The sequence below is a fragment of the Myxine glutinosa genome, chromosome 2, assembly GCF_964187855.1.
Source record: "Myxine glutinosa chromosome 2, kmMyxGlut1.1, whole genome shotgun sequence".
In the NCBI taxonomy this organism is placed as follows: Eukaryota; Metazoa; Chordata; class Myxini; order Myxiniformes; family Myxinidae; genus Myxine; species Myxine glutinosa.
In genome coordinates this window covers 9,005,654-9,077,742 of record NC_136262.1, presented here as the reverse complement: position 1 = coordinate 9,077,742, position 72,089 = coordinate 9,005,654, and the positions used below count along the sequence as shown (strand labels likewise).

The 72,089-nt window shown below is 46.5% G+C and overlaps 2 protein-coding genes and 1 non-coding gene across 5 annotated transcripts in view; 1 reads left to right on the top strand and 2 right to left on the bottom strand.

Annotated features, from left to right (window-relative positions):
• MARCHF6 (membrane associated ring-CH-type finger 6) overlaps positions 1-8,940 on the bottom strand; it is an 84,321-nt gene extending 75,381 nt beyond the window's left edge. The window contains exons 1-3 of one of the 3 annotated variants that reach the window (XM_068108774.2): positions 8,681-8,940; positions 2,425-2,521; positions 2,164-2,237 (exon numbers count right to left, since the gene is read on the bottom strand). In XM_068108774.2, the coding sequence (XP_067964875.2) occupies positions 2,164-2,237; positions 2,425-2,521; positions 8,681-8,702 (193 nt within the window). In that variant the 5' untranslated portion in view covers positions 8,703-8,940. Of the gene's footprint in view, positions 1-2,163; positions 2,238-2,424; positions 2,536-8,680 lie in introns of all 3 variants that reach the window. The other 2 variants (XM_078772959.1, XM_078772960.1) reach the window with 2 other exon arrangements.
• A 180-nt stretch (positions 8,941-9,120) lies between these two features.
• TRNAT-AGU (transfer RNA threonine (anticodon AGU)) lies at positions 9,121-9,194 on the top strand. The gene has a single exon. It is a non-coding gene; the product is annotated as a tRNA-Thr (tRNA).
• Positions 9,195-40,725: 31,531 nt separating this feature from the next.
• On the bottom strand, positions 40,726-63,392 carry MED10 (mediator complex subunit 10). Its single transcript, XM_068108770.2, has 4 exons — positions 63,155-63,392; positions 52,129-52,212; positions 44,636-44,738; positions 40,726-40,965 (listed from the first exon to the last, which is right to left on the bottom strand). The coding sequence occupies exons 1-4, from the start codon at positions 63,274-63,276 to the stop codon at positions 40,867-40,869; spliced, it is 408 nt and encodes a 135-aa protein (XP_067964871.1). The 5' UTR covers positions 63,277-63,392; the 3' UTR covers positions 40,726-40,866.
• Between the last annotated feature and the right edge of the window lie 8,697 nt (positions 63,393-72,089).

Sequence of the window (72,089 nt, the reverse complement as noted above, 5' to 3'; positions counted from 1 at the left end):
ACATCGTTACGGTTTTCCGCCTCCCTTCCTACCCTTACCAAGGGGAGATTAAGCCCCTTGTTCTTTCTGGGCCAGCGTAACCGAGACTTGAAACGCCCCTTCCGGGCAAACGCAAGGTAGGGTTTCGGGACCAAGTCTCGCACGTACCTAAATACCTGCGCCGCGTCGGAAGCGGGGAAGCAAGCCTCGCACGAGCCACATGTAATTTGAGTACAACGAGCGGATTGCGTACCACGTGGTCCGTGCAGTTTTCCAGTATTGGAACCCGATTCGAGTGGTTGTATTCGTACCACGCTTAGTCAATGATGGAAGGGACGAGATGGTCAAATAAAAGGAATAACACAATTTAATTACTATTATTTACACAATGTACAATTCGGTAGAAAGCAGACAGAGCAGAACTTAATCAGTCTTATACTAAAATTCCCAGACTCGGGCCCGATCACACTCACACAGGGGAATTGCAGGCAGAATGGTGTCCACGCGCTGCCTTGGTCGTCCAGGAACGGCGGCCGGGCGTGCTCTCCACGGTCCCAGCACGTCCCGCGAAGACGGCAAGCAGGTGGTGGAAAGGATCCCCGCAGCACGTCTCTCGAACAAAAGGCAGCAGATGAGGCAGGAAGGCAGGAAGGAATGTACGCGTCTCTCGGCGGCTTTCCACAGCGCGTCGAGTTACCAGTGCGCTATCACTTACGTAACCCAATGTAATAGAGGCTCAGCCTCAAGCTCAACCGAGCGTCACACTTGGTTCATGCGCGTCTTTCTCTGATCTGGTAACTCTCATCAATACGCGCCTCTCCAATAGCTCATAACTCACCGCACTCAACTCGCTGAACTGCCTTGGTGACGTGGGGGCTTCGCGCGAAGGGTTATATGGACACGCCCTGAGCCTTCTCGAACGTTCCAACCACACCCCGTGACGCATTGCCGCAGCCACTCCCCCTGAGCCCTGATTGGCGGCTTGCGCTTACCGTCAGCTTCTTCGCCGCCCTCATTCCGTCCCGACCCGACCTGCCAGGCCCGCCTCGTGTCAATTCGCACCAAAAAGCCAAAGGCAGCATAAAGAGGCAATGGAGGCATAAGGCAATGGAGCAATGAAAAGGACCTACCTCTCATTATTCTACTCAACGCAAGACTAACACAGGAAAAGGACTATTCTCACACATACTATGAAATAACTGAACTATCATTCATTCATTCATATATTCAACGAAAAGTATTTAAAGTAGCGGCAGTTACTTTAAATACTTTAAATACAGGTACTCCTGCTAGTATTTTATATATGGTACATTGTCAAAATTTACGATCTAAGAACATACCTGAATATTTATGATTCGTCAACTTTTGGCTGACTGGATAGCTTAGAGATACACAAACTAACCTCGAAGCTGTCTAGCATGGGTTTTAAATCCCGTCCCAGCTATAAACCGTCTTCCCGGTGTTCCCCAGGCATGGCGATTCATCAATGTGTGTGCCATCCCTCTGATGAATGATAAACTGGCGTGCTGTCTGCCAGGATTCGTTGCTGGACATTAAAGATCCCAGTGTCCTTCGCTGAGAGTAAGCGAGTTATCACCGACAGTGACAAATTATTAATTCCTGGCCTAAGCAGCAGAGGGCATTGCATCAGCGGCACAGCCACACCTTATGCCAATACAGACGAAGAAGTCTTTTTTTTTTTTGGAATGATTGGCTTGAGTTTTACAAATGCTCAGCAAGTGTGGGATCGCATCAAGGACACCAAGTTACAAGTGTTTTGGTCGACAAAAAGAAAACCAGGTGAAGTTTGATTAAGCTTATTATTATGTGGAACTGTCTGCTGGTTTCTGTATGGTCCTGATCTCCCCTTCAGTCATTTGAAGACTCAGCTCATTGCCTTATGTCAAACACTAAATCAACTTCTTAATATTTATACTCGTCTTTTCTCTTCTTTGTAGTATTTTCATCGTCCTTCTCTTCCGAGTGTCACTATCTACGGCCTATAGACCATTTCTTTGGCAATCAGCTCTTCTAGGAATCTACCGATCAGTATTACAAAAACGTGTTTTAACATTGCTCATCGGTCATTCTGTTGCTTCTTATTCATAGTGGAATGTCAAACAGCAGAGAGCATATCAAAAGTAAAAATCACAACAAGCTAAAGGCACTTGCTGTATAACTTACTTGGCATGAAGGCAAAGCGATGTTTGCACAGTTCACAATACTCCTTCTTGCTGTGCTTCAACCATTGTAATAGGCTGGAGGCAAAGAATGTATAACAAGAAGAAACAATTAGGCAGTGACGGAACCAGGTAGGCTCTGATGGTTCAGACAACCCCAACCGTTTGTAGATTTTAATAATGTGTATGTATGCGCACGCGCACGCACGCGCACGCAGAGTCAGAAAATGAAAATTTATAAATGACTGATGAATCCAATGCTCACCATTCCTGATGGATGTACTTGATGCTACCCGTGCATACGCAAGGGTGATAAAGAGGCTTCTCTGCTGTGCCTTCGGAACGGCACACACGGCATATGTCTCCCACATCAACAACACATAGAAGAAGAAAGAAACAAATCGGTGAAATGCATTTTCCCATCTTTATACAAAGCAATTACATTTTCTTTCTTAATGCAAAACAAATCTGTATCCCATTTCCGACCATCAATTTGTAAAAAATTGAAAGTATGCCACAAGAAAATTCCTCCTGGTGTCTACATTCAAAGCCCATCAGGTGGGGGCGGATTAAAGGGTGAACGCTAAAATCCGTGAACGTTTGCGTTATATTATCCGACGATGGCGCACCGATTGCTCCTCTGAAAATGACCTTCCGTAAAGTATGTCCATCATCACCGAATCTGCTGAAAAGGTTTTTACCTCCACCACCGAAGGTTGACAGAGGTCATGTTTTCACCCCTGTATGTTTGTTTGCCATGATGATATTTCTAAACACAAACACATAAGAACTGCCTGCAGTCCTGTTTCAAACTTTCCCCGTCCTATTTACCCTGCACTCGCAAAGCGAAAAGCAGGGTTAGGCATATTCGGTTGCTTATGTGTGTATGTATGTATGTATGTGCGTGCGTACATGCATGTCTGAATTTTTAAATTTCATTTTCTCAGCAACCGAGCCTGGTATTGGCTTAGCAGTTAGGGTGCCGGCTTGGGATGCTAAAATCCTGGGTTCGAATCCCGGGCGATCGCTGAATTAACATCGGGGGGGGGGGGGGGGAGGTTGACTCAGCCTGTCATTCTTCCGAGGTCGGCAAATTGAGTACCAACCAGTCCACTGGTAATTCCCTGTGTGTCACAAGGGGCGACTAACAGGGTTGGCGGCAGGAAAGGCATCCGGCTGAAAACATTCCTTCAGAAAGGAGACCACGGTGCCCAAAAAAGGCCAACCCCTGCTCTGCGGGGAAAAATGGCCTCTAAAGGTGGTTCCTTTCCTTTCCTTTCTCGGCAACCGTTGGTCCGATTGACACAAAATGTTATCATAGGGGTGCCTCCTCCTGTAGAATATTTTAATGATAATTATGACATCATAGGTCACGTGGTACAGGTGCCATCTTTGAAAAACCGAAAAACGTTGCACCTCTATATCTCCAAAACCGCCGCATGGAAAAAATTGAAACATGGCTCATTGTAAAGAACTCCGCATGGAGAATAGGTGTTGTTAACGATGCCGGCATTGGTGCCTTAATTATGATGTCATAATTTGACAAGGACAATGCTTAGTCTGATCAGTTTGAAACTTCTTGAGCGTGATCTACGCAACAAATATATTAGAGAATGTAAATTTATGATGTCATCGCTCATATGGTTTTTTTTTGTTTTTTTGTATACAAGATCGAGGCTCGTGAAAGAGCGAAGGATAGGATGGCATTCATAGAATACTTACCCTGCGCCGTCAACTTCGTGAGCCAACTCTTCTGTTTCTGAAGGGTTTTTTTTCTTTGATCCAATATCAAAGCCATATCTGGCAGCCATAAAAAACATTGCCTCAAACAGGGAACCATGATTGTCATGGGGCCCGCAAGGCTAACCCCCGCTCTAGCGGGGAAAATGGCCTTAAAACGATCATTCATTCATTCATATTGTGAAGGTTGTGGAATCTATGGTTCAGGTAGGTGAGCACACCTCCACACAGCTGCTTAGAAGTGTACTCTTTTCAAGAGCAGCTGAAGAGCATCACTTTTTGGGGGCAAAGCTGATGGCGTGCCAGTTTGGGGAGAGAGGACAGCGTGCTTTGCTGTATCAATGGAATCTGTTTGCGGCACATCATATACGCACAAACAAACCTCTCTGCTAGCTCATCTTTCTCCCTTATAAGCTCACCTTCCCCTAATGCCTTCAGAAGGTCATGACCTTCCAATGTCCTTGAAAATCTTCCATGCTGTGTGTTTGGAGTGATTTGTGAAAAACAGAAGTGACATCACACCCAGTTAGCGCATGGAAAGACAAATGTGTAGGTTTTGAGTTTGATGGTAGACTGTTTAACACATCAGCAATGGGAATGTATTTTATCTTCTTTGACATAGCAGTCCTCATCAGCAACATTTAATACTTAAAACGAGGAAGTTGAGCCACTCGTAGCAGAAGAACATCTGTGTGTCTTGCTGAAATGACAAAAGCATCACAGTCGCTATGTATATGATGCAGAACCATACTTGTGGTGTCTATTTCCTCGTGCGCAGCTCTCAGGGAACCCAACATCAGTGTTTTAATTTGATGACTGAACATCTAACTGCTCCGTGAAGCCCCCAGCAGCCACAATTTGTGGTGGAGTGGTGGAGCATCGGAAAGGATTTGCTCAGACATAAACCGAGACAAGTCGGCTTTAGTTTCTGGCAGAGCTATAAAACCTGATCATGGCTTCGGCAAGGGAACATGGCGGCCTTCTACAACACGCCTCTGTTCGAATACCCTCACTTCTCCTTGACCTTTTGCCTGACTTGATTGAATCATGTATGTATTGATCAAATACAACATCTATTGTGTTGAAGCTGGACCCATGTGAAGTACAATCTTGATAAATACATCTGCTAGACAACCACAAGGCAATGCATTACCAGGCCTTCCTATGCTGACAACACTTGACCATGTATTATGAAACAAGATGATTATTTGTGCAGTTGGGTAGATTCAGGGCAGTCTATGCCTTAAATCAAGAGATCTGCAGTTAAAGATTCGTTACTGGTGTGGAGTGACCAAGTCATTTCAACAAGATAGATTGGTACAGGCATCAGTTAATCTTTCAAGATGGCAGCCAAATCAACTGGTCAGCCAGCCTCATAAGCGGCGAAAGGACTCGAATCTATAGGACTCGAATATGAGCGCCAAACCTGGGTATAACCTCCGCTCTGCTGGTACCAACCTCCTGACCCCCCCATCCGGACCAAATTCAGATCCTGGGGGGACAGGGCCTTCTCCATCGCTGCTCCCACCCTCTGGAACTCACGACCTCACACCATCAGAGACTCCTCCTCACTCACCACATTCAAAACATCAGTCAAGACCCACCTGTTCAACACTGCATTCAACATTTAACCCACAGCATTTAACCCCTGACTATCTCTTCTCCTTCTCCTTACTTTTGCTTTGATTAATTTACCGATTGATTTTTGTCTTTTTGCACTTGTTTTTTGTACTCTGTCAAAGCGTCTTTGGGCTTCTTGAAAAGCGCTATATAAAATAAATGTATTATTGTTATTATTATTATTATATGCTTCATATCTATAGGACTCTAATAGGAGCACCAAACCTGGGGTGTATATGCTTCATATCTATAGGACTCTAATATGAGCGCCAAACCTGGGGTGTATATGCTTCATATCTATAGGACTCTAATAGGAGCGCCAAACCTAGGGTGTATATGCTTCATATCTATAGGACTCTAATAGGAGCGCCAAACCTGGGGTGTATATGCTTCATATCTATAGGACTCTAATATGAGCACCAAACCTGGGGTGTATATGCTTCATATCTATAGGACTCTAATAGGAGCGCCAAACCTGGGGTGCATATGCTTCATATCTATAGGACTCTAATAGGAGCGCCAAACCTAGGGTGTATATGCTTCATATCTATAGGACTCTAATAGGAGCGCCAAACCTGGGGTGTATATGCTTCATATCTATAGGACTCTAATAGGAGCGCCAAACCTGGGGTGTATATGCTTCATTTCTATAGGACTCTAATAGGAGCACCAAACCTGGGGTGCATATGGTTCATATCTGTCGGACTCTAATAGGAGCGCCAAACCTAGGGTGTATATGCTTCATATCTATAGGACTCTAATAGGAGCGCCAAACCTGGGGTGTATATGCTTCATATCTATAGGACTCTAATAGGAGCGCCAAGCCTGGGGTGCATATGCTTCATATCTATAGGACTCTAATATGAGCGCCAAACCTGGGGTGTATATGCTTCATATCTATAGGACTAATAGGAGCACCAAACCTGGGGTGTATATGCTTCATATCTATAGGACTCCAATAGGAGCGCCAAACCTGGGGTGTATATGCTTCATATCTATAGGACTAATATGAGCGCCAAACCTGGGGTGTATATGCTTCATATCTATAGGACTCTAATAGGAGCGCCAAACCTGGGGTGTACATGCTTCATATCTCTAGGACTCTAATAGGAGCGCCAAACCTGGGGTGTGTTCAGTTGCCAAGGTTCTTGTAAAGCACTCGCTGAGTGACTTCATGACTCAGGCAAGCACTCCATTGGAAACCGTTGCTAAGGAACGGCCGGCTCGGCAAGCGCTAGCCATCTGCTTGGTAAGTGAACACACCCAGGTGCCTGCACCAGAAACACCTCAATGTGGAAGAGCAATAAATGCACATCTTGACAAATGAAACACCTGGAGTTGCCTTAACGTAAAGGTGGCTGCCTTGAGATCTTAGGGTCCTGAGTTTGAGCCCTTGTCGTGACATTGAATTAACACCACGTGGGTTGAGTCAGCCTGTCATCCTTCCGAGGTCAGAAAAATGAGCACCAGCGGACAGGTAACAGGGGGCACTGCATCAGCAGCACAACCATCAGGGCAGAGGAAAAGCACAAGCACGATGGTATGGGTCGTTAGGGTATGGACGAGCACCAACCGAGCCAGAAGTGACAAGACAGAATGTCCGAAGGGCAAAGACAATGTCTGAGGGGCCAAGACAGAATGTCTGAAGGGCGAAGACAGAATGTCTGAGGGGCCAAGACAGAATGTCTGAGGGGCCAAGACAGAATGTCTGAGGGGCCAAGACAGAATGTCTGAGGGGCCAAGACAGAACGTCTGAGGGGCCAAGACAGAATGTCTGAGGGGCCAAGACAGAATGTCTGAAGGGCCAAGACAGAATGTCTGAGGGGCCAAGACAGAATGTTTGAGGGGCCAAGACAGAATGTCTGAGGGGCCAAAACAGAATGCCTGAGGGGCCAAGACAGAATGCCTGAGGGGCCAAGACAGAATGCCTGAGGGGCCAAGACAGAATGTCTGAGGGGCCAAGACAGAATGTCTGAGGGGCCAAGACAGAATGTCTGAGGGGCCAAGACAGAATGTCTGAGGGGCCAAGACAATGTCTGAGGGGCCAAGACAGAATGTCCGAAGGACCAAGACAGAATGTCCGAAGGACCAAAACAGAATTTCCAAAGGGTGAAGACAGAGTGTCTGAAGGGCCAAGACAGGAGGACTGAAAAGCGTCCAACGCTTCACTTTCAGCAAACCTTAAAGAAAAATTTGCAAACGTGAAACATGTCCGTTAACACTTGGGACAACCTGGCACTCAATGTCACCTGAGTGTCACGTGAAACATGTCCGTTAACACCTGGGGCAACCTGGCACTCAATGTCACCTGAGTGTCACGTGAAACATGTCCGTTAACACTTGACCTGGTACAACCTGGCACTCAATGTCACCTGCCTGTCACGTGAAACATGTCCGTTAACACCTGGGGCAACCTGGCAGTCAATGTCACCTGAGTGTCACGTGAAACATGTCCGTTAACACCTGATCTGGTACAACCTGGCACTGAATGTCACCTGCCTGTCACGTGAAACATGTCCGTTAACACCTGACAACCTGGCACGCAGTCACCTGAGTGTCACGTGAAACATGTCCGTTAACACCTGACCTGGTACAACATGGCACTCAATGTCACCTGCCTGTCACGTGAAACATGTCCGTTAACACCTGACCTGGTACTACCTGGCACGCAGTCACCTGAGTGTCACGTGAAACATGTCCGTTAACACCTGGGACAACCTGGCACTCAATGTCACCTGAGTCATGTGAAACACGTCCGTTAACACCTGACCTGGTACAACCTGGCACTCAATGTCACATGCCTGTCACGTGAAACACGTCCGTTAACACTTGGGACAACCTGGCACTCAATGTCACCTGTGTCACGTGAAACATGTCCGTTAACACCTGACCTGGTACAACCTGGCACTCAATGTCACCTGTGTCACTAGCCTTCAGTGGTGTCCTGTATGCACGACACAGACTCGGAGTTAAACGTGAACACCGCCATGACTGATGAAGGTGCAATTCAAGCCAAATCAGGTGGTCTCCGTTGAGATCTTCCACGGCAGGTGTCCATTGCAAATACAGCTCAAGAGACCCCTCCATAATGATCATGAAAACCCCGTTTGTTCACACACCTCGTTTCCCCTTATTTGTGATGCGAGAGACAAGGTATTTACCATCGTCCACCGTCGACTCCATGGCGCTAGTGCGGCCTCACTGGACGCCGAGCACACCGGGGCCGGGACACCACATCCCTCGGAAGCTTCAGCTCATCTGGGTCGCTCAGGGCAAGCGGGACGAGTTCTTGGTGTGCACGGCCTAGGCCACACAAAAGGCGCGAAAACAGAGGAACGATCCAAGTTGAAGATTCCACCACAGCACGGAATAACACCACCTGCACGGCACCGACGACCGAAGTCGGCACCGCCCGGAACGTGACGTCGCATGACGTCACTTCGATCTTATAATCGCTATGATTGGTCAAAGAAAATGCGAATAATTACTTCTGGTAAAACTATGATTACTGGGCCATAAATAATATGAAACAAATTAATAAAACAAAATTTAAACCTATTATATACTTTATATCAGTTAGAGATAAAAACTTTAACCTGCTGGCGCCGTGGCTTAGTTGGTTAAAGCGCCTGTCTAGTAAACAGGAGATCCTGGGTTCGAATCCCAGCGGTGCCTTTTTTTAAATTAACATTTAAACGGTTATTGAGTCAAAGCCATCGGTACCTGTCTCACCACACCTTGATCATCCTGACGCTAAAAAACTGGCTATTTTTCCATGAGTGTCAAAAACTATGAATTATTTACATTAACAACGCTGTACCGCGTGTACATGGTGCAATGTCCCATAAACGTCCTTTTAAACGAACGAACGTACGACACATGTGTAAACACACAGATCTACAGTAACTAATGTATTTATATTGCTGTGGTGTTTATTTACCAAGTTGGGCTCGCAATGGCCTCGGCCGAGAGGGTCGCACGCTGCCCTTCCTCCAAACCGTGGAGCCTGGGTTCGAATCCCGGCTGTTTAACCGCCATATCCTGTGTGTGGTTCACATATAGATCCACGTGTACCATGTGTGTGGTTCACATATAGATCCACGTGTACCATGTGTATGGTTCACATATAGAGCCACGTGTACCATGTGTGTGGTTCACATATAGATCCACGTGTACCATGTCTGTGGTTCACATATAGATCCACGTGTACCATGTCTGTGGTTCACATATAGATCCACGTGTACCATGTGTATGGTTCACATATAGATCAACGTGTACCATGTCTGTGATTCACTTATAGATCCACGTGTACCATGTGTGTGGTTCACATATAGATCCACGTGTACCATGTGTGTGGTTCACATATAGATCCACGTGTACCATGTGTGTGGTTCACATATAGATCCACGTGTACCATGTGTGTGGTTCACTTATCGATCCACGTGTACCATGTGTGTGGTTCACTTATCGATCCACGTGTACCATGTGTGTGGTTCACTTATCGATCCACGTGTACCATGTCTGTGATTCACTTATAGATCCACGTGTACCATGTGTGTGGTTCACTTATCGATCCACGTGTACCATGTGTGTGGTTCACTTATAGATCCACGTGTACCATGTGTGTGGTTCACTTATAGATCCACGTGTACCATGTGTGTGGTTCACTTATAGATCCACGTGTACCATGTGTGTGGTTCACTTATCGATCCACGTGTACCATGTGTGTGGTTCACTTATCGATCCACGTGTACCATGTATGTGGCTTTATTGCTGAAACACTTGGAACATGCGTCCGCCTTCTTGATTGGTCGAATGATATCACGTGCTGTCATTTCTCCATGATTGCCTCGAACAGGTTCGTGCATGCTCCTTTGTCGCTCCTTTGTAAGACGAAATATTGTGCTTTTTTTTTATTTGCTAAACTTTTGTTAAACAATGGTTATGACATATTGTTGCGGTTTTGAGTCTGTCAAGCGAGCCTAATAAAGGTTAAAGTTTGCCCCCCATAGTTAGTCACACAAGCCACATGTAGCCTCGCGATAGTAATTTTAGTATCGTGATGTCTTAGTAATGTAAGCTTAGTCCTTTATTAGTTCTGCGTTGAGTAGAGCCAGGAGAATAGGCCGTACTTGCCACCGATTTTCCAGCTACCCTAGCCTCAATCCATTTTGCTAAACGTTGGTTGATCATTGGGCGAGTTAACACGAGGCAGGCTAGGAGGACCGGGGCGGAGTCGAGGGTGGAGCGGCGGAAGAAACGGTAAGCACGAGCCGCCAATCAGAGCTCGGAGGTGGTGACGGCGGCGTTGCGTCACAGGGCGTGTTGAGAAGGTTCGAGTGAATGCCAGAAGGTTCGGGGGGCGTAGCTATAAGACCCGCTGCGCGAAAGCCCTCGACAGGACTTGCTGCAAGAGAGAAAGATAAAGGACTTGCAGCGAAGGACTGAAGCGAAGGACTTGCTGCGAGAGAGAAAGATAAAGGACTAGCGTGGGAAAGCCGAGAGCAAAGGAGGACTCGCGGCAGTTGATGAACTTGATGAACTTCACGCACTTGCACGAGAGCGGTACAGATACGCGGGCGCAGCCAGACGCGCTTGAACCGAATACCGCGCATTTGAGACGCGCGAGTGAGAACGGCTGAGTAACCGCTAGCCGCGCTAAAGTCCGCCTTTTGCCGTTCCGCCCCAAACATCTGCTTTGTTCGAGAGACGCGCTGCGAGTCCCTGCCTTCGCCTGCCACCATCTTCACGGGACGTGCCGGGGCCGTGGAGAGCCGGACGGGGACCATCTCTCGACGTGTTGGGGAACATCTACCCTTCTGCAATTCCCTGTGTGAGTGTGAGAAGGGCCCGTTGTCCAAGGGATAAGTTAAGACTACTTAAGGTTGCTCTGTTTCTCTTCGTCCTTGAACTTGTATGTACGTGTGGGAAATAATTAAACCGTTTGTTCTTCCTTTCTTCCTGATTCGACCGTTTCTGTGGTTTCTTCGATTGGCTAAGCATGGTACGGGTAGAACCGCTCTAATCGGGTTCTAACATCTAAGTAACTGCGTGGACCACGTGTACGTAATCCGCTCGGCGTACTCAAACCACCGTGGTTCGTGTGAGGCTTGTTTCCTCGCTCCCAGGGCAGCGCGGGGAATTAGGTACGAGCGAGGAGTGGTCCCGAAACCCTACTCCACGTGTGTCCGAGAGGGACGTCTCAAGTCTCGGTTCCGCCAGGCCCAGCAAAGACAAGGGGATTAATCCCCCCTTGGTAAGGGGAAGAAGGCCGGCGTAGAGAACCGCAACAATTGGTAGTCAGGAGTGGGGATTTGGAACCTGGGACATAAATTTTTAGACAAAATTTTGGACACCAATTTTACATATTGGCAGTAACAATTGGTGTCCGGGAGTTGGGAATTGGAACCCAACCAAATTTTTTTGGACGAATTCGGCCCAAAATCACGAGCGACCAAAATGTAGTTTGAAAATCAAAAATTTTAATTCGTACCATGGCTAGCCAAAGCGGTCGAATGCCGGTGGGGGTAGATAAGGTAGAATTGATGACCCAGGGCGAAATGCAGAGATAGTTGGTAGTGGAAGCAGAAAAGGGTGTAGCAGCTGGCAAAGAAAATGGCGGCACCTCGCATGTGGCGGCGAGAGCCGAGCCCGCAGCACCAATGAATGTGGACCTTTTTATGGCACAAATGATGACATTTTTGACCAAGTGGGATGAAGAAAACAAAATGTATGCCCAGGGGAACAAATACACCAGGGAAATTAACAAAATGGGTGTTCAAATGACTAATTAAATTTAAAAAATGATGGCAGAGCCAAAGAGAGATATGAAAAAAACGGGGAAGGACATTGGGCGCAAGCCGGGGGAGGAGGTCGCATTGGGACCCAATGGGGTAACGCGGTGCGAGGAACGCGGGGAGAGCGGGGTAGAGCAGGGCGCGGCTACATGGACCAAGGGAATATAAATCGCGACTCGGGGTGTAAAAGAGCTGACGGCCGCCGAATTGGACAAAGAAAATTAATGCGCGCCGGCGATCGTCGAGGAAAAAGAAATTGCAGAAACAATTGGGGCCGAAGAGACGGCAGAGATATAAATTCAATCGAGGGAAGAAATGGAATGCACACAAAGTTCGTGTTCGCATTGTGATGTCGTGCTTCCTAACGAAATGGAAAGTTTGCAGGTGTTGCCGGAGAAGAAGGTCCCCAAGGTGAGTTGGAGTGTGTTTGTCGAGAAAAGGTTTTTGGCGCGCTTGGGATCGAGACGGACCCCGGGCGCTCGTGGAAGGTCCTTTGTGCGGTGTACGCGAGTGAATGGCACGCGTGTGCGAGAGAAGTGTGCACTGGAGCGCGAGTGTATGACAGAATGTGTGTGGGAAGAGTGCGTCAGAGAGGAGTGTGTTACAGAGTGTGCGATGGCCGAGGAGAGTGAGAGAGAATGCACACCAGAGCGTGTTGTAGAGAGTGTGCAGGAGTGCACACCAGAGCACGTGATTGGGTGTGTACCAGGGGAGTGCACACCCGTGGACGTTTCGGAGTACGTAATGGAGGAGTGTGTGTGAGGGTGTGCGATGGCCGATTGTGTAATGGAGTGCATGAGTGGTATGAGTGCACCAGGGTGTGCGCGAGGGTGTGTGGTAATGGAGTGTGCGAATGGCGTGAGTGCACCTAGGTGTGCAGGTGTGAGTACAGAGCGCGAGAAAGAATGCACACCGGACCGTGTAACAGAGAAGTGTGCGGTAATGGAGTGTATGGGCGGCGCTGGAGCGCCACGGTGTGCGAGTGTGGAGTGGGTCGCGTGTGGGGAGAACGCGGCTCAAGCATCGACGCAGACCAGGGTAGCGTTTAGCGCGACATATAGCCGACGTGAGCCCTCGGTGAGTTGTGTGCTTTGTTTGCTGCGGGGACCGGTGGGGATCGTTGCCGCGGTGGTCTCACGAGGAACGGCGTGCACGGTTCGCGCCGGGCTCCGCCCTGTATGGTTGGTGCCGCGTCGTGGCGGCGATCGGCATGGTTCAAGGGGGGGTAGGAGAGTTCGGAGCCGCGCCACCTGGCGGCTGCGGTGCTCCGACCGTGGGCGGTTGGGCCATCGTGCGTGGGACCGCAAGGCCTCACGCAGAGATGGCACCTTGAACCTTGGCCCAACCATGCCTCCTCCCCTGGATATAAAATGCCGGACGGACCCAACCTACAGGAGACAAACCACCCACATGGATCGCTCGGCTTTTCGAAGCCGAGCTGTGAAAATGTATTTCCGCACGGAGAGGCTCGAGTATAGTGGACGGATAGCAATAGTGTTGGGGAATGGTACCCGGCGTAAGGGAATGGCAGTTTCACCATTCCTCACACTGGGCTCATGAGAATTAGTTTAGGGGGATGGCAGTGTTAGGCACATGGAGGGACCAGCGATGGTTACCTCCATGGGGCACCGAAGCTAGCCGAGGGCGGGCTAGGATAATTGATAGGGAAATTAGATGACGGTAGAGGACAAGATTTAAGTAGTGACATTTGTACCATAGAGGGGACGTAGGTAGCTTAGATGGATGATAATGACGAGGGAAGTGCATAGTTTAAAGGGAAGACGGGGAAGCACGAGTATTAGGGGAAGTAGTCAGCTAGATGATGCTGTGTGTGTGAGGATCTGTGTATTGAGCAAATGAGGAATTGTTTGAGAATAACCAGGGATTGTGTATTGGGCAAATGAGGATTTGGTTGAGAATAACCAGGGATTGTGTATTGAGCAAATGAGGAATTGGTTGAGAATAACCAGGGATTGTGTATTGAGCAAATGTGGATTTGGTTGAGAATAACCAGGAATTGTGTATGGAGAACAAATGGAGTTGTGTTTGGAGTGTATGGGAAAGGTGTAAGAGCACAAAAGGTGTGCGAGAGAAGTGGTGTGAGAGATAATTGGTGTGGAATGAGTAGTGTGGAATGCTTGGTGTGGAATGCTTGGTGGGAAGTAAAAGATGTGGAATGCATGGTGCGAAGGAGTGAATGGGGGGAGAAGGACCCATTCACGAATACCCGGGGTGGGTAGTGTAAAGCCAGGTAGAGGGCTAAGGTAAATTGTTTGGATATTGACACCTGTGGTGCGGGAAGTGGCAAGTAGTGCTTTGGTCGAGTGCGTGAGTCAGTGAATGGCTGGGCGTGTGGGCTTAATTGGTAAGTATGGTTATTGGAGCACTCCGCTACTGGTAGTTTGTCAGCCAGGTGAGGCCGCAGGTAGGCTCTGGGAGCCAGTTAGGGTTGTGAGTAGTTGTTCAGTGGGGCCCGAGGATCCAAGAAAAAAACCCGGGTAGCCCAATGCCAAGGAGGGCATCAGGGGGTAAAGAGCCAGGAGGGGCCTTCCCCAGTTAGGTAGTCGCAGGAGCAGGTAAGCTCGGGTGGCAACTTCAGTGGCGGAGGTGCGCAGGTAGTTGGACCTGCTAGTGGAGCCACACGACCCAGCCCCGAAATTGTGCAAGGGCACAGTAGGAAAAATTGGGGAGTGAGACCCAAATTCGTAGGGCACCGCAGAGTGGTCAACAGGGGAATTCGGTTTTTAGAACCACATAGTGTAAAGATGGCCAATTGGCAGGGTATGACCTCGGGTAGTGTAAGTGAGTTAGTCAATTAGTGTAGTTAGGAAGAGAAATTTCCTTCGCGCCATCCACATCCATTCACCGAGGATGACAAAGCTCTGCACCAGCACCAAGTAAACGATTTGAGTAAGTGAGACGCATCATGACGTAATGAGACAATGTGTTTGTTCCATTCCTTCCATCCTGGGAGGGATTGGGAGACGAATTTGGTTTAGAGGGGGATATGGGAGACAGGACGTAGTGACGAATTTGTAAATACAGGGAAGGGCAAGGGCAGTGTAAGCTGACGTTGGGGGGCATGGACGGTTAGGGATGAGCTTGCTCTGCTCGCTCTTCCGCGCCCCTCATGCTGCATTACCTTGTATTGCTGTGTACCTCTGGCCTTTCCGCTTTGCCGGTTGTGCTTTGTCTCTCCCCCACCCCAGGACCATTTTGGAGGTGGAACGGTGCAGCTGCACTTGGCAGCACCCCTGCTGCACTTTGCTACACCTGTGCAGCTGAACTGCGCAGCACTTTGCTGCCGTACCGTTTGTTATAACTTTTGCTGCACATGTGCAGCACTTGCTGCCACAGACACTTTGCTGCACATTACACGTTATGGACCATAGGTTTTGTGGCCGTATACTTTGCTGTGCAGCACTTGGCTGCAGACTCACCTTGCATCTTCGGACCACTTGTTTTGGGTGGCATCAATGTCACGCAGTTGGACCATATAGGGTTGGCCCTGCTGGCAAAATATAAACGAACACACTTTTTGTACATTTTTATTATTGGTGTGCTAGGAAAGAAGAACTGTAAGTTTTATGCACACAGAAGATGCAGGAAGCAAGAAGAAGATGCCAGACAACAGCAGAAATGAGAAATGTGAACTTTTGAAATGTGTTTTTGTTCATTGCTGTGCTTTTCTCTTCCCCTCCAATCTTCTTTCCAAAAAGGAGAGGTCCCGGGTCATAGAAATGTAAATAAGGTTAGGTTTTGTGATTGTATATAAAATGCTGCCCACCGGCTTTATGTTTAGTTTGAAAATAATTCTGCAATTCGGTTAATTGTGGGCGTGAGTCTGTCAGTTAGCTACTCAACGCAGTAGGTGGGACATATTTAGTGTTGTAAAACTGTCACACACACGGGTTAGAATAAATGTTAGGGGGAACCACATCTAAGCGTCACACAAAATTAAAAGTTAGTCCCAACTCTTTCTCAAAACCGGTCATTCCAGTTTTTGTAGGTTCGACTCGGGGATGAGTCTGACGATGGAGGGGGGCAGTGTTGCGGTTTTGAGTTTGTCAAGTGAGCCTAATAAAGGTTAAAGTTTGCCCCCCAAAGTTAGTCACACAAGCCACATGTAGCCTCGCGATAGTATAGTTATGTCTTAGTATTTGTAAGCTTAGTCCTTTTCCTTTGTTAGTTCTGCGTTGAGTAGAGCCAGGAGGATAGGCCCTACTTGCCACCGATTTTCCAGCTACCCTGGCATCAATCCATTTTGCTAAACGTTGGTTGATCATTAGGCGAGTTGACATGAGGCAGGCTAAGAGGACCGGGGCGGAGTCGAGGGTGGAGCGGCGGAAGCGCTGACGGTAAGCACGAGCCGCCAATCAGAGCTCGGAGGTGGTGACGGTGGCGTTGCGTCACAGGGCGTGGTGAGAAGGTTCGAGTGAATACCAGAAGGTTTGGGGGGCGTAGCTATAAGACCCGCTGCATGAAAGCCCTCGACAGGACTTGCTGCGAGAGAGAAAGATAAAGGACTTACAGCGAAGGACTGAAGCGAAGGACTTGCTGCGAGAGAGAAAGATAAAGGACTAGCGCGGGAAAGCCGAGAGCAAAGGAGGACTCGCGGCAGTTGATGAACTTGATGAACTTCACGCACTTGCACGAGAGCGGTACAGATACGCGGTATTCGGACGCGCTTGAACCGAATACCGCGCATTTGAGACGCGCGAGTGAGAACGGCTGAGTAACCACTAGCCGCGCTAAAGTCCACCTTTTGCCGTTCCACCCCCAACATCTGCTTTGTTCGAGAGACGCGCTACGAGTCCCTGCCTTCGCCTGCCACCATCTTCGCGGGACGTGCCGGGGCCGTGGAGAGCTGGACGGGGACCATCTCTCGACGCGTTGGGGAACATCTACCCTTCTGCAATTCCCTGTGTGAGTGTGAGATGGGCCCGTTGTCCAAGGGATAAGTTAAGACTGCTTAAGGTTGCTCTGTGTCTCTTCGTCCTTGAACTTGTATCTACGTGTGGGAAATAATTAAACCGTTTGTTCTTCCTTTCTTCCTGATTCGACCGTTTCTGTGGTTTCTTCGATTGGCTAAGCATGGTACGGCTAGAACCACTCTAATCGGGTTCCAACATCTAAGTAACTGCGCGGACCACGTGTACGCAATCCGCTCGGCGTACTCAAACCACACGTGGTTCGTGCGAGGCTTGTTTCCTCGCTCCCAGGGCAGCGCGGGGAATTAGGTACGAGCGAGGAGTGGTCCCGAAACCCTAATCCGCGTGTGTCCGAGAGGGACGTCTCAAGTCTCGGTTCCGCCAGGCCCAGCAAAGACAAGGAGATTAATCCCCCCTTGGTAAGGGGAAGAAGGCCGGCGTAGAGAATCGCAACAATATATATATATATATACATACAGTATATATATATATACATATATATATATATACGTATATATATATATACATATATATATATATATATATATATATATATATATATATATATATATATATATATACATATACATATACATATATATATATATTGTTGCGGAGATGAGGACTGTATTTTTTTGATTGTGTGCTGTATTATTATTATTATTATTGTTTATTCTGCGCCCCCCCTACCTCCGGAGCTGTGTAAAGGTGAAAGGGCATCCCATAATTAGTCCACAAGCATACACGTCAGCCAAATAATAGAATACCCCTGTTTGATAGTTATCTCTTATTCTGTGTTTTAGGGTAAGGCTGTGTCTCCCATTAATTGAAGTACTCCATTGCACCAGTGAAAGAGAATAGATCCCCTTTCATTCCCATCCCCAAAATCTCCATTTCCTTTTACATCCCCTCTCGTGATTGCCAATTACCTCCCCTCCAATAACCGCCATTGACCACGAGGCAGGGTCGGAGAAGAAAGGCGTGTCTCCACCTCGTCATAGAGGGGAAGAGGGGCGTGCCCGCCCGTCGTCATCAAGGGCGGAGCGAGAGGGTCGCGTGACCAACCAGGGCCGAGGTGAGCACACCGATGGGCGTGTCAGGAAGGCCGGCGGCTTGATCGCTGGAGGCGCTATAAAAGGCGCGCACGCAAGAAGCAAGTGAGTCAGAGTCAGTCTGGAGTCGGTGGTCAGTTGGTTGCGTTGGTTGCGGTGAGGAGTCGGTGGTGGTGGTCAGTGGTTGCGTTGGTTGCAGTGAGGAGTCGGTGGTGAGGAGTGAGTGGACCAAGAAAGAGTTGAGGGTTTGGACACCAACGAGTCAGACAAGTCCTGGGAAAGCACGCGACGTCCACAGCAGCCACAACAGCAGCTTGGGGCCTGAACGGCGGTTTTGAGCAAGGCCGTGAAGGAACGGCGGCTGCTAAACGCGTCGATCGTGCTGCAGGACCCCCTTGGACCTTCCTCTCCCTCCAGCCATCCACCTCCTGCCTTTCCACCCTTCTTGTGTACGTGAGTTTGTTTTGTTTGTTCTGTCCCTGGGTTAATTAAGTCTGTATAAGCTAGTATTTGCACTGTGTCACCTGCGTCTTATGTGTTGTAAATAAACTTGATTGCTCCTTTTTGCTTGTGTGTGTGTACAATAAATCCAATTACTCTTCTGTCCGTCTTCTCGTTTTATTCCTTTTCCTCTTTGCATTTCGTCGTTTTAGTCTTTTCCCAGATTGGGCAGCTGCAGTGCGATACGGCCAAAGTTCTGGGTGAATCGGGTGAGTCAGGGATCCTGTAACGGTCGCGGTTGGACCATCCGCTCGGCCCATCATAACATCTAAACCGCGATCAGTAACAATTGGTGTCTGGGAGTGAGATTCGGGGCCCGAACCAAATTTTTAAAACATCTAAAAAAAAATTTGGTCAAAATTTGGAGCGGCCGAAATTTGTTTTGTTTTACAAAACCTGAACTTTGAAATCGCGCCATGGCTGGTCAAGGCGATCGGATGCAGGTGGGTGAGCTAGAGGAGGGGTTAGGAGTAACCCAGGATCAGAGGGACGAAGTAGAGGAGAACAATGAGGAGGTGGTTGAGGAGGTATCAGGCACACAAAATGGCGCCCTCGCGCACATGGTTATTGTGGCGCCAAATCTAGCCGCGCCCGTGACCGTAGCAGCACCGATGAATTTGGGCCTATTTATGGAACAAATAAAGGCGCTCATGGTCCAGACAAGTGAAGACCTGAGGAATGACTTGGGAAACCAAATGGGGGTAATGGGGAACCGGATGGATGCTCAGAGTGAGCAATTGGGAGTAATGAGGGACGAAGCGAGGGGTACCGGTGAGGGATTAAAACATGGGTTAACGGGGGTGGAAAATAGAATGGCTGCCCAGGAGAATCAGTTAGAGGGGGTGAAAAATGGGTTAATGGGGTTAGAAAATAGGATGGAGGACAAATTGCGGGAGATAGGGGAGCAATCCGCCCGAGAAATTAAACAAATGGGAGAGCAGATAGAGGAGGTAAAAATCGGGGTAGAAACCAAATTGGATGCTCAGAGGGATGAATTGGGACAGATGAGGGTGGCATCTACAAAACAGATGGAGGAGATGAAAGAGGAGATACGACGAGGTGTGAGTGAGGAGGTTTCGGGGCTACGCGAGGAGGTAAAGCAAGGTGAAAAGCGTATGGAGAAAGAGGTGAGGAATAATACGGCGAGGTTACAAGGGGGCATAGAGGACCTGACGGAGGAGGTGGAACAGCTGACAGAGGGACAAACGGAGTTAGTGGAGCAGGTTCAAAGGAACACTGCGGTACTAGGAGGGTTAAAGGCGACACAAAAAGAAATTAAAAACGAATTAATAGCGACACAGAGGCAATGTCAGATGGTACGTGAGGTACTGACAATGAGGGTGGACGAGGTGACAGAGATAATGGAGACAAAGGACCGGCAGGTGAGGATGCACATAGAGACGGTCACGGTAGCCTTAGAGGACGAACTTGAGGAGACGCACCGAGAAATAAAAGAGGTTAAACAAAAATTAGAGGAAGTGGAAGAAGAGGTGAGTGAAATTAAGAAGAGACGGACAGAAACTAAGAGAGAAATCCAGGAGGAGGTAATGGAATTGGTACAAGGTCGGTGCTCAACTCATAATGTGCTGCTCATTAACCAAATAAAGAGTTTGCAGGTGGCAAAGGAGGTGGGGAGACGAGGTGCCAAGGTGAGGGGCGATATAATCGGAAATGTACATGATGTGAGGAAAGCTTCAGTCGGCTTGGGGATTGGTTTGGATCCGGGTGTTCGTGAAAGGCCGTTGGTGAAGTGTGCGACAGGTCTGGTGTGCGAAAAAAGAGGTGTGCGAGAATGTCCGACCATGGGGTGTGTGAGGAAAAAGTGCACGCCGAGGAGTGAGTGTGCCATCAAGAGTGAGTTGGTCGAAGCGCGTGTGCGAGGGGGTACATGGAAGCGCGGTGTGGTAAGTGTTACGGAGGAAGTAACGAAAGAGGGTGCGCGAGAGTGTGCGCGAGAAAGGTGTGTAATGGACAGGTGCATGAGGAAAGAGTGTGCTGTCGAGAGTAAGGGTGAGTGCGCTGTCAAGAATGGAGGTGGAAGTAGTGAGAGTGACACGGAGCGTGAGTTGGTTGTGACAGGTGAGCGAGGATGTACACCTGGAATGGAAGGATGCACACCTGGAATGGTAGAGCGTGTGTGGGAATGCACACTTGAGTTGGTCGTGAGGCACGTGGTTGGGTGTGCGAGTGAAAGCACACTTGTGATTGTCACAGAGGAGGTGACCGAGGAAGGGGCGCGAAGAGGTGTGTTGGTGAGGTGTGCGAGCGACGAATGTGTGCCAAGGTGTTCGGTGGTCAGGTGTGTGACCAAGTCTGTGAGCGGAATGAGTGTACCGAGGTGTGTAAGGAAAGGTACGAGGAGCATGGGAACAGCTGGAGGTATGAGCAAGAAAGGGGTAGCGTATGCTTGTAAGCATGCAGGTGAGGCATCGACGGTAACCGGGTTAGCGGTTAGAGCGACTTTTAGCCGAATCGGGCCCTCGGTGCGTGCCGGGCTTTGCGTGCCGCGAGAACCAGCGGGGATCCGAGCCGCGGCGGGTTCGAAAGGACCGCCGTACGCGATCCACGCTGGGCCTCGCTTGGAACGGCCGCGTCCGGGCTCCACTAGGCGGAGCGGGCAGCCCGATAGGAAGGGTCGTCATGGCGACCACTTTTTGTTGAGACGTGCCGGCAGGTCGAGATCGGGACATTGGATGGCTCCACGCCGAGGTGGGGCGTGGGATCTCGGCACGGGTAAGCCCCGTCCCTGCACCGAGTGCCGGACGCATCCAGTCGCCGGCACCAAAGAACCCGCGTTCATTGCTCGGCTGTACGAAGCCGAGCTTTAGAAGGGAATTGGCGCACCGAGAGGACCTAATAAGTAGACGGGTGATGAGGATAGTGTTTTGGCCCCGAAATTAGAAAAAAAAAAAGCAAAATTTGATGATTGGTACGGTGATTAGCAGTCAATGGCAAATTTTTGATTTGTTGGATTTGGACGAGCGAAATTGATAGTAGGACCTCCCCGATGTGGTGGGATGGCAAATCCACCATCCCTCACAAGGGGGGGCAAAGGAGCACTAGATTATGGGGTTGATGGCAGTGAAAACTAGCCCGGGTGGGTTAGGATATCGTGTGTAGGGATCTAGCGAAGATGACATTAAGTAACGTTAAGGTTAGTTAGTGACAAGGATACCTGTAGTGGGGACGCAGGTAGATTAGCGTGGATGATAATGACGTGGGAGCGCAATAGTTTAAAGGGACGACTGGGAAGCGCAAGTTTCAGAGGGGAGTGGTTAGCTGAGATGATGCCGTGTGTTTGAGGATTGAACAGGTGTGATTGAACAGGTGTGATTGCACAGGTGTGCAACTGAACAGGTGTATGGAGCAGTGTATGAGGGAGTAGTGGTGATTGCGTGTTGTGTTGACCAAATGGTCCAGGAAGAGGAGGAGGGTGCAGGTGGCACCAGGTGTGAGGGCACAGGTGTGCAACAACAGGTATGGAGAATGGGAGTGTGGAATAAATGGAGTATTGGAATGGATGGTCGTGGAGTGAGTATGGTGGAAATTGTGGAGTGGAGTGGATGGTGCGAAGGTGTGAATGGGGGAAGAGTGGACCCCCATCACGAATACCCGGGGCGGGTAGTGTAAGTGTTAGGTAGAGGGTATAGGTAAATTGTGGTTGGATATTGGCATCTGTGGTGCGAGTGGAAGAATGATGTTTGGATGGGTGCATTAGTGTTGTGGAAATGGCTGGGCGTGTAGCCTGTTAGTGTGTGTAGTTGGTTTGGGCACTCCACCACTGTGAGGATGTCGGCCAGGTGAGGCCGCAGGTGGGCTCTGGGAGCCGGTAGTTGTTGTGGATGGGGCCCGAGGATCCGGAGGACGGACCCGGGTAGCCCAGTGCCAGAGGGCACCGAGTGGGGTGACAGAGCCAGGAGGGGCTTTCCCCAGTTAGTTAGGTTAGGGTGAGGAGCTAGGTAAGCTCGGGTGGCAACTGCAGTGGTGGAGGTGTGCAGGTGGGTAGACCTGCTGGGAGAGCTACACGTCACAGCCCAGAAATTGTGCGAGGGCACCGGGAGATGAATCGGGGGAGTGAGACCCCAAATTGAGAAGCACCACAGTTTGGTCAATGGGAATTGGTTTTTAGAACCCATAGTGTAAGTTGGCCAATGGATTGGCGGGGAAAGACCCCGGGTAGTGTAAAGTGTGTTAATGTCATTTAGAAAGTAGTTAGGATGAAGTCTCCTCGCACCATCTGCATCCACTCACCTGAGGTGACAGGTACTCCACACCATGCCATGTTTAATTATTTTTGATGCAAATGTTTGGATTGTGAGACGCATCATGACGTGGGTGTGACATTGTGCTTTGATGTTCCATCTCTTCCTCCTTATGAGGATTGATGATGAATTGGGTGATGGCAAATTTTGGTTAGAGGGATTGTGGTGACAAATTTGGTATTGGAGAAATAAGGGGAAGACGTGACGGTAGCGACGGATTGGTAATGTGTAGATTTTTGTACATATGGGGTAAGGGCAAGGGTAGTGTAGGTGACAGGGGGGTGACGTACGGTAGGGACGAGCTTTCTCACTTCGCCCTCCGTACGCATTTCGCCTTGCATTGCCTTATTGATGTGTACCCTTGCGACCTTACCCCTCGCTCATTTGTCTTTCCCCTTTTGTCTCCCACATGACCTGTGCGCCATTGGGCGCCGAGGGGAGCGTGCGTGGGTCGGCCATTGTGCGCCCGAAATTACCAGAACCAGCTGTCTGCATCGATGCACCACATTATGGACCACATGCCTGTGGCCGAGCACCACTTATGGACCCCATGGGTTGGGGCATGGCCCCTCTGCTGGAACCGGCCATGAGGGCCCGAAATCTTGCTGGCGGACCTTGGCCACAGGGCACCGATGCCCCACAGGTGAACCACACATAGTCGGCCCTGTGGGCCATAAATAAAGAAAATAAAAAGGACACATTGGGCACACTTTATTGCAAATAGGCCGCCAGTAAGAAAATGAAAGAATGACAACATCTGGAAGACCAAATAATAATAACCAGCAGAGGGAGCCGAAGAGCAAGAGATCACCTGCAGGGTTAGGGGTTGTTGATTTTATTTTTATTGAACATGCATTGAACACTGATGAACTATGGTGACTGCACCGATTGGTGCTTGAGGGTGCTTGTATTGGTGCGTTTTTGGGTGCTTTAATGGTGCGTCGATGCAGAGCAGACTGTCTCCCCCCCAGAAAGAACAATCACAGGTCCTGGGTTAGTTTTGTAAATAAAAATAGCGTCATTGTAAATAATGCTTCCCACCATCAGTGTATAGTTTGAAGACCATTCCGCAATTCGGTTAACTGTGGGCGGAAGTCTGTTAGGCAGGGTGCAATGGAGCAGCGGGACACATTTATTTATGTTTTAAAACTGTCGCACTCAGGGTCAGGTTAAAAGTAGAGGGAACTACACCTACGTGTCACACTAAATAAAAGTTGTAGGCCTGGGACGTGCCTAAGAGGAGGAGGGTGCAGTGTTGCGGAGATGAGGACTGTATTTTTTTGATTGTGTGCTGTATTATTATTATTATTGTTTATTCTGCGCCCCCCTACCTCCGGAGCTGTGTAAAGGTGAAAGGGCATCCCATAATTAGTCCACAAGCATACACGTCAGCCAAATAATAGAATACCCCTGTTTGATAGTTATCTCTTATTCTGTGTTTTAGGGTAAGGCTGTGTCTCCCATTAATTGAAGTACTCCATTGCACCAGTGAAAGAGAATAGATCCCCTTTCATTCCCATCCCCAAAATCTCCATTTCCTTTTACATCCCCTCTCGTGATTGCCAACCCTCGATTGCCAATTACCTCCCCTCCAATAACCGCCATTGACCACGAGGCAGGGTCGGAGAAGAAAGGCGTGTCTCCACCTCGTCATAGAGGGGAAGAGGGGCGTGCCTGCCCGTCGTCATCAAGGGCGGAGCGAGAGGGTCGCGTGACCAACCAGGGCCGAGGTGAGCACACCGATGGGCGTGTCAGGAAGGCCCGCGGCTTGATCGCTGGAGGCGCTATAAAAGGCGCGCACGCAAGAAGCAAGTGAGTCAGAGTCAGTCAGTGGAGTCGGTGGTCAGTTGGTTGCGTTGGTTGCGGTGAGGAGTCGGTGGTGGTGGTCAGTGGTTGCGTTGGTTGCGGTGAGGAGTCGGTGGTGAGGAGTGAGTGGACCAAGAAAGAGTTGAGGGCTTGGACACCAACGAGTCAGACAAGTCCTGGGAAAGCACGCGACATCCACAGCAGCCACAACAGCAGCTTGGGGCCTGAACGGCGGTTTTGAGCAAGGCCATGAAGGAACGGCGGCTGCTAAACGCGCCGATCGTGCTGCAGGACCCCCTTGGACCTTCCTCTCCCTCCAGCCATCCACCTCCTGCCTTTCCACCCTTCTTGTGTACGTGAGTTTGTTTTGTTTGTTCTGTCCCTGGGTTAATTAAGTCTGTATAAGCTAGTATTTGCACTGTGTCACCTGCGTCTTGTGTTGTAAATAAACTTGATTGCTCCTTTTTGCTTGTGTGTGTGTACAATAAATCCAATTACTCTTCTGTCCGTCTTCTCGTTTTATTCCTTTTCCTCTTTGCATTTCGTCGTTTTAGTCTTTTCCCAGATTGGGCAGCTGCGGTGCGATACGGCCAAAGTTCTGGGTGAATCGGGTGAGTCAGGGATCCTGTAACGGTCGCGGTTGGACCATCCGCTCGGCCCATCATAACATCTAAACCGCGATCAGTAACAATATATATATATACATATACATATATATATATATATATATATATATATATATATATATATATATATATACATATATATATACATATACATATATATATATATATATACATATATATATACATATACATATATATATATATATATACATATATATATACATATATATATATATACATATATATATACATATACGTACATATATATATATATATACATATATGTATGTATGTATGTATGTATGTATATATATGTATGTATATATATATATATATATATATATATATATATATATATATATATATATATTGTTGCGGATATGAGGATTGCATTTTTTTGATTGTGTTGTATTGTGGTAAATTGGTGATGAACATTGTTTGGATATGGCCCCTCCTGCCTCCGGAGTTGTGTAAAGATAAAAAGGGCGTCTCGGTAGTTATTCCATGAAACACCACATTGCAGGACCCGATAAAACCCTTGTTCAGTAGCTTATATCTTATTATGTGTTTTAGAGTAAGGCCTTGTCTTCCATTAAAATAATACTCCATTGCACCGAATCAATTAAGAATAGCTCCCCTTCAATAATTCCATTTCACAGCCAAACTCTCCATCTGTGGGTAAAGCAGTTCACAAGCGTGGGATGCACGCCCTCTCATTTCGCTGCGATAGTGAATATTGTGCTCCGTGCTCTGTTTGAACAGGAGGGGCGGTGTCGCCCGGGAGAGGCAAGCCCAGGGCGCGCCACGAAGGGCGGGGCTGTTCAGCCCCATGCCCAAATAAGGAAACAAGCCCGTGGCTCGCCACGAGGGGCGTGCTGTCGGCGCCATGCCCAAATAAGGAGACAAGCCTGTGGGATTACCATACAAGGTCACGAAACAGAGCACGGGGTAGGAAGGCGGTACCGAAACCGAAGGGGGGCGTGACAGACCCACGCTGAAGGTTTGGATAGAAGGGTGCGACGATCGCTGGGACAAGCAACACGAGGGATACGGCAGATGAGTCCAGGTGCGTAGGAGGGTGTCAGTCCCGCGCTGGAGAGAAGTGAGAGGAAGGGATACGAGCTGAGCTGCGTGGAGAGGTACACGAAAAGAAAGGGTCCAAGAGAAAGCAGAGGAACTTTTACGAACGAGTTGCAAAGAGATACGGCAGATGAGTCCAGCCCCGTTTCAACCAGCCGCGTGAAGCCCTGACGGGGCAGCGAGTGACCCTGCCGGCGTGCGCTGTAAAGCCGAATACCAGGAGCTGCCGGCGTGCGCTGTAAAGCGGATTACAAGGAGCTACCGGCTCCCCGCTTCCCACCCGGAGTGGACCTGCTCGCTGTGCCCTGTGATCCCACCTGCTCATCCTTTCCAGCCATTCCTGCCTGCAAGTTCCCCATTTGCGTACGTGAGTTTGTTTTGTTCGTGCTGTCCTGGGTAGTAACTAAGTCTGTATAAGCTAGTAATTTTCACTGTGTCACCTGCGTTTTCATGTCACCTGTAAATAATCGTGACTGCTCTTTTTGCTTATGTGTGTGGAAATAATAAACCCGTTACTCTTCTGTACGTCTTCTTCTTCCTTTTTGCATTCGTCGTCTTAGTCTTTTCCCGATTGAATAGCGGTGGCGCGATACGGCCAACGTCTGGGTGAATCGGGTGAGTCAGGGAACAACTGTTCGGTCGCGGAGCCTCCGCTCGGCAAATATAACATCCTTAACCGCGTACCGTAACAATATATATGTATATATATATATGTATATATATATATATATATAATATGTATATATATATATATATATATATATACTATATATATATATATATATATATATTATAATAGCCATAGATGATTCTGTCTGTCTGTCTGTCCGGGGTGTGGCTTACTCGGTTTGCAGAGTAGCTCCACCCATAGCTCCACCCATTCTGGGAGTGGCTTCATATAATTATAAACAAATATCCACCATTTTATTAACTCGCATTTTTAATTATAAAAATGGCCTCTAAACGGTGGTTTTTATTAACTCGCATAGCTTTGAGGCCTGTTTTGTAGGCCCGTGGTGTCTTGCTCTCTCTCCCAGTTTTATTTCAAATCAAATTCGATATATCATTTCATTTTTTCACAGTCGCTAACATAGTTTTAGACTCGGTTGAAAAAAAACTGGAAGAAAATCCAATGATTTTCCGTTTGTTGCCGTTTATGGAACGAAATGAATTCTCAAACGCCTGTAACTTCAAGGCCATTGAGTCTCTCTCACGCCTTTATCTCCAATCTAACTCACCATATGATTTCATTTTTATCGATGGTTTTAGACTCGGTGTCAGCAATAAAATTATTGTCAGCAACAAATAAATAAATTGTGTTCATTACACCATTTCTGGATCTGATGACTTGCCAGTAACCATTTTGTAAAAATGAATGTGCAGCATCTAACTCAATATGTCGAAATGTCACACACATCCATGCCCGTGGGATTCCCACGGGTGACCCCGCTAGTATATATATATTATGTGTATTAAGAAACGCCAGTTGTGTTCAAAATTAGCAGGCTGATTTGATGTAGTGGTGTGTGTGTGTCTGTGTGTGTCCGCATTCTATCGTCCGATGAGGTTTTATCAAATAAGAAAACAAACTACAATGGATCAAACATTAAAATCCTGAATACGGGAGATACCATCTAGTTATTACGTACGCCTTCGATGGTCCGACCCCAAATAGATCATCATAATACCACATAGCACTGAGGTCGTGGATGAGGATGTCGAGTGGAGTTCATTCATGTAAACAGGCAAAACAGTGGTAATATATGATAATTTATGCAAAGAGCGTGTCAAGTATACGCATGACGTCAGCAAGCACTTGTATGGTAGTTGCTGCAGATGCATATGGTTGCTGCTGATGCATATGGTAGACACGAGGACTAAATGTACTCTAATGTGGTGGTGGCTAAAGTCGAGGGCTGGTCTTTACGAGACATGGTTTACCCCCATGTCAGACTTGGGAAATGGCTGGATGGTGGATGACAAGATAAGACAAGACAAGCCTGTGGATGACAAGACAAGACAAGCCAAGCCTGTGGATGACAAGGCAAGACAAGCCTGTGGGTGACAAAGCAGGGTACTGGGAGCCTTCGAAGGGAAGACGACCCGTAAATGTTCCTTGTCCAGGTCATGACCTCGCTCAGGGGGCTCGTCCCAGTGGAGATTCTTTAAGAGTATCTGCACAAGCAAATCAACGACCATATGCATCTGCATCTTCCAATCTACCATATACATCTGCATCTTCCAATCTATCATATGCATCTGCATCTTCCAATCTACCATATGCAATATGCATGTGCATCTTCCAATGTACCATAGGCACAATCAACTACAATATGCATCTGCATCTTCCCACCTACCATATGCACAAGCAACTACCATATGCATCTGCATCTGCATCTTCCAACCTACCATATGCACAAGCAACTACCATATGCATCTGCATCTTCCAATCTATCATATGCATCTGCATCTTCCAATCTACCATATGCATCTGCATCTTCCAATCTACCATATGCACAAGCAACTACCACATGCATCTGCATCTTCCAAACTACCATATGCATCAGCAACTACCATATGCATCTGCATCTTCCAATCTACCATATGCACAAGCAACTACCATATGCATCTGCATCTTCCAATTTACCATATGCATCTGCATCTTCCAATCTATCATATGCATCTGCATCCGCATCTTCCAATCTACCATATGCACAAGCAACTACCATATGCATCTGCATCTTCCAATTTACCATATGCATCTGCATCTTCCAATCAACCATATGCATCTGCATCTTCCAATCTATCATATGCATCTGCATCTTCCAATCTGCCATATGCACAAGCAACTACCATATGCATCTGCATCTTCCAAACTACCATATGCACAAGCAACTACCATATGCATCTGCATCTTCCAATCTACCACATGCATCAGCAACTAACATATGCATCTGTAGCTTCCAATCTACCATATGCATCTGCATCTTCCAATCTACCATATGCACAATCAACTAACATATGCATCTGCATCTTCAACCTACCATATGCATCTGCATCTTCCAATCTACCATATGCATCTGCATCTTCCAATCTACCATATGCATCTGCATCTTCCAAACTACCATATGCATTAGCAACTACCATATGCAATGCATCTGCATCTTCCAAACTACCATATGCAATGCATCTGCATTCTGCATCTTCCAAACTACCATATGCATCTGCATCTTCCAATCTACCATATGCATCTGCATCTTCCAATCTACCATATGCATCTGCATCTTCCCATCTACCATATGCACAAGCAACTACCATATACATCTGCATCTTCAAAACTACCATATGCATCAGCAACTACCATATGCATCTGCATCTTCCAATCTACCATATGCACAAGCTACTACCATATGCATCTGCATCTTCCAAACTACCATATGCATCAGCAACTACCATATGCATCTGCATCTTCCAATCTACCATATGCACAAGCTACTACCATATGCATCTTCATCTTCCAAACTACCATATGCACCAGCAACTACCAGATGCATCTGCATCTTCCAAACTACCATATGCATCTGCATCTTCCAACGTACCATATGCACAAGCAACTACCATGTGCATCTGCATCTTCCAATCCACCATATGCACAAGCAACTACCATATGCATCTGCATCTTCCAATCCACCAAATGCACAAGCAACTACCATCTGCATCTTCCAATCTACCATATGCACGATCAACTATCATATGCATCTGCATCTTCCAATCTACTATATGTACAAGTAACTACCTTCGCAGCTTCCAATCAGGATTCTTGTAATTGAAAGCTCCATTAAGAACCGATCATAAAAAAAACAAAAAACAAAAAAACACAAGAAAGATCAATCGGAGATTGCAGACCCACGCCAGGACGTGTGGGATTTTGGCCTTTGGGTCCTCAAGGTATTATGGGTCTTTTGGGGCTCTAGGTCTTTGGATGGGGTCTTTAAGGATCTTCAAGGTCTTTTGGTTTTTTAAGGGTCTTTTGATTCCTCATGGTCTTTTGCGGCTCTGCATCCTCTGGGTCTTTTGGGTCTTCAGGTGGTGACTTTGGGGTATTTTGGGTCTTTAAAGGTCTTTGGGGGTCCTCTAGGTCTTTTGATCCTCGGGGTATTTAATGGTCTTCAGGGCATTTTGGGGTCTTCAGGATCTTCTGAGTCTTTAGGGTCTTTTGCGTCCTCTGGTTTTTGGGGTCTTGAGGGGTTTTAGGGTTCTAAAGGGTCATAGAGATTGAAAGGGCCTTAGGGTTTAAAATGCTCTAAAGTGTTTTATGTGGCTTAAAAGGTCTTAAGGGTCCTAAGGGCTTTAAGGGTGTTTGTGTGTCTTCTTGGTCCTTAGGGTGTTCGTGGTCTTAATGGGTCTCAAGGTTGTAAAGATTCGAAAGGGTTGTAGAGGTCAGGTCGTAAAGCGTCTTTGGGTTCTAAAGGGTCTAATGTAATGAATGCACAACCTCACGTTTGGTGCAGACAAACAAACAAACAAGAAGACGTCATGCGGAGCACGATACTTGCAAAATCCGCCCCCATCCCCCCAAAAAAAATTCCATTGATACAGCAAATTGTCCATTTCATCAAGATTAAAATTGACAATCTTGATCAAAGCTCGGGTCAACAGGAAGAAAAGTGACGATTTTACAGATGATTTTGGAAGGTTGACCTTGAGTTGAACTTTGACCTTTTGACCTCAAAAATAGTTAGTTTCCCTATTTAGTGACTCAATGTGAAAATGCTGTTCAATTTTCAAGTCAATCGGATGAAAATTGAGGATTTAAAAAACTTGGCCTATGTTGACCTTTTGGCCGATGTTGACCTCAAGTATACTTAGTGGTTGAATTCAGTGACCAGATATGCAAGTCCTCTTCAAATTTCAAGTCAATCGGATGAAAATTGAGGATTTTAGAAATTTGGCAAAGTTGGTGACCTTTGGCCTATGTTGACCTTTTGACCTTTTGAACCCAAAAACATTAGGCTTCTCAATTGGAACGGCCTATACAACTTGAAGTTTCGTGACGATCGGTTTAGAATTGTGACCTGTAGGCCGGTGACAAACAGACAAACAAACAGACAGACAGACAAACACCAATATACTTGAAAAATCTTCGATTTCGCAAGTAACAAGAGGTTGCGCAGAGTGCGACACTTGCAAAATTCACCCCATCCCCCCCAAAAAGTTGCCATGGATACATCAAATTGTCTGTTTCATTAAGATTTAAATTGACGATCTCAATCAAAGCTCGGTTCAATCGGATGAAAATTGATAATTTTTTAGATGAAAATTGAGGATTTTAGAACATTGAACTTTTTTTTTTTTTTGTATACAAGATCGAGGCTCGTGAAAGAGCGAACATTAATCACACAGAAAGACAAACAGACACATAAAACAAATAACATCGGGAGCGGTAGACAAGATGGGGAGAGAGGGGGAAGGACACAAACACAACATTTGAGAGCAGGGACCGAGAGACATGGAGACATCGAGAGATCTGTGGGAGGGAGAGGGCTTTGGGGGGAGGCATGTGAAAGGGGGGGGGGGGGGTGGGAGAGGTATAAACATATGGACACTGCCAGGATTTCCAGGAAAGAAGTTGGAATTTCAAACAAGGTGGATCTGGGGTGAATTAGTGGGGGTAGAAAAGATCAAGGTTTTGGATGGGGGAAGATAAGAGATGGTGGTGAACAGCTGTTTTAAAGACCTGGAGGGAGGAGAGGGATTGAAGGGAGTGTGGGAGTTTGTTCCAGAGGCGGGAGAAAAGAGGAATGAAAGAGTGAAGGTGAGCAGAGAGCCGAGATTTCGGCAGTTTAACCATCAGAGGGTTGCTGGCAGATCTTGTGCGACCTGTAGGAATATTTGGGAGACAGAGCACAGAGAGAGCTGGGGGAGCAAGGCCGGAGAGGAGTCGGTAGAAGACAGAAAGACCACCTACCTGCCTGCGGTGAGTGAGTGAAAGGCCCTCAGAGATAGCTTCATCGCGGGAGATTCCAATGATTTTGAAAGCTTTGGATTCAACAGCGTGAAGCCGAGCCAGGTGTGAGGCAGGAGCACCAGCCCATAGGGGAGAACAGTATTCCATTGAGCTGCGGATGAAAGCCTTGTATGTGGTGAGGAGCTCAGGTGTGCCGAGGAAGGACTTCGCACGACGGAGGATGCCCAGTCGGCGACTGGCTTTGGAGGCCAGCTTGGAAATGTGGTTTTCCCAAGAAAGATCATGGCAGAAAGTGAGACCCAAAAGCTTGAGCGACAGAACTTCTTGGAGAGGATTGTTGAGAAAGTAGATGGGAGGGTTGACCAGTCGATCTTTTCGGAGAGACATAGTAAGAGAGTGAGATTTGTCAGGATTGAAAGACATGTTCCACTTGTTTGACCAGTCTGTGATTTTGTCCAGGTCTTCAGAGAGTGAGGAGGCTGCAGACTGCCGATCTGAGGGAAGAGGAATGGAGCGGCAGAGAGTGGAGTCATCAGCAAAGAGATAGAGAGGATTTTCCAGAGAGTCGGAGAGATCATTGATAAAGACCAGAAAAAGCACAGGGCCCAGCACACTTCCTTGGGGAACTCCAGCCTGAACAGGAAGGGGAGATGAGAGAAATCCATTCAGGGCCACACGTTGACTACGACCAGAGAGGAAGTCCGCAAGCCATGCATGGAGATTTCCATGGATACCATAGGAGGAGAGTTTGGTGAGCAGAGCTGGGTGCCAGACCGTATCAAAGGCCCGTGATATGTCAAGGGAGACAGCTCTGATTTCCTGTTTGGCATTGAGGACCTCCATCCATTGTTGAGACAGCAGAAGCAGCATGTCCAGAGTAGAGTGACCTGGTCTGAAACCAAATTGATGATCAGAGATCAAGCCATTGGAGAAGAGGAAAGATTTCATATCCGAAGCAATGATGGATTCCATGACTTTGCTGATAATTGGGAGCAGGCTGATTGGTCTGTAGTTGCAAGGATCTGTTTTTGCACCTTTTTTGTGAAAAGCGGTAATGTTAGCTGATTTCCAGGATGCTGGCAGATGACCTTGAGCAAAAGATAGGGTGAAAAGAACAGAGAGAGGGTGAGATAGAGCGGCAGAGCAGGATTTTAGGACCCGTGGGCTGATGCCGTCTGGTCCAGTTGCAGAATCAGAGTCGAGGTTTGACAAAAACTCCTCCACCTTGTCAGGAGAGAAGGACACAGAGTCCAGGAGCAGTTGGGTTCGACTGGGAAAGGTGGGAACAGAGAGAGATGGGTTTGGGACTAAGGATTTTGAGGCGAACACAGAGTTGAGGCATTCGGCTTTGTCACGTGCGATGTCAACTGTGTGGCCATTTGAGGTAAGGGAGGGGATGGAGGGGGAACAAACACCAGAAACGGATTTGACCAGACGCCACCAGGATTTGGAGGAAGGAGACAGGTTTGAGAGTTCATTCTTGAGTGAGGAGAGATAGTGCTTCCTGGCACTCCTGAGGGTAGACACACACTTGTTCCGAGCTTGGTGGAAGGAACTGAGATTGCCTTCAGTTGGATTAGCCTTCCAAGAGGCAAAGGCAAGTTGTTTCAGGGCAACTGCCTCACCACAAGATTCAGTGTACCATGGACGGGAGGAAGGGTAAGACAACTGAAGGCGAGATGGGATAAATCTGTGCATGAGAGAGATCAGTTTGCTTTGGAAGAATTCCCAGGAAGAATTGATGTCAGAGGCAGTGGAGATGGGAGACCAATCCAGACGATTGATGGCTGCTTGAAGACCGTCCCAGTCGGCCTGAGTGAAATGCCAGACTCGTCGACGCTGAGGAGGCTCTCTGAGAATGGCCAGAGAGATGTCCACTTTGACAAGCACATGATCAGAAGAACCGATTGGAGCAGAAGAAGAGCAGCAGACATTAGCAGGGAAGTTTGTCATAACCAAGTCTAGGAGAGAAGATACTCCATTGGCTGAGATCCGGGTCGGGAAATTGACAGATTGTGTCAATCCCAGTGAGTCACAGAAGTCCTTTGCTGAGGTGCCATGACTGGTGAGAGAGGAACCCACACCCAACCAGGTGGCATGATGACAGTTGAAGTCACCACATATGAGGAAGAGAGAGTTGGGATGAGTGGATAGAAGTTGGTCCATGTTGTCAGACAGTGAAATGTAGATGGAGTCATCACTGTTTGGGGGATGGTACAGAACACATATGAACAAAAGGTGGGAGCGGAGAGGAAGCCGTAACCAGAGGTACTCCTGCGGGTGAGGAGGAAAGAGGGCAGTGCAAGGAGAGTGAGGAAGAGAGTTTTTGACAAAGATAGCCACCCAACCACCAGGCCGAGGCTCAGGTCTATCATACCGGAGGAGGGAGTAACCAGGAAGAGATATTAAGGAATCAGAGACATCTTGAAGGAGGAAAGTCTCTGTTAAGCAGATCAAGTCTGGATTGTCAGAAGCAACCTGTATGGAGAGATCAGTCAGGTTTGAGCGAAGGCCCCGGATGTTTGAGGTCCATACCGTCAATGAAGAGAGAGGGGGAGCATCGGGTACAGGACAGGGGAGGGGAGGAGTAGGGTAAGATGAAGGATGAGAGGGGGAGGTAGGGAGAGCAGTTGATAGTGTGTCAGATGTTGCAGAAGAGTTCCAAGAAAGGGAAGGAAGAGGAGGATGAAAGGTTTGATGGTGAAGGGATGAGGCACAGTGAGGGGTTGTTTGAGGGGGGGCAGAGGAAAGTAGAAGGTTTGGGGGGGTGGAGGTATGAGATAGAAGGGAGACGAAGTGGGGAGGAGGCAGCTTGGAGGAGGAGGGGGGAGGAGGGAGAATTGGAGAGGAATGGTATGGGGGGAGAATTGAATGGGAGGGATTGGGGGGGAGTTTTGAAGGGGAGGAGTGAGGGGGGAGTTTAGGAGGGGAGGGGCAAGGGGGGAGTTTTGGAGGGAAGGGGCAAGGGGGAAGTTTAGAAGTGGAGGGGCAAGGGGGGAGTTTAGGAGTGTAGGGGCAAGGGGGGGGATATGGAGGGGAGGGGGAAAGGGGGAGTTTAGGAGGGGAAGGGCAAGGGGGGAGATCAGGAGTGTAGGGGCAAGGGGGGGGATTTGGAGGGGAGGGGCAAGGGGGGAGTTTAGGAGGGGAAGGGCAAGGGGGGAGTTCAGGAGTGGAGGGGCAAGGGGGGAGTTTAAGAGTGGAGGGGCAAGGGGGGAGTTTAGGAGTGTAGGTGCAAGGGGGGGGATTTGGATGGGAGGGGCAAGAGGGGAGTTTAGAAAGTGGATGATTAATGAAAGACGAACATTGATAACAAATTGGGTTTGTTGTGATTTTCAAGTTAGCAATCCGATTCAGAACGATGGAGGAGGGATGGAATGAATGTGAATTTAGACCATGTAGTGAGGGAGACGTATAAGATATTGAATTTCTTTTTTTTGAAGTGGAATGAGTTGGAGAGGAAATTGCGAAAAGCCTTTTAAATAGGAAGAAAAACAGCGTGTTGTAATATACCACTGAATAAAACACAGAAGGGGAAAGGTTAAACATATTTAAATAATATTTAAACAGAAACGTGAACAATCTTATATGCACAAAAATACCAACGGGGGGAGAGCCGAGAGGGACCACCACGAGTCACGTGAACAGGGCAAACGGTGGATGGCAAGGAGATAATGGGGGCGGGGCGAACAGCACACCTGGACAGAAAATACAGGATGAGACAACAGTACACGTGGAGAAAAGAAAATAAATGTTTTTGTTTTTTTGTTTTTTTGGGGGGGTGGGGGGGGGGTGGGGATTTAGAACGTTAGACAGAGTATTATGTTCGGGGTAGAAGGGAAAAAACCAAGAGCCAAGCAAAACACGCTTAAGTTAACAAAACACCGACGGGGGGTACAACTACAAGGCCACACACGAGGAGCAGAACACGATTAATTAATTACGAGTTACAGGAAATTCAAACCAAAACTAACTATAATCAAACAATATCGCATGGACGATAAAATAACGAGTTGAAATTTGACAATCTATCTGGGGAAATGGGGGAGAAACACGTGGTCGAAGAACGAACGAACGAATAAGAATGAATAAACGAATGAGCACAGAGAAGGTAATGTCTTTTTTTGTTGTTTTTTTGAGTTGAGATTTACATAAGGAAGTAGGCTTTGGGGTGGGAAGACTGGGAAAACAGAGAACGAAAGTTATTGGATCACAAACGACAGGTGCTGAGAGAAAAACAAAGCCTCAAGGTTGTACAGTGTACACTGTACAAGGCCTCAAGACGACACGAATTAACACGATTTTCAATACAGGTATGAAAGATTTGCACCGAAAATCTTTGTCGGGACAATATACGTACATACACCATAAAATAAATACAGTTTTAACGAAAATACAAAATGGGAACAATTACTTAACTTCGATTTCGATGGAGAGCGTGTGGAGCTGCGAAAAAACCAGGAGGTGAACTTGAGTTCACCTTTGATCTTTTGACCTTAAAATAGTTGATTTCCCAATTCCGTGACGTACAATGCAATTGCTCTTTAATACTCAGGTTAATCGGAGGAAAATCAATGATTTTTTTCAGATGAAAATTGATGATTCCAGAGGTTTGACCTTGAGTTGACTTTTGACCTCAAAAATAGTTGGTTTCCCAATTTAGTGACTCAATGTGCAAATGCTGTTCAACTTTCAAGTCAATTGGATGAAAAATGTCAATTTTAGAAATTTGACCTCAAGATGACATTAAAATCAAGAGCCTTCCTTCTTATGACGAACTCTACCGTTTGGTGAAGTTTTGTGACGATCAGTTTGAAAATGTGACCTGTAGGCGATAGACAGACGGAATAACGCAAAATACCAACAAATATACTTGAAAAATAGAACCGCAGGTCCTGAAGCTAATCTGGATCAGGAGCAACAGTCACTCAAACCCCTTCATTCCCTGATACTTTTAATGCCGTGAACAAACTTTGGTACATCACGGCGATGAAGATTGTGATCAAGTTTCATCAAAATCGTGTGCAGTTTTTTTAGAAATGAGCAAATACCTGTTTTGGAGGGTCAAACCCCTGCAACCCGCCCCCCCCCCCCCCACCCCCGTAAACTACTGACGTGTGTGTTGGTTTGGCGCATGTGTTAGTTTGGTGAATGTGTTGGTTTGGCGAATGTGTTGGTTTGGCGAATGTGTTGGTTTGGCGCATGTGTTAGTTTGGTGAATGCATTGGTTTGGCGAATGTGTTGGTTTGGCGCATGTGTTAATTTGGCGCATGTGTTAGTTTGGCTAATGTGTTGGTTTGGCGCATGTGTTAGTTTGGTGAATGTGTTGGTTTGGCGCATGTGTTAGTTTGGCGAATGTGTTGGTTTGGCGCATGTGTTAATTTGGCGCATGTGTTAGTTTGGCGAATGTGTTGGTTTGGCGCATGAGTTCGTTTGGTGCATGTGTTAGTTTGGCGCATGTATTGGTTTGGCACATGTGTTAGTTTGGCGAATGTGTTGGTTTGGCGCATGTGTTAGTTTGGCGAATGTGTTGGTTTGGCGCATGTGTTAATTTGGCGCATGTGTTAGTTTGGCGAATGTGTTGGTTTGGTGCATGTGTTGGTTTGGCGAATGTGTTGGTTTGGCGCATGTGTTAATTTGGCGCATGTGTTAATTTGGCGCATGTGTTAGTTTGGCGAATGTGTTGGTTTGGCGCACGAGTTCGTTTGGTGCATGTTAGTTTGGCGCATGTATTGGTTTGGCACATGTGTTAGTTTGGGGAATGTGTTAGTTTGGCGGATGTGTTGGTTTGGTGAATGTGTTGGTTTGGCGCATGTGTTAGTTTGGCGAATGTGTTGATTTGGTGAATGTGATGGTTTGGCACATGTGTTGGTTTGGGGAATGTGATGGTTTGGCGCATGTGTTAGTTTGGCGAATGTGTTGGTTTGGCGAATGTGTTAGTTTGGCGCATGTGTTAGTTTGGCGCATGTGTTAGTTTGGCGCATGTGTTAATTTGGCGCATGTGTTGGTTTGGCGCATGTGTTAGTTTGGCGAATGTGTTGGTTTGGTGCATGAGTTCGTTTGGTGCATGTTAGTTTGGCGCATGTATTGGTTTGGCACATGTGTTAGTTTGGGGAATGTGTTAGTTTGGCGGATGTGTTGGTTTGGTGAATGTGTTGGTTTGGCACATGTGTTAGTTTGGCGAATGTGTTAATTTGGCGAATGTGTTGATTTGGCGAATGTGATGGTTTGGCACATGTGTTGGTTTGGGGAATGTGATGGTTTGGCGCATGTGTTAGTTTGGCGAATGTGTTAGTTTGGCGAATGTGTTGGTTTGGCGCATGTGTTAGTTTGGCGAATGTGTTAGTTTGGCGAATGTGTTGGTTTGGCGCATGTGTTAGTTTGGCGAATGTGTTAGTTTGGCGAATGTGTTGGTTTGGCGCATGTGTTAATTTGGCGCATGTGTTAATTTGGCGCATGTGTTGGTTTGGCGCATGTGTTGGTTTGGCGAATGTGTTAGTTTGGCGAATGTGTTGGTTTGGTGAATGTGTTGGTTTGGTGAATGTGTTGGTTTGGTGAATGTGTTGGTTTGGTGAATGTGTTGGTTTGGCGCATGTGTTAGTTTGGCGCATGTGTTGGTTTGGCGCATGTGTTGGTTTGGCGCATGTGTTGGTTTGGCGCATGTGTTGGTTTGAGGCATGTGTTAGTTTGGGGCATGTGTTAGTTTGGGGCATGTGTTAGTTTGGGGCATGTGTTAGTTTGGGGCATGTGTTAGTTTGGGGCATGTGTTCGTTTGGGGCATGTGTTCGTTTGGGGCATGTGTTCGTTTGGGGCATGTGTTCGTTTGGGGCATGTGTTCGTTTGGGGCATGTGATAGTTTGGGGCATGTGATAGTTTGGGGCATGTGTTAGTTTGGGGCATGTGTTAGTTTGGGGCATGTGTTAGTTTGGGGCATGTGTTAGTTTGGGGCATGTGATAGTTTGGGGCATGTGTTAGTTTGGGGCATGTGTTCGTTTGGGGCATGTGTTCGTTTGGGGCATGTGTTCGTTTGGGGCATGTGTTCGTTTGGGGCATGTGTTCGTTTGGGGCATGTGTTCGTTTGGGGCATGTGTTCGTTTGGGGCATGTGTTCGTTTGGGGCATGTGTTAGTTTGGGGCATGTGTTAGTTTGGGGCATGTGTTAGTTTGGGGCATGTGTTAGTTTGGGGCATGTGTTAGTTTGGGGCATGTGTTGGTTTGGCGCATGTGTTGGTTTGGCGCATGTTTTAGTTTGGCGTATGTTTTAGTTTGGCGCGTGTTAGTTTGGTGAATGTGTTGGTTTGGCACATGTGTTAGTTTGGCGAATGTGTTGGTTTGGCGCATGTGTTGGTTTGGCGAATGTGTTGGTTTGGCACATGTGTTGGTTTGGTGAATGTGTTGGTTTGGTGCATGTGTTAGTTTGGCGCATGTGTTAGTTTGGCGAATGTGTTGGTTTGGCGCATGTGTTAGTTTGGCGAATGTGTTGGTTTGGCGCATGTGTTAGTTTGGCGAATGTGTTGGTTTGGCACATGTCTTCGTTTAGCGGAGTGAGTGAGGTGAGTGAGTAAATTACTTGCCTAACTTTAATGAGGGCAGATTTTTATGCGGTAAATAGACCTTCTTTGGGCATCAGAAATGAAGCTTTTGGCCAAGTTTCATCAAAATCGCGTGTTTGGTTCAAGCGATAATGACTGAAGTGTTTACAGACTCACTCACTCACTGACCGACTGACTGAGTTACATAAGGACACTGCTCGATCGCATAAGCTCACCGGACTAAAGTCCAGATGAGCTTAAAAATAAAAAAAAACCCGGACTAAAGTCCAGATGAGCTAAAAAAAAAAAAAAAAAAAAAAAAATCGACTTTGCAAGTGAGAGACCCCTCTCCTCTGGCGAGGGTAACTAGAACGGGCACTTGGGAGAGAGCATACCTCCGCCAGGATGAACAGTTTTTGGTTTGTATCAACTGGCAGGCCTGATCCAGGCCTGAACCAAAATCTAATCAATTTGTTATTGTCACGTACCCAATTCATCCACCAAGCTTTGTCATAATCCATCCACAACTTTTAGAGCTATCCTGCTTACAGACAGACAAACAGGGGCGAAAACATAAATTCCGCTCACCTTTGGTGACGTAGGTAAAAATCCCATCACCAATTCCCATCGCCAATTGAAAAAAATGTCCCACAACTTAGAAGAACAATTTTTATTCAACACAAAAGTGAAAATACAATACAAATAATCATAAGCCTCTAAGAAATTATAGCTGCCAAGCAATTAATTAAACTATTCCGTGTCACGAATGGATGAGAAGGTTCACGAGTCTCAAACTTCACGATCCCGCAACGTCGTCTCTTCGAATTGCCTTGTACTTGGCCATCTCGTCTGGAAAGACTTTGGTGAGCTCTGATAATAACTGGCCACGAAATTTCTGGAGAGATAAAGAAAAAAAAAAGAAAAAAAAAAGAGTCATTATGACCATCAGGTGTATGCAAATTTGAATGATTACCTTCGAATGTTTAAACAGCAACCCATATATGGAAAGAAATTGCTCAAAAATAAAACTACAATGTTGATTATAAGTTTTGCTGTCCGTCCGTCTGTCCCAGCTGTAGTTTTTCAGAAATTTCCCATACCCCTTAACATATTTAACTGAAACTTGGTACATGCCTTTATTATAATAAGTTACAGAACAAGGTTGAGTTTCGGGGCATTTCGACAATTTTTCATGGAGTTGTGCCCTTTTGGGACTTTTTGGGACTTGATTCATCTCATGAGAACAATATTAATCAAACTACCTCCAGGTCCCCATTCACAATCTCACGAGACATGCGACATGGAAATTCCATAGAATTGCCACTCTCAAGTGATTGTGAGCAGCCAAATTGTGTGAATACATTATCCTAAATTAATTTTCTTCTTCATGATGCATAAGTATATACACATACATTAAAATTAAATAACAACGAAACAGCATTAAATTCACAATCTCATATGATTCCGTCTTCTCACAATATGTGACAGAGGGACAGACAGACTGACAAGCATATTATATAGACAAGCTGGTACCAGCAGAACATCTGCTGAATGTGACTACAATTCCCCAACTCTCACCACACCCCCACCCCTTTCCAAACCTCAAGTCATCAACCACCCCTTGCAAATGCCAAGGCTTCAATCCTCTCTCCACTTCAAGCCTTAAAACCCCCACCCCACCACAACTCCACCCCCTCCTCCTCCCCACCACAACTCTACACCCTCCTCCTCCCCACCACAACTCTACACCCTCCTCCTCCCCACCACAACTCCACCTCCCTCTCCCCACCACAACTCCACCTCCCTCTCCCCACCACAACTCCACCTCCCTCTCTCCACCACAACTCCACCTCCCTCTCTCCACCACAACTCCACCTCCCTCTCTCCACCACAACTCCAACTCCCTCTCTCCACCACAACTCCAACTCCCTCTCCCCACCACAACTCCACCTCCCTCTCTCCACCACAACTCCACCTCCCTCTCTCCACCACAACTCCACCTCCCTCTCCCCACCACAACTCCACCTCCCTCTCCCCACCACAACTCCACCTCCCTCTCCCCACCACAACTCCACCTCCCTCTCCCCACCACAACTCCACCTTCCTCTCCCCACCACAACTCCACCCCCTCCTCACCACAAGAGTCCAAACCCACCCATCCAAATTCTCAAAGTCCCCCACCAAACTCTGTCCCATCTTTGCTCTCCCTTCCGCCAACCCCCACATTGTTTAATTACATAGTTGGAAAAGAGTTAACTTGCTTTAAATATACCCCAGGAATAATAAAAAACATAATTAGACGACGGTTCGATCCTGAACGTCAGTTTTCACTTGCTGTACTTTTACTAATTAATAATTTATTTATTTATTTATTTTTTACTTTAGTCGGTTGCATCGGCACTGTTCCACACCTGCACGCATCCGCAGTGCAGTGATCTTCATCCTGATGAAGCAGCACTTACACGGACGGAAGGAAGTAAGGAATACATTCCTTCATAGGGAATTTTATATTTTGTTTATAGGGAACCCTACCTTTCCTCCTCTCCCATCCTCCCACCTCTCCCATTCTCCCACTTCCTACCTCCCTCCCACCTCTCCCTTCCTCCCCCCTCTCCCTTCCTTCCTCTCCCTCCTCCTCCTCTCCCTTCTTCCTCCTCCTCCTCCTCGCCCATCCTTCCACCTCTCCCTCCCTTCCTTCTTCCTCTCCCATCCTCCCACCTCTCCCATCCTCCCCCCTCTCCCACCTCTCCCATTCTCCCACTTCCTACCTCCCTCCCACCTCTCCCTTCCTCCCTCCTCTCCCTTCCTTCCTCTCCCTTCTTCCTCCTCCTCCTCCTCTCCCATCCTTCCACCTCTCCCTCCCTTCCTTCTTCCTCTCCACCCCTCTCTCCTTTGCCTCCCTCACTCCTCTCCCTCATTCTCTCCCTGTTCCCGCACCGCATTCGACCAGTTACATTCGAAACGACTCTTAGAATGCATTTTAGCCAATAAAACACCAATATTCATCCGATTTTCTCACCTTTTGCTACAACCGAGCGTTAAATCATCTTAGTGATGATTACAAATGAAATCAGGTGGACAAATAGAATTGAGATAATGCCGTGATTGAGTCTGAAGGGACTTTATAGTGCAGGCCTTCATTTCATTTAAAATGCATTTTTGTTTGAAAATGATAACTTTCGTCCAATTTTCTTCCCGTTCTTTGCAACTGAGTCTTAAGCCATCTTAGCATCGATGAAAAATGAAACTAGAACGGGCACTCGGTAGAGCGCATACCTTCGCCGCAGCTACTGTTCTGTACTTGGCATGGGAGTGTAGGGAACAGAACAGTGAACAGTTTGGTGCTGATTTCATGCAAATCGGATAAGAATTGACCGAGTTATGACAAAAAACGCACATTTTGCAAGGTCGTGACCCCCCTGACCTTTGACCCCCAACCGCTAACAAGGGTAATGTCTTCACTGGGTCATGTCGTATATCACAAGATCGGGCATTGAATTCTGAACATTTTGGCATTAGTTGCATGCCAATTGGATAAAAATTGACCGCGCTATGGTAAAAATACGATTTTGACCTTTTCGTGACCTTGACCTTGACCTTTGACCCGATTGCTCCCAAAATCTAATCAAATGTGTCCCGTATAATAACCAATCATCCCACCAAATTTCATGCAATTCGGTTGAATACTTTTTGAGTTATGCGAATAACATACACACACACACACACAGACATACAAATAAATACACAGCGATCAAAACATAACCTTCCGCTTTTGCGAAGGTAATCAGATGGCGAATTAGAGTTTAGATAAAGCCGTGAGAGAGTCAGAAAGCACGAGCCTAACAAAAGAGGCTAATGAGGCCTCAGACCTATATGGATTAAACAAAATGGTGGAGATTTGCTTTTGAAGGTCCTCCCTGAATGGGGGAAGCCCCACCCTGAACAGATGGACAAACAGACTAGAGGAGAGTATTACAGTGTAGATACACTACATGACCAAAAGTATGTGGACACTCAAACATCACACATCTCATTCCAAAATCATGGGCATTAATATGGAGTTGATCCCCCCCCCCCCCCCCCCCCATTGCTGCTATAACAGCCTCCACTCTTCTGAGAAGGCTTTCCACTAGACGTTGGAACATTTCTCTGGGGATTTGCTTCCATTCAGTCACAAGAGCATTAGTACTTGACAATGAGCCATGTTTCAAATTTTTCCATTGAGCGGTTTCGGAGATATAGAGGTGTAAAATTTTTCAAAAATGCCGGCGGTACCACATGACCTATGACGTCATAATTATGAATAAAAAAATTTATACAGGCAGAGGCACTCCTATGGTAAAATTTCGTGTCAATCGGACCAACAGTTACTGAGAAAATGAATTATAAAAATGCTGACACGTACACCATACGTACCAACAGAATGCCTAACCATGCTTTTCGCTTCGCGAGCACAGGGTACAAAAGGTTGTATATATTTGTTGCTTGAGAGTAATATGGCAATTATTTTGTATGGTTATTGGGAAAGATGACAACAACATCATGAAAGCACGATCCATGCTCACCACTAAGGTATCAATCTTTCCTTTGACTTGTTCATTCTTGCCCATGGCTCGCTCAAGACACTCCTTAGTGTACAACTGCGGGTTCTTCCCTTGATCGATGTACCTGAAATAAACACAGGAAAGCAAGCACGAATAAGATGATATTGGAATGTACACTATATTACCAAAACTATTGGGACCAAAAACTCAGACTTCAAATGAACGCTCAATATGCATTTGCAAATTTTCCCCAGAAGGCAAAGCACCATGAGGTTTATTAAGGTGTCTTATTACGCTTGGTTGGACAAAGCTGCAATATTGGTTCCGCGACGATACTTGGAGGGGGTTGGGGAATTTATTAAGCAACAAGAAGAGAAATCTTAGCTGCTTTGAGGGAAAAGAAGAATTGTTACGATTTTGATCTTAGCATTAGAAGAAGAACAACTGCATTAAATGGCAAACATGAAAAATGTGTTGATGCTTTAGATCTTAGCATCACCAAATTCAGCAATTACTTTTTTAATCGATCCGACAGGAACACACTGACTGACATCTTTACTGATTTTCACGATTGACCTAGGACCCAAGTTATTGATGTAGACCAAGAAGAAGATACTGTAGGTCCCAAAAAGCTTCCTTGCGGAAAGCCAGCTTCAAGAGGAAGAGCACATCTAGAATGACATGTCTGTATTCATGGAGGAAAAAAAGGAGAGCCATTCAAGGGAGAGCACCTTGCATCGTATTGACCGACAGGTCGGACAGCAAGGTTGAGTGCTGGACAATATTGTAAACAGTGAAGGCACGGCCCTTGGACATTTGGAGTATCTATCCATTCAACTAGAAGAAGCATAGGGCTGAAACCGAACTGAAGATCAGACATCAGAGACTTGGATCAATATAAATTCCATGACTTTGCTTTAGATGAGGAGGTTACCTGGTCTGTCATTGAGGGGATAAGACTTGCCACCTTTATTGTGGATATGGGGAATATAGTCATATATAGTCATGTCACCTTCCTATAGTCATGAATGAGCTTCCTACACCTCTCTACTGGTAGTTTGTCCCACGCTTCTTGTGCAAACTGCTCCAGTTCTCCCAGATTTGAAGGGCGCCTTCTCCCAACTGCTGTTTTCAGATCTCTCCACAGGTGTTCAATGGGATTTAGATCTGGACTCATTGCTGGCCACTTCAGAACAGTCCAGCGTTTTGTCTTGAACCATTCCTGGGTGCTTTTTGAAGTGTGTTTGGGGTCATTGTCCTGCTGCAAGACCCATGTCTTTAGATGGAGACCCAGCTTTCTGACACTAGGTTGAACATTGCGCTCCAAAAAGCCTTGGTAATCTCCTGATTTCATGATGCCATGCACACATTCAAGGCACCCAGTGCCTGAGGCAGCACAGCAACCCCAAAACATCACTAAACCACCTCCATGTTTGACTGTAGGGAAGGTGTTCTTTTCATTGAAGGCTTAATTTTGTTTTCTGTAAGCATAGAGATGATGTGCTTTACCAAAAAGCTCCAAATTGGTCTCATCTGTCCACAGAACATTCTCCCAGAAGGATTTTGGCTTGTTCATGTGTGTTTTGGAAAACTTCAGTGGGGCTTTCTTATGTCTCTCTCTCAGCAGTGGGGTCCTCATGGGTCTCCTACCATATAACCCCCTTTCATTGAGTTGGTGACGGATGGTGCGAGTTGAAATCGTCATACCTTGTGACTGAAGGTCAGCTTGAATCTGTTTGGCAGTTGATTGAGGTGCTTTCTCCACCATTCAAAACAATCCTTCGCTGCAAACATTGTGTACGGTGGACACAGGAACATCAAGGCCTCTGGAGATGGACTTGTAGCCTTAAGATGTCCATTCTTGACTACAATATTGTGTCTGACCTCCTCAGACAATTCTCTGTTTTTTCTTTCTTTTCTCTATGCTCATTGTGGTACACACAGTGACACAAAACAACAGAATGACTCCTTTTCTCTATTCAAACTGGTCGATTCCAGCGTTTCTATTGCAGGCACCTGCAACTCACCACAGGTGAGTTCAATTACAAAGTAAAAGAGAATCACCTGCTTGAAATCTAATTATTTCTAACAACTTCGAAAAGGTGCCAATAATATTGTCCGGGCCATTTTAGGATTTCTGTGTGGAATAAGCAAAGATTTAATATTTTTTTTCAGCTTTTTTGTTTTGTTTCACTGCAAACCAAATAAATATATTTGTGGATACCAAAATATTTTTTAATTTCAACAATTTTATGGAAGAAATGGTGCATTATTTGAAAAAAGTGCAAGGGTGCCAATATTTTTGGCCACGACTGTATGCGAGAAAGATCTGGGAATTAGCAAAATAAAATGAAGAAGAAGAAGAGGAGTTCACCAACGCACAGGTATTGAGGATGAAAACACAAACACAATCACGTCCAACTGCAGAGAAGGTGCCGAGGTTGACTGTGAACTTTTCCAACTTCATGGGAAATAACTTAACAGGATGTAAGGAACAATCTCTGATGAAGGGGTGGAGTTATTTTAGGAGGAGAGGTCAGATTGGTAAGAGAGGGGTGGGTCTTGGAAGAGGGTGGTGGGCTTGGGAAGAAAGGGTGGGTTATGGAATAGAGTGGTGGGCTTGGGAAGAGAGGGTGAGGTTTGGAAGAGAGGGTGAGTTTTGAAAGAGAGGATGGGTTTTGGAAGAGAGGGGTGAGTTTTGGAAGAGAGGGGTGAGTTTTGGAAGAGAGGGGTGAGTTTTGGAAGAGAGGGTGAGTTTTGAAAGAAAGGGTGGGTTTGGGAAGAGAGGGGTGGGTTTGGGAAGAGAGGGTGAGTTTTGGAAGAGAGGGTGAGTTTTGGAAGAGAGGGTGAGTTTTGGAAGAGAGGGTGAGTTTTGGAAGAGAGGGTGAGTTTTGAAAGAAAGGGTGGGTTTGGGAAGAGAGGGGTGAGTTTTGGAAGAGAGGATGGGTTTTGAAAGAGAGGATGGGTTTTGGAAGAGAGGGTGGGTTTTGGAAGAGAGGGTGAGTTTTGGAAGAGAGGGTGAGTTTTGGAAGAGAGGGTGAGTTTTGGAAGAGAGGGTGAGTTTTGGAAGAGAGGGTGGGTTTTGGAAGAGAGGGTGAGTTTTGGAAGAGAGGGTGAGTTTTGGAAGAGGGGGTGAGTTTTGGAAGAGAGGGTGGGTTTTGGAAGAGAGGATGGGTTTTGGAAGAGAGGGTGAGTTTTGGAAGAGAGGGTGAGTTTTGGGAGAGAGGATGGGTTTTGGAAGAGAGGATGAGTTTTGGAAGAGAGGATGGGTTTTAGAAGAGAGGATGGGTTTTGGAAGAGAGGATGGGTTTTGGAAGAGAGGGGTGAGTTTTGGAAGAGAGGATGGGTTTTGGAAGAGAGGATGGGTTTTGGAAGAGAGGATGGGTTTTGGAAGAGAGGGTGAGTTTTGGAAGAGAGGGGTGGGTTTTGGAAGAGAGGGTGAGTTTTGGAAGAGAGGATGGGTTTTGGAAGAGAGGGTGAGTTTTGGAAGAGAGGATGGGTTTTGGAAGAGAGGATGGGTTTTGGAAGAGAGGCTGGGTTTTGGAAGAGAGGATGGGTTTTGGAAGAGAGGGGTGAGTTTTGGAAGAGAGGGGTGAGTTTTGGAAGAGAGGGGTGAGTTTTGGAAGAGAGGGTGAGTTTTGGAAGAGAGGATGGGTTTTGGAAGAGAGGATGGGTTTTGGAAGAGAGGCTGGGTTTTGGAAGAGAGGATGGGTTTTGGAAGAGAGGCTGGGTTTTGGAAGAGAGGATGGGTTTTGGAAGAGAGGATGGGTTTTGGAAGAGAGGGTGAGTTTTGGAAGAGAGGGTGGGTTTTGGGAACAGAGGGTGGGTTTGGGAAGAGAGGGTGGGTTTTGAAAGAGAGGATGGGTTTTGGAAGAGAGGATGGGTTTTGGGAACAGAGGGTGGGTTTTGGAAGAGAGGGTGAGTTTTGAAAGAGAGGATGGGTTTTGGAAGAGAGGATGGGTTTTGGAAGAGAGGATGGGTTTGGGAAGTGAGGGGTGAGTTTTGGAAGAGAGGCTGGGTTTTGGAAGAGAGGCTGGGTTTTGGAAGAGGATGGGTTTTGGGAAGAGAGTGTGGGTTTGGGAAGAGAGTGTGGGTTTGGGAAGAGAAGGTGGGCTTGGGAATAGAGGGGTGGGTTTGGGAAGAGAGGGGTGAGTTTGGGAAGAGAGGGTGGGTTTCGGAAGAGAGGGTGGGTTTGGGAAGAGAGGGTGGGCTTGGGAATAGGGGGTGAGTTTTGAAAGAGAGGGTGGGTTTGAGAAGAGGGGTGAGTTTTGGAAGAGAGGATGGGTTTTGGAAGAGGAGGTGAGTTTTGGAAGAGAGGGTGGGTTTTGGAAGAGGGGGTGAGTTTTGGAAGAGAGGGTGGGTTTTGGAAGAGGGTGAGTTTTTGAAGAGAGGGTGGGTTTTGGAAGAGAGGGTGGGTTTTGGAAGAGAGGGTGGGTTTTGGAAGAGAGGGTGGGTTTTGGAAGAGAGGGTGGGTTTTGGAAGAGAGGGTGGGTTTTGGAAGAGAGGGTGGGTTTTGGAAGAGAGGGTGGGTTTTGGAAGAGAGGGTGGGTTTTGAAAGAGAGGGTGGGTTTAGGAAGAGAGGGTGAGTTTTGGAAGAGAGGGTGGGTTTTGAAAGAGAGGATGGGTTTTGGAAGAGAGGGTGGGTTTTGAAAGAGAGGATGGGTTTGGGAAGAGAGGGGTGAGTTTTGGAAGAGAGGATGGGTTTTGGAAGAGAGGATGGGTTTTGGAAGAGAGGATAGGTTTGGGAACAGAGGGTGGGTTTGGGAAGAGAGGATAGGTTTGGGAAGAGAGGGTAGGGTTGGGAAGAGAGGGTAGGTTTGGGAAGAGAGGGTAGGTTTGGGAAGAGAGGGTAGGGTTGGGAAGAGAGGGTAGGGTTGGGAAGAGAGGGTGGGTTTGGGAAGAGAGGGTAGGGTTGGGAAGAGAGGGTAGGTTTGGGAAGAGAGGGTAGGTTTGGGAAGAGAGGGTAGGTTTGGGAAGAGAGGGTAGGTTTGGGAAGAGAGGGTAGGTTTGGGAAGAGAGGATAGGTTTGGGAAGAGAGGGTGGGTTTGGGAAGAGAGGGTAGGGTTGGGAAGAGAGGGTAGGTTTGGGAAGAGAGGGTAGGTTTGGGAAGAGAGGGTAGGTTTGGGAAGACAAGGTGGGTTTGGGAACAGAGGGGTAGGGTTGGGAAGAGAGGGTAGGTTTGGGAAGAGAGGGTGGGTTTGGGAAGAGGGGTGGAAGAGAGGATGGGTTTTGGAAGAGAGGGTGGGTTTTGGGAACAGAGGGTGGGTTTGGGAAGAGAGGGTAGGTTTGGGAATAGAGGATGGGTTTGGGAAAAGAGGGTGAGTTTTGAAAGAAAGGGTGGGTTTGGGAAGAGAGGGGTGGGTTTGGGAAGAGAGGGGTGAGTTTTGGAAGAGAGGGTGGGTTTGGGAAGAGAGGGGTGAGTTTTGGAAGAGAGGGTGGGTTTTGAAAGAGACGGTGAGTTTTGGAAGAGAGGGTGGGTTTTGAAAGAGAGGATGGGTTTTGGAAGAGAGGATGGGTTTTGGAAGAGAGGATGGGTTTTGGAAGAGAGGATGGGTTTTGGAAGAGAGGTTGAGTTTTGGAAGAGAGGGTGGGTTTTGAAAGAGAGGGTGGGTTTGGGAAGAAAGGGTGAGTTTTGGAAGAGAGGGTGGGTTTTGAAAGAGAGGGTGGGTTTGGGAAGAGAGGGGTGAGTTTTGGAAGAGAGGCTGAGTTTTGGAAGAGAGGGTAGGTTTTGAAAGAGACGGTGAGTTTTTGAAGAGAGGGTGAGTTTGGGAAGAGAGGGGTGAGTTTTGGAAGAGAGGATGAGTTTTGGAAGAGAGGGTGAGTTTGGGAAGAGAGGGGTGAGTTTTGGAAGAGAGGATGAGTTTTGGAAGAGAGGGTGGGTTTTGAAAGAGAGGGTGGGTTTGGGAAGAGAGGGTGAGTTTTGGAAGAGAGGGTGGGTTTTGAAAGAGAGGGTGGGTTTGGGAAGAGAGGGGTGAGTTTTGGAAGAGAGGATGGGTTTTGGAAGAGAGGGTAGGTTTGGGAACAGAGGGTGGGTTGGGGAAGAGAGGGTCGGTTTGGGAAGAGAGGGTGGGTTTGGGAAGACAAGGTGGGTTTGGGAACAGAGGGTAGGGTTGGGAAGAGAGGGTAGGGTTGGGAAGAGAGGGTGGGTTTGGGAAGAGAGGGTGGGTTTGGGAAGAGAGGGGTGAGTTTTGGAAGAGAGGATGGGTTTTGGAAGAGAGGGTGGGTTTTGGGAACAGAGGGTGGGTTTGGGAATAGAGGGTAGGTTTGGGAACAGAGGGTGGGTTTGGGAAGAGAGGGGTGAGTTTTGGAAGAGAGGCTGGGTTTTGGAAGAGAGGGTGGGTTTTGGAAGAGAGGGTGGGTTTTGGAAGAGAGGGTGGGTTTTGGAAGAGAGGGTGGGTTTTGGAAGAGAGGGTGGGTTTTGGAAGAGAGGGTGGGTTTTGGAAGAGAGGATGGGTTTTGGAAGAGAGGGTGGGTTTTGAAAGAGACGGTGAGTTTTGGAAGAGAGGGTGAGTTTTGGAAGAGAGGGTGGGTTTTGGAAGAGAGGGTGGGTTTTGGAAGAGAGGATGGGTTTTGGAAGAGAAGGTGGGTTTTGGAAGAGAGGGTGGGTTTTGGAAGAGAGGGTGGGTTTTGGATGAGAGGATGGGTTTTGGGAACAGAGGGTGGGTTTTGGAAGAGAGGGTGGGTTTTGGGAACAGAGGGTGGGTTTGGGAAGAGAGGGTGGGCTTGGGAATAGAGGGGTGGGTTTTGGAAGAGAAGGGTGGGTTTTGGAAGATAAGGGTGGGTTTTGGAAGAGAAGGGTGGGTTATCGAAGAGAAGGGTTGGTTTTGGAAGAGAAGGGTGGGTTTTGGAAGAGAAGGGTGGGTTTTGGAAGAGAGGGGTGGGTTTTGGAAGAGAGGGGTGGGTTTTGGAAGAGAGGGGATGTGGACCCTTGGGGGATGTAGCTTTTTCTGTAACAGGCAGAATTGAGACATTCAGATTTTTTATTAGAAGTCTCCAACTTCACTCCATCCTTGAAGGTTTCCAACTTCACTCCATCCATGAAAAGTTGACCAGCTGCGATTAGGCAAGACTTGTAGGAAAGTAAGAGGTTTGATAAATTTGTCCTCATGTAAGACTGATGAGCTGGACTCTGGTCCTAACCCTGGTTGTGAGTTATGCTGAGGTTCCTATTGGTTGGGTTTTCCTTGCAGGTAGAGAATACAAGTTGTTTCCTGGGAATCTTCTCTCCACATGCATCAATGCACCAGCATCGAGATGTACAACAAGACAGATGGATGCGGGAAGCGTTAAACTGGTTAACAAAATGAAGCGTTGTGCTGAAGGAATTCCAGGTGGTGTCAATGCCGGAAACCAATGAAATAAAGGACCATAATGCTTTTGGTTATAGTGTACAAATAATTACAAACATTTCTCACAGTACATCATCACATTGAAAATGAATTATAGGCATTCCAATAATCCGAATAAAAGAACACCAACTCGATCAAACGACGTCAGCAGCCACATGAACTTACTCGAACACCTCCAATGGAACGTGCACGTCATTCAAATGATGTCGGCACTTCTCAATCTCTTGAAGACCTGAGATCATGGCATTTCTATGAGAGAGGAGAGACCAATGACAATTACACTTGCATCTCGTGCTCAGTCAAATATTCAGATTGGTAATCAAGACCATTTTTGGCCAATATATCGATTCATGACGGGGAGATTATTCCACAGGAAAGCATTATGACATTAGCATTATGAAAGCACAGGAAAACATTCCTCCTCGTGGTGGTAAAAAAAAGTTTTGAAGTATCATGTTATAAATTGACAAATAATAACACTGAATGAGCAATTCAGTTGGGGATTCAAGAAAGCCACTTTTATTGTGGAAAGCTACTTTGGAGGTATCCCTCAAATAATCAACATCTTCAGAACTGCTATTCTCTCATCTGCCTGTGCAGAATAAAAACTAAAACCATTTCCCCATAATAATTGGGGTGAAAGTCCAAATATATAGTAAATTACAAATTGTTTTTCTTCAGTTCCCATTGGTACAAAAGCAAGCTTCCCATCTCTGCGGGATTTGCAGCATCGTCTTCATGCCGGACTTTGTGCAGCTCCCTGTAGGGGAAAGCTACACTTGAGAAGCTGCAACTTAATAACATTCTACCCACAATGCCTGTTAACCCCACTAACTCAAAAACTCATCCCCTTCTAAATTTAGTTTTTCCTTCCTGAGAGTTTCCTTTTATATCCATTTTGCGCACCCCATGTGTCCTCCGCCACCACTCATTCCTCCCCACATCCCTTATTTGTCTGCTGTTGGTGCTCCCTCTCTCTCCTGTTCCTTTTGTTCTGTTGCATCCTCATCCATTCAGTGTTCCTACTCTGTCATGAGCCTGGAATTTGTAAAGAAAGGAAAAATCCCCGTGGTTTCCGTGACTGAGCTTGAAGATTTCTTCAGCCATGAAAGCCGAGTTATTGATGCTTGCAAATTGCTCTAGTTTTACATATGGAATAATAATAATCATTTGAGTTCCCTTAAAAGGAACTACAATGAAGGTGTAGGCCACTCAGCCCATCAAGCCTTACAATGGTTGTTTATGCTCTATCTTTTTAACTGCTGAGCATCAAGCAAGGAAGGAGCACATACCATTTTTTAAGTCTTTGATACAACTCGACCGGGGATTGAATCGCAGACCTCCAGGCCTCAGACAGTGGACACCACCAAGCCTAGTAACCCTAATGTACCTTTCCTGCCGTTTCTTATATACACTGAAATTTGTTTTTATTTTGATAACTGCTTGGACTTTTCTTCATAATAAAATAACAATTTTACAGTGTATGCTCTGGAACAAGTTTCTGTGCATGCAATTTTTAGCACTGGCATGCCCTTTTATTACCTACGCCACTTAAGGTGGACAACAACAACAACAACAACATGCATTTTAAGGCCATTTTCCCTGCTAGAGCGGGGGTTAGCCTTGCGGTCCCCATGACAATCTTCTCCATTTTGCCCTATTTTCTGCATCTCTCCTTGTTAACCCCCTTGCCCGCATTTCTTCTTCCACCATCTTTGGCAAAGTCTTTCTCGGTCTTCCCTGTCCTCTACTTCCTTCTACATTCATTTCCATCACTCTTCTCAACCAGTCACTTTCATCCTTCCTCAACACATGACCAAACCATCTCAACCTGTTCCTCTTCACAACATCAATCACAGGCTCTATTCCCATCATTTTTCGCAATTCATCATTTGTCTTCTTCTCTCTCAACGATACTCCGCACATCCATTGAACCATTCGCTTCTCCACCCTTTCCAACCTTCGTTGCTGCTCTACGTTCATTACCCATGTCTCGCTCCAATAAATCATAACACTTCTCACACCTTTCCCTTCAGCTTCAACGACACTCCCCTCCTCATCAGCACGCCACTCAGTTCCCGAAACTTCTTCCATGCACATCTCACTCAAGCAACCGTTGCCGAGTCTGATCCACCTTCACCATTCAGCCTGTCCCCGAGGTAGCAAAACGTTTTCACACCTTCCAGCTTCACGCCGTCTCCAAGATCCAACTCAACATTTCCTCCATCTGCAGCTCCCTCTGTGCACACCTTACATTTGAATGTAGCTGCCACACTGGTTAATGACCCTCTGAGACCACTACATTTTTGATGAACCCACTCAGCGCATATTGTACATTGAATGGAGTTCACTCCGACACCCTTCCTGCACACAGCACAGGGCCACTTCCCAGTTCTTTCCACCTCACCACATGCTTTACCACTTGCCATCACCTTCGTCTTTCCGATATACACCTTCAGACCTTTTGTCTCCATACATTCCTTCCACTTGTTCATCTTTTCCTTCAGTCCATCCATACTTTCTGCAATCAACACCAGATCATCTGCATACAAGAACTCCCACGGTAAACCCTCCTTTACGTTCTGAGCCAGCACCTCCATCACAGCTACAAATAGTAGTGGACTTAGTACCGACCCCTGATGCACTCCCACCTTCACCTCAAACTCACCACTGTTCCCGTCCTTCGTCCTTACAGCTGTGCGTGCTCTTTTGTACATTGCCATCACTACTCTGATCAACCATTCCTCCACTCCTAACTTCCTCATTGCCCATGTCAATACTTTGCGTGGAACCCTATCGAATGCTTTCTCCAGATCAACAAACCCAAGAAACAACTTCTTCCTCTTCTCCATGTACTTCTCCTGCAACTGCCTCACAATAAAAAACGCGTCTGTCGTTCCTCTTCCTGGCATAAATCCAAACTGCATTTCGTCGATCTTCACTTTCTTCCTTATCCTCCTCTCCAACACCCTTTCCAATACTTTCATTCCATGCTCCAATAACCTTATCGCTCGGTACGAGCCACACTCTAGAGGGTCACCTTTCCCCTTGTATAGAGGGACGAGGGTACTCAGTTCCCAATCCATTGGAATGCGGCCTTCTTTCACCGCCAGATTACAGATCTCTGTCATTCTTTTCACACCCCAACTTCCTCCTGCCTTCAACATATCTCCCACAACTCCCGTTGGCCCTCCCGCTTTTCTACTCTTCATTGCTTTTATCGCTTCCTCAACTTCCTTCTCAGTTATCTTCTCTGCCGGTCCTAAAACTGGGTTACTCTCTATGTTGCCATCCCATTCATTCTCTGTATTCAACAGCATTTCCATATATCTTTTCCATCTTCCTTTAATTCCATCTGGGTCCACAATGATTTGTCCCACTTCATCCTTCAAGCAACTCACCCCCATCACATCACACCTCTCTTTCGCTATCTGCTGTGCAATCCTGAATACTGCTCTCTGACCCTCTTCCGAATCCAAGCATTCTCCGAACATTTTCCTACATGCCTCCTGCACCTTTGTTACCTCTTTCTTTGCAGCCTTCTTGGCTGCCTTATAACTTTCATGCTCTGCTGTTTCTGCTCCCGTACCCTTTGCCTTTTGCCACTCCTTGAACTTCTTCCTCTTCTCGTCAATCCTCTTTCCAACTTCATCATCCCACCACCATGTTTCCGAGTGCCTCGGTGGTCCTTTTGTCCATCCACATACCTCACCAACGGCTCCCAACAGACTAGCTTTCATTGACATCCAACCACTTTCAAGCTCAACCACATCATCCTCTACCCTACTCAGCCTCTCTTTTAATGCCTCCCTTACTGTCACCTCTTTCAACCTCCACACCTTCATTCTCGGTTGGTACTTCACCCGCCGAGCTCTCCTCGCACCTTTCACCCTTATGTCGCAGACAACCAAGTGGTGCTGTGAAACGGCCTCCTCCCCCGGGATCACCTTTGTGTCCCGGAGGTGCCCCCTATCTCGCCTTCACACCATCAGGTAGTCAACGGTTGTCGTCGACCCCCCTGACGTGTATGTAACAAGCTTATTATCCTCTTTCTGGAACTGAGTATTACAAATCAACAAATCAGCTCCATCAGCAAACTCCAAAATTCTTTCACCTTCTCCATTTCTCACACCATATCCGTAACCCCCATGAACTCCCTCAAAACCGTCCATACTCCTTCCCACATGTCCATTTAGGTCTCCTCCAACCACAACAACTTCCTCATCTTTCACGTTTTCCATCAGCTTCTCTATAGCACACCAGAACTTGTCCTCTTCATCGCTCCGATCAACCTGCGGAGCATATCCCGAGATGATGTTCACCAAGAGCTTTCCAATCATCATTTTCACCATCATCAACCTTTTATTCACTCGTCACACTCACCACACTGTCTACAAACTCCTCAGAAAACAGGACACCAACACCATTCACGCCCTCCAGGCACCCTTGCCACACAAACTTGTATTTCTGTCCCTGCCTACCCTTCACCATTCTCACACCACTTCCCTTCCATCTCGTCTCTTGCACACAACATATGTCCACTCTTCTTCTGACCAATACTTCCACCACTTCTCCTGATCTCCCTGTCATGGTCCCTACATTCCATGTCACAAACCTCAGAAACCGATCTCCACTTCAGGCTGTACCCTGCCCATATGTAGTTGTAATTGTCATGGTTCTCTTTTTGAGGCAATGTTTTTATGGCCAGATGCCCTTCCTGACGCCAACCCTCTTAGTCGTCTCTTACGACACGCAGGGATACGGTGTACCTATTCTAATCCAGGGTACACACTGGGGAACGTTTAAAACATGGAAATTGTTATAAGAATACGTTATAAATACGCCACCTAAGGTGGACGGAGGTTGTTTTCACCCCTGTATGTGTTTGTTTTTGTTAATTTGTCTGTGAGCAGGATATCTCAAAGAAGTTGCAGGCGGATTCGTATGAAACTTTGTGGATGAATTGGGTGTGTGACAAGAACAAGCCGATTCGATTATGGCTAAGGTCCGGATGCAGATGTTGTCCAGCATTGAGATACAAAAAGAAAACTGTTCAGCCTGGCAGAGGTATGTGCTCTACAGATTGCCGTTCTAGTACTGTGCATGCTTTGACTCAAACAATATATTAAGTCGTAAAAAATCTCTGACATAATCATAATCAACCAGCAGAAGTCCATGGTAAAAAATACCACGACAGAAAGGCCTTATCAATTTCTTATATAGAAAGAGAAGAGAGGATCGGACACCCTCCCCTTCTAGTCAGGGCCCTTAGGGATATTTTGGTTCAAATTCTTCCAAAAGCATCAAATTTGGCGCAGATGTTGCCCATGCCATACTCTTTCGATTTTTGACGGGCGTCAAGGGCGGTATGATCCGGGGACCATACCGGTCCATCCCGCCATGTCACCTGACCTATGACGTCATAATTAGGATATGCATCCAATCACATGGCGTACTATAAGTGGTCAAAGTTCAAAATGAATCGATCGAAAAAAGAAGGCAGGGATCCATTTTTAAGGTTTTCATAAAATCCAATATGGCCGCCAGGCCACATGACCTATGACGTCATATTTATGACATGTATACAATCATGTATACATGAACCCGGATCATGATCGCACAAAAATTAAACACAAGGATATGGCATACAGTTCATAAAACATCAAAATCCGTACCTTTGTAATTAGACTGATGAACTGCATATGCCTGAAAATTAGGAAATAGACATGTAAATATTTCCTCTAATTGTCAAAAATAAGGTCAGAGTTCGATTACCCAACCCAGAAACATAAAATGGTGAACCTCGCGTAAATATTGACAAAAAACTCAAAAACCGACATGTTTGACTCAAAAATGACCTTTAAGATGACCTTGAGGGTTGACCTTGACCTCGAATCATCAAAATAACATCATAATTGGATTCCTCGACCTCGAAAACCCCTGAAAAGTGGTATCATACATGATTCCAACCCTTTTGGTTATTTAACTGATTTTCCTCTAATCCGGGTGGCGGCCATTTAGTATTTCGCCAATATGGGGCCCCCGGGGGGGGGGGGGCGCCCGTCAAAAATCGAAAGAGTATGGCATGGGCAACATCTGGGCCAAATTTGGTGCTTTTGGAAGAATTTGAACCAAACGGCCCCAAAATATCCCTAAGGGCCCTGACTATTCCCCGGAGAAGCAAGGTTCGCTACAAGATTGTACACTGTTGCTCAGCACACCAACGGGGGCGTGAAAGCTTTGTGATGCAAACAGCCGGCCCAGCATAGGTAATGTGAGCGCAGTCGCACTCCCTTTCCCAGGAAAAGAAAAGTTTGCGTTCTTCGTGATGTGGATGCCGAGGGCGATGGGAAAATGGAAGAGTGGTTTGCATCATGGAATGACATCCCACGTCCGACTGGTAGGTCAACAGGGGGTGGGGGCATTGGAGAAAAACCTTTAGCTTCATAAGGATCGAACCCCATCGACGCCTTAGTGTATACTATTATAATAATAAAAAAATAGAGAACTATAGAAAAGAAAGATTATTATACAAGAAAAATAAACAGAAGAAGAAGAAGATAATAGCAGAGAAAGTTGGCGTTTTTAGCGAAGTAGATGCTGAGGGCAACGGCAACGGTTAAAAATTGAAGAGTGGTTTGCACCATGGGACGACATCCGGTGTTCGACTGGGGGGCCATTGGAAAAAGGCTTTAGCTGAATAAGGATACCTCGACAACAACAACAACAACATGCATTTTAAGGCCATTTTCCCTGCTAGAGCGGGGGTTAGCCTTGCGGTCCCCATGACAATCTTCTCCATTTTGCCCTATTTTCTACATCTCTCCTTGTTAACCCCCTTGCCCGCATTTCTTCTTCCACCAACGTTAGCCGGGTCTTTCTCGGTCTTCCCCGTCCTTTACTTCCTTCTACATTCATTTCCATCACTCTTCTCAACCAGTCACTTTCATCCTTCCTCAACACATGACCAAACCATCTCAACCTGTTCCTCTTCACAGCATCAATCACAGGCTCTATTCCCATCATCTTTCGCAATTCATCATTTGTCTTCCTTTCTCTCAACGATACTCCGCACATCCACCGAACCATTCGCATTTCCACCCTTTCCAGCCTTCGTTGCTGCTCTACGTTCATTACCCATGTCTCGCTCCCATAAATCATAACACTTCTCACACACGCAGCATACACCTTTCCCTTCAGCTTCAACGACACTCCCCTCCTCATCAGCACGCCACTCAATAAGGATACCATACCTCGACGTGTTAGCGTATTATTATATAGATAAACGATCCAAGCAAAATATGCACACTGTCCTGTCAACTCACACAATCTGGTCGTGCGATACCCAAAAACAGATCTTGTCTCACAAAATCACGTGATTCATTACTGTTGAGTCAATAGGGCTGCCTCCATGGGGTGAACCTAGGTTAGAAGAATATGACACTGGACAGGAACAAGCAGATCATGCCTCTCATGCGAAGTCCTGGAAGTTTAAGAAGCAACCACATAAGAAACAGTTTAATAACAAAACATAGAAGAAAAATAATTGCCGGGTTCATCACTTCAGTTCATGGGGACCTGTACAGGTTAGTGTTTATAATATTTGAAATTAAGTGAACTGTTTTGGGAAGGAAGTACAGTACTTGGAAGCCTTCTCGTTTATCTAAAATGTTTTTAATCTGACAGGATGGCCTAGGCCCTAGAGGCACACTCTGATCTGTCCAGTGTCCAGCTTGGGTTCAAATCCCGACCCAGCTATAAACTGTCTTCCCGGTGTTTCACAGTCAGGGTGATTCATCACTGTGTGTGCCGTCTCTCGGATGGGGTTAACCTGCACGTCCCGTCTACCGACATTAGTTGGTGGACGTTAAAGATCCTACAGTCTTTCCTGAAGAATAGGCAAAGTATCGCCGGCACCATGAACAAATTACAAATTTTTGCCTTCACTACTGCTGGGAAAGGGATGGAAGCCTCTCCTCAGTAAAAGACACATGAAAGCCCGCTTGGAGTTTGCAAAAAAGCACCTAAAGGACTCTCAGACTGTAAGAAACAAGATTCTGTGGTCTGATGAAACCAAGATTGAACTGTTTGGCTTCCATCTGGCCACTCTGCCATAAAGCCCAGATCGGTGGAGTGTTGCAGTGATGGTTGTCCTTCTGGAAGTTTCTCCCATCTCCACACAGGATCTCTGGAGCTCAGCCAGTGACCATCGGGTTCTTGGTCACCTCTTTTACCAAGGCCCATCTCCCCCGATTGCTCAGTTTGGCCGGGCGGCCAGCTCTAGGAAGAGTCCTGGTTGTTCCAAACTTCTTCCATTTAAGAATCATGGAGGCCACTGTGCTCTTGGTCACCTCTCTTACCAAGGCCCTTCTCCCCCAATTGCTCAGTTTGGCCGGGCGGCCAGCTCTAGGAAGAGTCCTGGTTGTTCCAAACTTCGTCCATTTAAGAATCATGGAGGCCACTGTGCTCTTGGTCACCTCTCTTACCAAGGCCCTTCTCCCCCAATTGCTCAGTTTGGCCGGGCGGCCAGCTCTAGGAAGAGTCCTGGTTGTTCCAAACTTCGTCCATTTAAGAATTATGGAGGCCACTGTGCCCTTGGGTAAATTTCTTCAATGCAGCAGAGATTTTTTTCTCTGCTTCCCCAGATCTGTGCCTTGACACAATCCTGTCTCTGAGCTCTGCAGGCAGTTCCTTCGACCTCATGGCTTGGTTTTTGCTCTGATATGCGTTGTCAGCTGTGAGACCTTATATAGACAGGTGTGTGCCTTTCCAAATAATGTCCAATCAATTGAATTTACCACAGGTGGACGTCAATCAAGGTGTATAAACATCTCAAAGATGATCAAGAGAAATGGGAGGCACCTGAGCTAAATTTCAAGTGTCATAGAAAAGGGTCTGAATACTTATGTCAATGTGATATTTCAGTTTTTTCTTTTTAATAAATTTGCAAAACTTTCTAAAATCCTGTTTTCTCTTTGTCATTATGGGGTATTGAGTGCAGATTGATGAGGGAAAAAATGAATTTAAACGATTTCAGCATAAAGCTGCAACATAACAAAATGTGAAAAAAGTGAAGGGGTCTGAATACTTTCTGAATGCACTGTATATACACATATAATGACAATTTTCACAGTAAAATGGCCATTTCTAAAAGCATTTCGAACTAGATCGGCACTCGGTAGAGCGCATACCTCTCCAGACTAAACAGTTCATGTTTTGTATCCCACTGAGAGGCCGGATCAGGATCCGGACTTCAACCTGAATCGAATCACCTTGTTCTTGTCACCTAACCGATTCATTCACCAAGTTTTGTCCGAATCCATCAATAACTTTTTGAGATATCCTGCTATACATCGTTTTTGGCCCCAACTCGCAATAGTGAAGAATCTCTTAAAAGTTTTTTTAAAAATTCTCATATCCGGATCCGGATTTTCACCAACAATGAATCAATTTGTCCTCGTCATCATCTGTGTCCATCAGGTTTCTACCTCATCCGTCCACAACTTTTTAAATACCCTATTCACAGACAGAGAGGCACACAGACAAACAGACCGACAGGGGTGAAAACATAACCTCCGCCCACCTTCGTTGGCGGAGGTAAAAAGCATTTCTTTAGTAAGCAGTTTTTCAAATGTTACAGTTTGAAGATGTTTGTGCGATATAGTTTGTCGGTGACCAGCCGTGATGGTGCTGGCGTTCAGAGGTCTCTTGGATCACATGCTGTAATATTTTTGTTCTAAGTGATAGATACTGCGTTCCTCTCTGTAATGTACACTGTGAAAAGGAATACACTTAAACTGGGAACAGTCTGTTTAAAACTACAATACTGTGAATAGCTGGACATCCCACCATCTTTAAGCCTTACTCAAAGTTAAGGAGCAGCCGGGGGAGGGGGAGGTGCTCGCCCTTTGGTCCCTCACCGGGGTGGTACCCTTGGACCGTGCTGAGGGCCGAGGTGGCTCCTAGATCCCTGACTTTTCAGAATGGGTCTTGGTACAAACCAAAATTGCAGGTCGAGAGGTCTGAGTGCATGATTTATCACCTTCGATCTGGATCATGTGTTGACACAGATATTATGCTAACCGCCGTGGGACACAAGACGAAGCAACGTTTCACGCACGAGCCCTTGTGTAAAGTCCGCTGGCCTTGTGAATGAAGAATTTAATAATAAAACAGATTGACAATATGGTGTCCAGTTTTGCTCATCACATCCGAGGAAAGACATGGTTGCCATGGAGACTGGAGAGGGTTCAGCGATGGGTTACAGATCGATTCCAGGCCCAGCTCGACTCAGCGAGGAGGAGACAGAGCTGCATACATTAGAAAGGAGCAATTCGGAGATACGAGGAAGGGTGTAGAGAAAATAAAAACAGGCCAATTTTATTTAGCCAATATGGACACTGGACAGTGACAGACCAGAGTATAATTCGAGAATGAAGACGATTACAACAGAACCAAATCTAGGATACCGGTATTTCACACTAAGTTGTTCCATGGAATGAAAAGGTGGGAGCAGCGGGAACAGTGAAAAGGTTTAAAATGGGTTTTGATAAATACTTAAAAGGAATGGCTATCAAGGGGTATTGGAATATTGCTTGGAATGGCGGCTTAGTAGCTCAAGACGAGCGAGGCGTGATCATGGAGGTGTGATGGAGGTGTGATGGAGGTGTGATGGAGGTGTGATGGAGTTGTGATGGAGGTGTGATGGAGTTGTGATGGAGTTGTGATGGAGTTGTGATGGAGTTGTGATGGAGCTGTGATGGAGCTGTGATGGAGGTGTGATGGAGTTGTGATGGAGGTGTGATGGAGGTGCGATGGAGGTGCGATGGAGGTGCGATGGAGGTGCGATGGAGTTGTGATGGAGGTGTGATGGAGTTGTGATGGAGGTGTGATGGAGTTGTGATGGAAGGTCTGATGAAGGTGTGATGGAGATGTGACGTTTTAATTTGGAGATGTCCGATTGATTGGCGTGTCATTCGTGCCAAGTGGGAATGTGTAGTTAGGGAGGAAGAATTAATAACAATAACAATAACATGAATAAAACGAGATACAAGGATGTTGTGTTGTGTCGCTGAGTTATTGTTATTGGTAATGTGAAGATGACTCGGACTCGATGGCCCTTCCGGCTGTCTAGATCTAGATATCCTCGTAATCGTATGTAATTTTACATCTCATCGGACGAGCAACTCACAGCTTCTGGTTGAGGACGACCTGTCCGCTGGGTTGGAAGTCACTCACAATGATCCCAAGCTGTCGGATGTTCTCAATAAACTTTTCCAGCTGCTCTTCCAGGTTATCGAACTTCTCCCCCATTTTTAGCGATAATGAAACGCGGAAAATAAAATTGATAAAGAACAAATGCAAAACGAGATCGTATCGAAGCGTGACCTGGAAGCACTACGTCAACACGTTATTTAATAAATCCCCTTGGGTTTTACCTCATCATTCATTGTATTTGTTATTATTTCAGATACACTTGCATTTTATATCGAAAAGAGATATCCACTAATATCCATTTAAAATCGAAAATATCGTTGCATACTTGAAAAAAAAACACAAAAATTCGTTCACAAGATGATACTGCTGGCATCTATATTGACATGGAATCAGAAACTGTACAAAGTGATAAAGAAACGCGCTGCGTCAAGGAGTGTAAATGTATTCAAACTTACAATGACATTGCGAAACACAAGGATTCATCGACGGAATATAATGAACGATATAGTTGAAATAATTCACGAGAGGAAAACATCGAGACCCCATCCATCCTTATGGTCGATACAATTTTCATGTTTGACGTGAACAATCAAAAACAGAATGAATAACCAGGATGCGTCTCGATCGACAAATAATCCATCCCAAATCAGTGTATTACATCTGTAAAAAGAACGACTAATACTGAAGTAACAATAATGACCGCACTGTGGTCACAACATAAGGAAATTATGTGAGGGATGGAGGTGGTTTAACGGGGGTAGATAAGATCATCATGGGTTTGGATGAGGGATGGGGGTGGTTTAATGGGGGTAGATAAGATTATGGATTTGGATGAGGGATGGAGGTGGTTTAACGAGGGTAGATAAGATTATGGATTTGGATGAGGGATGGGGGTGGTTTAATGGGGGTAGATAAGATCATCATGGGTGTGGATGAGGGATGGAGGTGGTTTAACGGGGATAGATAAGATCATCATGGGATTGGATGAGGGATGGAGGTGGTTTAATGGGGGTAGATAAGATCATTATGGATTTGGATGAGGGATGGAGGTGGTTTAATGGGGGTAGATAAGATCATGGATTTGGATGAGGGATGAGGGTGGTTTAATGGAGGTAGATAAGATCATCATGGGTGTGGATGAGGGATGGAGGTGGTTTAACGGGGGTAGATATGATTATGGATTTGGATGAGGGATGGGGGTGGTTTAACGAGGGTAGATAAGATTATGGATTTGGATGAGGGATGGGGGTGGTTTAATGGAGGTAGATAAGATTATGGATTTGGATGAGGGATGGGGGTGGTTTAATGGGGGTAGATAAGATCATTATGGATTTGGATGAGGGATGAGGGTGGTTTAACGGGGATAGATAAGATTATGGATTTGGATGAGGGATGGGGGTGGTTTAACGGGGATAGATAAGATTATGGATTTGGATGAGGGATGGGGGTGGTTTAATGGAGGTAGATAAGATTATGGATTTGGATGAGGGATGGGGGTGGTTTAATGGGGATAGATAAGATCATTATGGATTTGGATGAGGGATGAGGGTGGTTTAACGGGGATAGATAAGATTATGGATTTGGATGAGGGATGGGGGTGGTTTAATGGAGGTAGATAAGATTATGGATTTGGATGAGGGATGAGGGTGGTTTAATGGAGGTAGATAAGATTATGGATTTGGATGAGGGATGGGGGTGGTTTAACGGGGGTAGATAAGATTATGGATTTGGATGAGGGATGGGGGTGGTTTAACGGGGGTAGATAAGATTATGGATTTGGATGAGGGATGGGGGTGGTTTAATGGGGGTAGATAAGATCATTATGGATTTGGATGAGGGATGGGGGTGGTTTAATGGGGATAGATAAGATTATGGATTTGGATGAGGGATGGGGGTGGTTTAACGAGGGTAGATAAGATTATGGATTTGGATGAGGGATGGGGGTGGTTTAATGGGGATAGATAAGATTATGGATTTGGATGAGGGATGGGGGTGGTTTAACGGGGATAGATAAGATTATGGATTTGGATGAGGGATGGGGGTGGTTTAACGAGGGTAGATAAGATTATGGATTTGGATGAGGGATGGGGGTGGTTTAATGGGGGTAGATAAGATCATTATGGATTTGGATGAGGGATGAGGGTGGTTTAACGGGGGTAGATAAGATTATGGATTTGGATGAGGGATGGGGGTGGTTTAACGGGGGTAGATAAGATTATGGATTTGGATGAGGGATGGGGGTGGTTTAATGGGGGTAGATAAGATCATTATGGATTTGGATGAGGGATGAGGGTGGTTTAACGGGGATAGATAAGATTATGGATTTGGATGAGGGATGGGGGTGGTTTAATGGGGGTAGATAAGATTATGGATTTGGATGAGGGATGGGGGTGGTTTAACGGGGGTAGATAAGATTATGGATTTGGATGAGGGATGGGGGTGGTTTAACGGGGGTAGATAAGATTATGGATTTGGATGAGGGATGGGGGTGGTTTAACGGGGGTAGATAAGATTATGGATTTGGATGAGGGATGGGGGTGGTTTAATGGGGGTAGATAAGATCATTATGGATTTGGATGAGGGATGAGGGTGGTTTAACGGGGATAGATAAGATTATGGATTTGGATGAGGGATGGGGGTGGTTTAACGGGGGTAGATAAGATTATGGATTTGGATGAGGGATGGGGGTGGTTTAACGGGGGTAGATAAGATTATGGATTTGGATGAGGGATGAGGGTGGTTTAATGGAGGTAGATAAGATCATCATGGGTGTGGATGAGGGATGAGGGTGGTTTAACGGGGGTAGATAAGATTATGGATTTGGATGAGGGATGAGGGTGGTTTAATGGAGGTAGATAAGATCATCATGGGTGTGGATGAGGGATGAGGGTGGTTTAACGGGGGTAGATAAGATTATGGATTTGGATGAGGGATGAGGGTGGTTTAATGGAGGTAGATAAGATCATCATGGGTGTGGATGAGGGATGGAGGTGGTTTAACGGGGGTAGATATGATTATGGATTTGGATGAGGGATGGGGGTGGTTTAACGAGGGTAGATAAGATTATGGATTTGGATGAGGGATGGGGGTGGTTTAATGGGGGTAGATAAGATCATTATGGATTTGGATGAGGGATGAGGGTGGTTTAACGGGGATAGATAAGATTATGGATTTGGATGAGGGATGGGGGTGGTTTAATGGAGGTAGATAAGATTATGGATTTGGATGAGGGATGGGGGTGGTTTAACGGGGGTAGATAAGATTATGGATTTGGATGAGGGATGAGGGTGGTTTAATGGAGGTAGATAAGATCATCATGGGTGTGGATGAGGGATGAGGGTGGTTTAACGGGGGTAGATAAGATTATGGATTTGGATGAGGGATGAGGGTGGTTTAATGGAGGTAGATAAGATCATCATGGGTGTGGATGAGGGATGGAGGTGGTTTAACGGGGGTAGATATGATTATGGATTTGGATGAGGGATGGGGGTGGTTTAACGAGGGTAGATAAGATTATGGATTTGGATGAGGGATGGGGGTGGTTTAATGGAGGTAGATAAGATTATGGATTTGGATGAGGGATGAGGGTGGTTTAATGGAGGTAGATAAGATTATGGATTTGGATGAGGGATGGGGGTGGTTTAACGGGGGTAGATAAGATTATGGATTTGGATGAGGGATGGGGGTGGTTTAACGGGGGTAGATAAGATTATGGATTTGGATGAGGGATGAGGGTGGTTTAATGGAGGTAGATAAGATTATGGATTTGGATGAGGGATGGGGGTGGTTTAACGGGGGTAGATAAGATCATCATGGGTTTGGATGAGGAATGGGAGTGGTTTAACGGGGGTAGATAAGATTATGGATTTGGATGAGGGATGGGGGTGGTTTAACGGGGGTAGATAAGATCATCATGGGTTTGGATGAGGAATGGGGGTGGTTTAACGGGGGTAGATAACATTATGGATTTGGATTTGGATGAGGGTGGTTTAACGGGGGTAGATAAGATCATCATGGGATTGGATGAGGGATGAGGGTGGTTTAACGGGGGTAGATAAGATCATCATGGTTTTGGATGAGGGATGAGGGTGGTTTAACGGGGGTAGATAAGATCATCATGGGATTGGATGAGGGATGAGGGTGGTTTAACGGGGGTAGATAAGTTCATCATGGTTTTGGATGAGGGATGAGGGTGGTTTAACGTGGGGTGATAAGATTATGGATTTGGATGAGGGATGGGGGTGGTTTAATGGGGGTAGATAAGATAATCATGGGTTTGGATGAGGGATGAGGGTGGTTTAACGGGGGTAGATAAGATTATGGATTTGGATGAGGGATGGGGGTGGTTTAATGGAGGTAGATAAGATTATGGATTTGGATGAGGGATGGGGGTGGTTTAATAGGGGTAGATAAGATCATGGATTTGGATGAGGGATGGGGGTGGTTTAACGGGGGTAGATAAGATCATCATGGGTTTGGATGAGGGATGGGGGTGGTTTAACGGGGGTAGATAAGATTATGGATTTGGATGAGGGATGGGGGTGGTTTAATGGGGGTAGATAAGATTATGGATTTGGATGAGGGATGGGGGTGGTTTAATAGGGGTAGATAAGATCATGGATTTGGATGAGGGATGGGGGTGGTTTAACGGGGGTAGATAAGATCATGGGTTTGGATGAGGGTGGTTTAACATAAGATTGTGGATTTGGATGAGGGATGGGGGAGGTTTAATGTGGGTAGATAACATCATGGATTTGGATGAGGGATGGGTGTGGTTTAATTGAGGTAGATAAGATTATGGATTTGGATGAGGGATGGGGGTGGTTTAATGGGGGTAGATAACATCATGGATTTGGATGAGGGATGGGTGTGGTTTAATTGAGGTAGATAAGATTATGTATTTGGATGAGGGATGGGGGTGGTTTAACGGGAGTAAATAAGATCATGGATTTGGATGAGGGATGACCTGAGATTGTGGTTAACAGTTGTTCTGAAGATCTGGAGGGAAGAATGAAATTGAAGAGTGTGGAAGGCGGTTCCACAAATGGGGGAAAAGATGAATAAATAGGTGGAGGTGAGCAGTGGTTCTGGATTTATGAAGTTTTACTTGGAGGGGGTTGCTGGTGAACCGTGTGTTTCCTGCAGATACCTGGGGGGGGGGGGGGGGGGGGAGCGGTTGAGGGGGGAGAGGTGGTGGAGGGGAGTGAGAGGGGTGGTGGGGAGGGGACAGGGCGTGTCGGGGGAGGAGGTGGAGGAGGAGAGGGGGAGGAGAGGGGGAGAGGGGGTGGAAAGGGAGGGGAGAGGGGTAGGGAGAGGGGATGATGGGGGAGGGGGAGAGACGATAGAGGGGGGGAGAGGGGGTGGCGGAGGAGTGGGAGAGGTGGTGTTGGGGGAGGGGGACAGGCGGTAGTGGGGGAGGGGGTGGAAGGGGGTGGAGAGGGGGAGAAGGGGGTGCGCGGGAGAGGGGGTGGAGGGGGGGAGGGAGGGCTAAAGCACAGATAGAGCAGAGGGTGAAAAAACAGAAATAAGGTGGAAGAAGACACGAGAGAGACCACCTACCTGTCGGCAATGGCAATATGATAGCCCAAATACTCCGCTTCATTGCTAAGAATACTTCCAAGTGAGTTGGTTGTCTTTATCGAGCGCAGAGGTATTTACCTCCTGAGGCCATTTTGTACCTGTATAAGGCAACTACACGTCCCCTCATGGAGGACTGTTGTCACATTTGGGCTGGAGCACCAGCCTGCCACTTACCTTTATTTGATAGGCTCCAGAAACGCATAGTCAACCTGGTTGGTGAGAAGATGGGTTCAACTCTTCAACCAGTCTCTCACCATAGGTCAGGTGCCACTCTTGGTTTGTTCTCCAGATATTTTCATGGCAAATGTTTTGCTGGACTTTCTAACTTGGTTCCTCCCATACAAGGACGCAAGACTCGGTTTGCCATCTCTGCACACCTGTACACCATAGCTGATCCAAAGTGCAGACGAAAGGCCATGCAGATAATTTTATCCCTCGTGCTGTCTCGCTCTGGAATTCACTACCTGCAACATGCTTCCCATTATCCTACCATGTACACTGCTTTAGGAGGAATGTCAATTCATACTTCCTACATCTATGAGCGTCGATACTGAGGAACGGGCTTATTTTATCTGAGGATAATGACTATACCTGAGTGGTTGTGTTGTCATGATTTACACCAATCATAATACAAACAATTATTTTGCACAAATGTATTTGTTGTGTTTGTGATATTTCACTTTTATAAGCAATTTAGGTTGAAGATTTAGGTTGAATGTTTTTTTTTTCAAGAAAGAACCCCTCAGCAAATACATAGGGGAGGGGTGGGTGCAGACTGGAAATTTGGGACGATTACACCTCACCACCAAGTAATTCAAAACACCTCGCCACCAAGTAATTCAAACCACCGCACCACCAAGTAATTCAAAACACCTCACCACCAAGTAATTCAAACCACCGCACCACCACGTAATTCAAACCACCTCGCCACCAAGTAATTCAAACCACCGCACCACCAAGTAATTCAAAACACCTCGCCACCAAGTAATTCAAACCACCTCACCACCAAGTAATTCAAAACACCGCACCACCACGTAATTCAAACCACCTCGCCACCAAGTAATTCAAACCACCGCACCACCAAGTAATTCAAAACACCTCGCCACCAAGTAATTCAAACCACCGCACCACCAAGTAATTCAAAACACCTCACCACCAAGTAATTCAAACCACCTCACCACCAAGTAATTCAAAACACCGCACCACCACGTAATTCAAACCACCTCGCCACCAAGTAATTCAAACCACCGCACCACCAAGTAATTCAAAACACCTCGCCACCAAGTAATTTAAAACACCGCACCACCACGTAATTCAAACCACCTCGCCACCAAGTAATTCAAACCACCGCACCACCAAGTAATTCAAAACACCTCGCCACCAAGTAATTCAAACCACCGCACCACCAAGTAATTCAAAACACCTCACCACCAAGTAATTCAAACCACCTCACCACCAAGTAATTCAAAACACCGCACCACCACGTAATTCAAACCACCTCGCCACCAAGTAATTCAAACCACCGCACCACCAAGTAATTCAAAACACCTCGCCACCAAGTAATTTAAAACACCGCACCACCACGTAATTCAAACCACCTCGCCACCAAGTAATTTAAAACACCGCACCACCAAGTAATTCAAAACACCTCACCACCAAGTAATTCAAAACACCTCGCCACCAAGTAATTCAAACCACCGCACCACCAAGTAATTCAAAACACCGCACCACCACGTAATTCAAACCACCTCGCCACCAAGTAATTTAAAACACCGCACCACCAAGTAATTCAAAACACCTCACCACCAAGTAATTCAAAACACCTCGCCACCAAGTAATTCAAACCACCGCACCACCAAGTAATTCAAAACACCTCGCCACCAAGTAATTTAAAACACCGCACCACCACGTAATGAAAAACACCTCACAGCCATAAAACGCGTAATAAAAACACCTCACCACCACGTAATTCAAACCACCTCGCCACCAAGTAATTCAAACCACCGCACCACCAAGTAATTCAAAACACCTCGCCACCAAGTAATTTAAAACACCGCACCACCACGTAATTCAAACCACCTCGCCACCAAGTAATTCAAACCACCGCACCACCAAGTAATTCAAAACACCTCGCCACCAAGTAATTCAAACCACCGCACCACCAAGTAATTCAAAACACCTCACCACCAAGTAATTCAAACCACCTCACCACCAAGTAATTCAAAACACCGCACCACCACGTAATTCAAACCACCTCGCCACCAAGTAATTCAAACCACCGCACCACCAAGTAATTCAAAACACCTCGCCACCAAGTAATTTAAAACACCGCACCACCACGTAATTCAAACCACCTCGCCACCAAGTAATTTAAAACACCGCACCACCAAGTAATTCAAAACACCTCACCACCAAGTAATTCAAAACACCTCGCCACCAAGTAATTCAAACCACCGCACCACCAAGTAATTCAAAACACCGCACCACCACGTAATTCAAACCACCTCGCCACCAAGTAATTTAAAACACCGCACCACCAAGTAATTCAAAACACCTCACCACCAAGTAATTCAAAACACCTCGCCACCAAGTAATTTAAAACACCGCACCACCACGTAATTCAAAACACCTCAGCCATAAAACGCGTAATAAAAACACCTCACCACCACGTAATTCAAAACACCTCACAGCCATAAAACACGTAATAAAAACACCTCACCACCACGTAATTCAAAACACCTCACCACCAAGTAATTGAAAACACCTCACCACCAAGTAATTCAAAACACCTCACCACCAAGTAATTCAAAACACCTCACAGCCATAAAACACGTAATAAAAACACCTCACCACCACGAAATTATAAACACCTCACCACCAAGTAATTGAAAACACCTCACCACCAAGTAATTCAAAACACCTCACAGCCATAAAACACGTAATAAAAACACCTCACCACCACGAAATTATAAACACCTCACCACCACGTCATTTAAAAACACCTCACCACCAAGTAATTCAAAACACCTCACCACCACGTAATTCAAAACACCTCACAGCCATAACACACGTAATAAAAACACCTCACAGCCATAACACACGTAATAAAAACACCTCACAGCCATAACACACGTAATAAAAACACCTCACAGCCATAACACACGTAATAAAAACACCTCACAGCCATAACACACGTAATAAAAACACCTCACAGCCATAACACACGTAATAAAAACACCTCACCACCACGAAATTAAAAACACCTCACCACCACGTCATTTAAAAACAACTCAGCACCACGTCATTTAAAAACACCTCACCACCACATA

Bases quoted from the DNA above. Each gene is read 5' to 3' on its own strand.
- MED10 (XM_068108770.2), bottom strand. From the start codon at position 63,276: ATGGGGGAGAAGTTCGATAACCTGGAAGAGCAGCTGGAAAAGTTTATT. The intron at 52,213-63,154 runs GTGAGTTGCTCG...CCTCTCTCATAG, and splicing joins GTCGTCCTCAACCAGAAGCT to AAATGCCATGATCTCAGGTC. The intron at 40,966-44,635 runs GTGAGCATGGAT...TTATCTCTCCAG, and splicing joins GAAAGATTGATACCTTAGTG to AAATTTCGTGGCCAGTTATT.